Source organism: Diadema antillarum, unplaced genomic scaffold, assembly GCF_040938485.1.
Source record: "Diadema antillarum isolate AM-2024a unplaced genomic scaffold, OU_Dant_1.0 seq00000662_RagTag, whole genome shotgun sequence".
Lineage (NCBI taxonomy): Eukaryota > Metazoa > Echinodermata > Echinoidea > Diadematoida > Diadematidae > Diadema > Diadema antillarum.
The window spans coordinates 36,857-108,945 of NW_027271574.1; the positions used below are offsets into that span (position 1 = coordinate 36,857).

A 72,089-nucleotide genomic window follows, 5' to 3' on the forward strand; every position below is an offset into this window, starting at 1 on the left:
TTGTGCTTACACTAGATCGGTTCTTCTCGCCTTCTTGCTTAATTTTATCATTCAGTGAATTCCAATCCCCATTATTTCACTTTGAGAAGACAATATTTTATATACAGTGTCAAACTAAGATGATTTCTGCATATTATGTGGCCGCGATCAAGTCCTGTGATATCTCATAGGCCTAATAATCATAATGCCATATTAATACGATGGGCCCTTTTGTAAAGCAATAACTTTTAAGATGACCAGGGGAATAAATCTACTTTTTCAGACATGTTTTCGCAATTTGTAAAAATTTGACACATATAGAATTACGTCGTGTGGAGTTTACCATCACCATTCATCGATTCTTACCTACCACTATGATATACCAACTGTTGTCAGTGATTTTGTAGTGATCAGTATAGGTTTTGCTTCAACTAAAATTTCGCGAACAGTCATCTTGCATACATTGTCATTTCATAGAAACAAATAAACAAACGAGATACACTCACGGAAATATTACCTTCAAAGAGTTGCTTAAGCCACTGCTGGGCAGTTATTTTTGCTGCATTAACTACTGGTGTATTCCAAACTTTTGTCTCAGGAGAGAAAAGTCACAGTAAATGTCATCATTCTTCCTTATACCTGTGTCGTTCTCTCATCCTCCTTCATCTGCAATCATTATGATCTAAAGATAATTCCGGTACCTTCAGAAACACGACTGTGCCAGACTCTCCTTTTACACCATGCATCACATATCAACCAAGCAACAAACCCGGTTCTTACATCAGAGCACGTCTTCTTAAAATCAAGTGTGTCAACACCGTGCTGCTTTTAACCCAATACCACGGGAAACGATGCAATAACGCCCACAAGAGACGGGGAAGTGTAGGAATAAAAGCACTGATAGACATAGACATTGACTTAATTTCGTTTGAAAAGGCTCCATATCCGTTTCCGTCACTCTTCCCGGGAGCAGCGACAGCATCGACATGCAGTGCACACAGAAACCCAGAAAGGAACACAAGTCGTGTTTACTTAGAAGCAGCTGGATGGACAGCATCAGGTATCAAAATGTGAAAAGATCAGGATTATTTGCTCGTTGGATGGTACTACATTATCTTGCACCAGCAACTGATCAAAATTGCACATCACAGAACGAGAGAATTGCTTTCATAATTATGTCCATTTTTTCATGGAACGCGGGCTGGTGTTCTGGTGTCATAGAGTATTGTTAACTCCTCGACTTTAGATTGTATTTCTGACAGTAATTTTCGCCTGTTAATCTAAAGACCGAGTTCTGGTGATTCTCATCATCAGTATGTGAGAAAGGCTTTTGTCAAATGATCAAACTTTTAGTGGATGTCTTAACACACCGAATCTAGTAAGTAAACACTTGTAAAAAGACGGTTCCTGTTGGCAATACACTCACTAAAGCACAGACTGTGAAAACGAGGAAGGATAAATAAGATTTTTGAAAGTGAACTATAAAAGAGTCTATATGACTGCAAAACTTGGTGAAGTCATGATGCACTTCCACTTAAAATGTCAGCTCTCAAGAGAACTCTATAGCAACGCAGAGAAATCAAGAACAAGTATTGTGTTTTTGTCACTTTTATGCTTCTGTATAAAAATATCATAACATGTTATAATTTACACACACCGGTGTCAAATTCTCCTTGGAATTATGAAGTGATAGCAAAAAGTAAAAGAATAATCATATCAACCCAAGAAACTCGGTTTGCAAATCATTCATTATCTAATATAAAGGGAAAATTTAAGCATGCAGTATTGAGATCTTTTAGTCAAAAAACATGACTATTGTGATGATGATGTACGCGTTTGCTAGTCCAGCCTATCTGATCGATTCATTCTACATGACTGTCATTTTTGCTATTTATCAAAGAGTCGGCTTGAAACAACCCGTACCCGTAAATCTAACGCGCAATATTTGCACAAAACAAAATATAGTGAATTGTACTTATTCTTGCTGAATCCGATGGCATCACATGAATCTCCTTCTTCTTCTTCTTCTTCTACAGGTGTTTCTCCCTTGAATGCTGTGGAGACAAGGAGTTTTGACCATTCACCAAATTGAATGAGAAGAAAATCATGTCATGACATTATTGAACTTAAGTGATCTTTCCAGCTGCAGAATTTCCTAATCTCTCACAAAATATCTGCGAAGGCCAAATGAATAAAATGTCTACGTTTTCGCCGATTTGCAGAGTTGAAAAATGCTTTTAATCTCAAACAATGAATATAAGAGCGTTATTGGTATCATCAAGAACCTCTTATAGCATTAGCCAAACATTTCGTCCGAAAGTTGACACACGGCTGCTATTCTAGGTTTCAGTGTAAAAGCATGTCCTGAATCGTGGAGTTATACATAAAAACAATAATTGCGACACAAACGTTATACCTTTAACCTGTCACCATTCAGATGCGATATGTACAGAAAAATCGCTTGCTTATATCCTTTGGTTTCATATCTACCTCAGATTATTTTCATTGTTGAACTTTTATCGCCCGACAGCGCATAATTCTTTTACACTGACGAGACTTCCCGAAGTCGTCAGTAATAAAATTGTTATATCTCATCAAGTCACAGTGAGTATAGTGCCCTATGTATAGATTACAATATTTTAGCGTGCCGCATCAACTTCGAACTTGTGTTGTCAGCAAACATTGTACACTTTAATCAGTACATAATCTGCGGGATAGGTCGTGTCTATCTGTCTTCTGAATCGTCAGTATTTCTATGTGCTCCAGATTATCGTTTCGATCAAACTGTCGCTAGACTCCACACTGGAAATGAAAACTAAACATTATGGCACATGGAAATCGATTGTGCAAACCCGGTGAACGCGCCAGTATGGGCTATCAAGCGCTTCTCGACAAAATGCAGATGTTGTCTCATGTAAACAATACCAATCAAATTTTATCCCAAGTACGAGAGGATCCAAGACTAATGGGGTGTTATGGTAAAGACGGCTGTCATGGGCGGCTCCATCGTTTCTATGTCAAATACGCTTGATGAGAACAAACTTAGGAAGACAGCAATCATGCGTTTCTTTTGACTGGAAGTGCCACTATCTATATGTTTTTATGTATAATGGCTAAATAGTTACAGATTTTACTTTTTGATCATGATTAACCTTTAATGTGTGCTAAACATGCTCGCAGGACCTTTCGGGTGGATAATCTATTCTTATAGTCTCATAACATAAACAAAAGAAGAAACAAACACATCCTTTTAGATCATGCTGCTATCGATGATACTTTGGAATAATGTTTTACCTATACCCAAAAACATTCATGCCACTGCCAGTTGACGTTTCAACTTCTAACCTCAAGTATAACACCTTGATTTGGTTAGTATAGGGTCCCATAAAATATATCATGTACATAACATGGAAAAGATGTTCTTGGCAAGTACAAATTTGCCTTGGTTGATTCGTGTTCTAGAAGGGTTTGAAGTGAATTTAGCTTGGGTGAATCTTTGGCAACCTTGGGAATTTTTTTTTTCTCATTATTTTGTCCAGTTAGCATAATCGTGCAAATAGCATACTTTGTTCCACATAACACCTGAAAATATGGACAAATCGAATAGTAAAGGATTTTCTAAAACGAGGAATCAATTTGTGACATTACTTTTATATTTTTAGATAATGTGAGTGTCTTCAATTGCACAATCAGCATAATGGGTTAATTTGCATAATTTTATGTACAATAGTTCAGTAGATTCTTATTGCCTTACCCTTTGTATTACATGACCAAGAAAAGTTGCTAAGTAAAAGATTGTTTGTTTGTTTGTTGGTGTTGTTGGTGTTGTTGGTGTTGTTGCTGTTGTTTTGTGTTCTAGATGGGTATTGAACTAAATTAAGCTTGGTTGGCATCTTGGTAGCTTTGGGTAATTGTCTTTATCAGTTTAAGTAGCACATTTAGCTTATTAGCGTAAGGGTTATGTTAGATATTCCTGATTTCAATCCAGGAAGCCTAAAACACAGATAGTACGACTCTTCCAGGGTTTCCGTGACGAGGAATCTATTTTTAACACCAGTTTTCAAATGATGCAAGTGTCTTTATGTCATGATAAGCATAATTATGAGGAACTCCGAGTTACATAATTATTTATGACAGTCCAGTACAACTGTATATAGATGGTACCAGATACTATGTATAGGGCCTATATGACCTAGAAAAATGTTATATAGGCCTACAAGGTTTTTTGTTGGTACGTGTTTTAAATTGGTATTGGAATAGATTAAGCCTGGTCGCACCTTGGCAAACTATAGGGCAATCACTATTCTCCTATATTTAGCATATAAACCAGGCATTAGCATGGTATAATGCTAATGTTATATATAATTAGCTGATGCAGATTAAATGATATTTGAGGTATTTGCATCATTTGAAAGTGGAACTGGTGTAATAAATGGATTCCTCGCTATAGAAAACCCTTGAAAATTCATAATATCCGTGTGTTCAATCTTACCCATCCATGGATAAAAGTTGTTTCTGCATGGTACAAACTATATATGTGAGGTCCCGGCCTAAGACGTTTCTGAGACGTCGCGGCGATGTCTCCGCGGCTTTTGGGTACATCATTACTGATTGCCACCTTGTTTGGAAACGTCTCTGAAGTCGCCGTGGAGTCGCCTTCTATTGGTGAGAGCGCTTTTTTTTTTCTCGAAAATCGTTGCGAAGTATCCTGCAGTGGGGTATGCCCTTTAATTTCTCTCTTACTCTTTCCCATTATCTTCCAGTTTCGCTTTCCTATTCTTTTTCTTAGCATTACCTGCGAACGTGTCTATTATTATTAATATTTTTGTTTGGTAAAACACGATAGTTTATTAAAACTATTTATTCTTTTTGATTCTAATGAGGCCCCCAAAATTAAGCTTTGCTTTTTGGGGCCCTCCTGTTGTGGTAATTTGATTTCCTTTGTTCTTTCTCATGTGCAAAGTTATATCCATGATAAATGATAAAGAAAATTATATGTTTTATAAAGTGATTTGTATTTTGCAGAAACAAACGAACTGAAATTAATTTGCAATGCTGTACACAATATGCTATAATTACATGATTATGTTAATTAGGTTTATTAAAAGTACAGAGTTATAAGGGTGCCAAGGCGGCAACCAAGGTACGTATATATAATTCAATATAAAAAAAAAAAGAAAAAAAAAAACCTTGTATATACTTTAGCAACTTTTCCGTGCCTGGAAAAAAAAAGTTTTATATACCAGGTACGTATATACAGTGGAATGGCTCTACAGCAACTATTTAGGGACTATAAACTTCAATTAAAGTGAACATGCGTTTATTGTGACTGTGTATCTATGTTATTACAAAGTGCAATCTTCCTGCTCATGATGAATAAAGATTATCGCAAATATGGAAATATGAAGCCAACATACAAGGAGTTTTCAAAAACAGAGCATAAGGCCTACATGCCTATGCGAGGTACCGGTACGGTCATGTACAGCTGTAATTCGCTTGTCAGGTTTGCACTATTCATTATCTGGGAGAGGATTATCCAGCTGCGACAAACGTATTTCCATTGATGTAGTCACGCTTCAGCTACTTCTCCGCCCCCTTTGCACGACGTTTTCCGTCTGCTATGAATCTCACATGTAACTTCACTTTTTAGAGATAATTCTAATGTAGTATCACCATTTTTTTTTTCAGTTATATTCAGGCAAAGCTTAAAGCGTGACAGGAAATTATGGCACAAGCTTGTTTGGACACTGCACTCGGAATTGATTTAGGAACGACGTCAGTCAAAGTTTCGTTGGTAGATCTTCACTCGCGGAACCTCCTGTACGTGACTTCCCGAGCCACAGCCGCCCGAGTGGCCGGCGTGGAAGACCCACCAAAGGCCGATGAACAGGACGTGCGAAAGATCCTTGGCACTGTCGCCGCATGTCTCGTGAGTTTACAAGAACTCTGGATCGCCAACAACGTCTCTCATAAAATCCGTAGGATAGGAGTGACGGGACAAATGCATGGAGTTGTTTTGTGGAAGTCGGGGCTTAGAATAGATGATTTCCTTTCTCCATCTGACAGCGAAAGTGATAATGCTAGCGACCACGGCGGTGTTGGCGTCAGTCATCTTTTCACCTGGCAAGATGGTCGATGCTCCACCGAATTTCTCGCCAGTCTTCCTCCCCCGGATTCCCACCTCAAGCTGTCCACTGGCCACGGGTGTGCCACTTTATTTTGGCTGCAGAGGCATAGGCCAGAAGTCTTGCGAGAGTTTAACTGTGCAGGAACTGTCATGGATCTGTTTGTAACCCTTCTGTGTGACCTGAATTCTCCCGTCATGTCGGTCCAGAATGCAGCCAGCTGGGGCTATTTCAGCTGTACCAAAGGGTCTTGGAATACAGACATGTATGCAGAAAAGTTCCTTAAAACTCTAAACTGAATATGTATAAGTGCCCTCTCACCTGCATTCTTTATACTGATATGATGATAACCTACACAAATCCTAACATAAATAACTTAAATAATTCACTAGGTCACTACTTTAAAAAGGAGGAGAAAAATTACCATTGTCAATGCCCTTAAAACGTAAGCTCTTGTGATCATTTTGTTTCCATTTAATGGGTACAATATGAAGTGCAGGCAAACAAATCAATGTGGTAATTAGTTGTAATTGGGCCACCTACCATATCAGCTAATCCGGCTGGCAATGAGACAAGCCTACAATTACTGGAGCTGGTACAATGTCCTTAATTATTCTTTTCCATCATCCTATGAACTTGGATTACCCTGCAAAATTGGATGTATCTTGTATGTTTTGAAGTGCTGTGGAGTGTGTGAACTTATGTGACATGTACGGTAGCTGATTGTCACTCAAAGGGAAAAGATGTTTTGAAACTTTTACTGTTCCTTGCTTGTGAACTGTCATGCACACTTCTCTGTGGTACAACGGAATGAAATTGAGCACTCGAACCATAACCAGACTCCCAGACATATCAGAGAGAGTGCACGACATGTAAGCAGATTCTAATTTGTCTGTTGATAGTATCTGCTCTCTGTGCAGGAAAAACCAAACAATCCAAAATAGTTATAATTGTTATCTTGTGAAAGGAGAGGAAAATGATAGGGAAAAAAATTCAAAAGAATACTGTCTAGAAAAATACACCTCTGCCATGCATCTAAACTTGAAAACATTGAAATAGTTAAGCACCATTTTTTTTTTTTTTTTTTTAGAGGGGCGGATCCAGGAATTCCGTAAAGGGGAAGGGCCTTTACAAAATTAAAGGGGGGGGGGGGCAAACACCCCCATTTTTTCTTTATATTTCTTTCGTTTTAACAAAAAATAAAGAAGGGGCATGAGCCTGGTGCGCCCCCCCCCCCCCCCCCCCCCCCCCGATCGGCCACTGTTTTATCTCTCGAATGACTTCTTTTTCAGTGAAAACATAACAACGCTGGTCCCACTGTTGTATTTTCTGTCATTTTTTAAAATATATATATATATATAATTATATGTGACCGTGCACCTCAAAACGAACATAAAGTCGCACACACTGATTGTGCGTGAGGACTGAAAATAAGTGATATGGGTCAAGCTAGCCGAACTTGACTTTTTCATATTTTCTGAAAGAGCGGGTCTTCTTTTACATTATGCTAAAATTTGCTATCATAAAACGGGCAGGAAAGTGTGTTCTTTTAGTGCAGTTTATCACGAACATTTTTGGTAGAATAGTGTGATTAGGTGTGTCTTTAGAATCCCTTTTTCATTTCTGAAAAACCTTGTCCACACTCTTCACTTTCAACTCTAATAACTATTGAAAGGATAGTGCTACTGCTTTGAAAGTTGGCATTGATTATGGACAGAATGTGTTAATGAGGCATGCTTAATTTCAGTTTAATCTGATAATCCCTTCATTGTTGTTACTCTGGTGGTTTACTTCCTGGTTTTTCTCCCATTCATCGCACAGCCAGCACGGTTTGGTAAAGATTAAGCGCTTGAATAGACACTGTACTTCAGAGCCTCTTTTCTCAGTTCATACTTTTCCTGAGTTTGTGCTTTCTTTCCAATATTTAGATAGGTTAGGAGAGTCCATTTGATTTGAGTTATACATCATTTTAAAGCTTAAAGTCTGTTCTTCCAGAATATGGTCTTAACTAAAAATTCATGTCTAGCGATTTTTTGTTTGTTTTGAGGTGCAGGGTCACAATTATGTAAATGTGTCATATTTTTATCTTCAATTAGTCTAGCTGAAGCTGGATTTCCAACTCAACTCCTGCCAACTGTCAAGACTCCAGGGACTGTCGCAGGGAAGACCAAGGAGACAAAATGTTTTGGAGGCCTCCTACCGGAAGGGGTGGCTGTTGGAGTGGGTTTGGGGGACCTCCCATGTAACATGATACCCATCTTGGAATCTTCCGATTGTGGGGGTAGGAATCACTTATTTGCATCATTTGATAATGATGTAATTATATGTCTTGGATAAAATTCAAAGTGGCTGCAATTGTCATGGAGTATTTTCACTAGCATCATGCTTTTAAACCCACTGAAAAGACCATTTCCACTGCATTAGAGACTCTTGACCAAATACGGAAAGGTTTGGAATGGAACAATGGTTCAATTTCTTATGAGCTAGTTCATGAAACTCTTTCTTCCTGGTAAGTGATGGTGGGAGATTTGTTTGAGCGTGTGTATGTGTGTGTGTGTGTATTCTAATATCTATTAGACTAATAGATCCTCATTATTTTGGTCACGTAATTTTAGTGTATTAAACTTCTTACAAGGAAATGGTTCGTTTGATGGAATGTAAGTACGAAGCTGTAATCATTGATTATTTCACTTTTGTTTCCATAAGAGACATTTTGTGTGAATAAGAACTCTGGCCCTTGTCAGAATGTTGTAAGGTTCTCTGTATCACATCATTGCTTACAAAATATACATAAGAACAGTTGTGCACATTTCTTATCACCCCATCCAGCCCTCAGCATAAGCACCTCAGCACAAGTTGTCACGACCACTCCACCGAGCTTCACACCTCCACCGTCGGACCCCACATCTCCTGTGGAATACTTCCCCTACTTCGGTGGCACATACCTTGCAGTGGCTGCTGCCCTCACAGGTGGGAATGTGCTGGCGTGGTTGGTTGAGACCATACAGCGATGGCTTCAGAGCACCGGCCTTGGTGTCTCTGCACAGAAAGACAAACTCTTTGAACGACTGATTGAGCTTGGTTTGCAGTGCGGAGACACCTCTCTGGAGATCTCGCCGATCTTGGGCGGAGAGCGCCACCAGCCCGACCGTCGGGGAACGGCGGCGAACATCTGCTTCGACAATGTCTCGCTGGGGAGCGTGTTTAGGGCCACGTGCCGAGGAGTTGCACGGAACTTGAGCGAGATGGCTCCCCCGGATACGATAAGGGAAAAGGGAGTAGCGAGGATGGTTGGGTGTGGCAGCGCATTGCTGAGGAATCCGGTCCTGAAGGAGGAGGTGGAGGCAGCGTTTGAAGGCTTGTCTTTTGTCTACAGTGACAGAGGGGATGCCTCAATTGGGGCAGCTCTGGCTGAACTTGATTGACTTGTGGAGCTTGCCAAACTGAATGTCGTTAACTCCGTGTATGGTGTACTGAGTTGCCACCTTTCAGCCTTTCTATTTACTGTTTGCAATATGTATCTTCCAATGTTAGAGCTGAGACCACTGAAATAAATATAGTTTGTACAAGAATACAACATCAGCCCCTTTTCCCATTGAGCATTTTCCTCACAAATTTTTTGAAATCTGGATATTGAATATTGACAATAGGCCTATCATATGATTTCAAGTTAAAAAAAGAGAGAAAGAAGTGCAGAATTCACACAAAGTTCACTTTGAATTGTGAAGACAGTCTATGGACATATATTTTTGAAAAAAAACAATGCTCATCTTATACCTTTACATAAACTCACAAACACACATACAGATGTAAAATATATATTGTACCAAACATATATTCATATAAATTTTATGTTCTGTATGGAATGTAGGATGATCTAAACTTTTGTATTTTTTGAAGATATATATATACATTTTTTAGGTAATGGCATAAAATTTCATCATTGTCACATGTGGAAATGTGATTTCCAAAGATGATAGAGATGGGGGTTAGTTATTTCCCAAACAGGATGAGCTGTTTGCCCACCCCAACTCTTTGTATTCGGTACAGTCGAACAAATACGAAAAGTGGCAGCGGGGAGGAATTTCTTCTTTGTGGATTTCACATTCGACTTGCTGCTTCAAAAACACTTTCAGGCATTATACTCATTTGGCCACTCAATTGGACACCCAGAGAGGACATTGAAGCTTTGGGGGATAGTGAGAATACAGAGCAGCTGTGGACAAGTGGGGAGAGGTTTGCTGGATCAGCCAATGATCTGCCAGTCACTGTATGTTGCCTGTATCGCAACAGACCGATACACTGATTACTTCACTTATTTGCGTGTAGCGGATGACCAGCATACAGACCCAAACGCTAATGCCAAAATGTTTACATTTATATGTGATGGGGGAATTTTAGCGTAACAGTGAACTTAACCCGTTCCATACTGAATTCTGAAATCCCCATAGACTTAATACACAGACCACCAGGTTCCCGTACGGAACGGGTTAAATGGAAATGTGAGAGAGAGACATACTGATATCCCATACTCGCATCGTTTGTCCGATTCTTGAGTGTGCTGGCAAATTGTGTCCATGCAAATAGAATCTTTACACTGAAAGACTTGAAGCAAACTTGCTAAAAGCAAAGCTCTCACAGTACTGCTAATTTATAATTTTTTATGCCTCCGCCACGAAGTGGTGCCGGAGGCATTATGTTTTCGGGTTGTCCGTCCGTCCGTCCGTCCGTCCGTCCGTCCTTCCGTCCGTCCGTCCGTCCGTCTTTCCGTCCGTCCGTCCTTCCGTCCGTAATGAATTTTGTGGACAGCGTAACTAAAAAACCTTTTGAGGTATCCTAATGAAACTTGGCATGTATGTGTATTAGGGGGTGAAGTTGTGCCTATCAACTTTTGGGTGCACGTGCTCAAGGTCAAAGGTCAAAAGGTCAAGGTCAAATACGTAAAATTTCACTATTTCCACCATAACTATGCAATGCTTAAAGATATTTTCTTGAAACTTAGTGTATACATGTATTACCCAATTTAGATTCTCTGGTGAAAGTTCGGGGTCATGAGGTCAAAGGTCAAAGGTCAAAAGGTCAAGTAAAAATATTAAAACTTCACTTTTTTTCTCCGTATCTTGGAAATTGTTCAAGGTATCTTCATGGAACATAGTACTAGTATATATACATGTACTGACTGGCAGTGATTATCTAGAGAATTTAGGGTTCATGGGTCAAAGGTCAGGGGTCAAAGGTCAAGGGCAACACTTCGAAATTTTACTATTTCCCTCATATTTATGCAATGCCAGCAGGATTATTATTTTTTTTTACACTTGGTGTATGCATGTATAACCTAATAGAGATTCTCTGGAAACTGTCTTTTTTCTTCTTTTTTTTTTTTGTTTGCCTCAAAGGTCAAAAGGTCAAAGATCAAGGAAAAGTGCTGAACTAACTTTTTCCTCCATATCTCAGAAGTGGCTCAAGTTATCTTGAAACTTACTACATATTTATGCATGTTGTGCCTGACAGTGATTATCCTATGAATTTTAGGGTCAAAGGCCAGATGAAAATGGTAACAATGAACTTTTCAATACAGAAATTGCACTTTTTCTCCATACCTTGAAAATTACTCAATGCATTATAATCTTATGAATGGGTCAAAGTCAAGTTAAAGTCCTTAAATCCCCAAATACATGCTCTCCTATTCATCCAATTAAACCTACAAATGTAGGTCAAGGAAGGTGAATATTCAATATATTTGTGACAAACTTGTCATTTCAATATTTTGCCAATTTTGTGAAAATGTAATCACACATAGTCTACATGTACTATAGACCTATTAGGAGAATCATGCATTATGGCGGAGGCATACCAGTCGCCTTAGCGACATTTCTAGTTTTTTTTTATTGTTGAAAAATGTGCAGCAAATGCGTATTGTCGTTGCAGTAATGTTACATTTACGTGTGTATGATTAATGCATGTAATGGTGTTATCTTTGCTGTATGATATGATGTACATGTATACCCATGTATTAATGGTTCATGTAAAGTACAATACTTGTAATGTCTTCTAAACCTTGAAAAAAGATGTTTGCAAGACCTATTCCCCCTTAAGGGGCGTTTCCAACTTTGTTCAGATTTCAGTTTGGAGTTCAAACCCCTTTAAACTCACACTTGAGAAGTTCCAGCATGCAAATTGAAACACTGTTTGCATATCCAAAGTTCAAAGTTAGCCCTGGGCAAGTTTACTGTGATAATGGAATCTTGTGTTAAGGGACCAACATGTTATCCAGGACTTGATAAAGTGCGAAAAGTGAAAGTTCAAAATTGTCATTGTGCACGTGACCAATAATAGATACCCATTATATTGTCTTTATAGCACTGATCTTGGAATATAGAGACTTAGATATGGCTCTTTCGAAACAGACACACAAACACCAAAGATCTCAGTTTGACAAACACATAAATTTGATACGAAAAAAACATGTGTTTTTTCTTTTTACATTTTTATTTGAAAATCTGTTCACATCTAACAAACATACGTAAAGCCACCAACTTGCAGCACATGTCTCATCATTTGTACATTGTATCGTTTTCATGTTTTGTCTTCTTGTCCAACTTACAAAACAAAAAACTAAGACAATTCATACAACAAATGACTAATATAAGAGTGAAAAGCCAAATCTGTGCAGCACGTTTTTTTTTTTCTACATCCAATTTGAAGAAAATATTCAAAACATTTGAATGTAATATATTAGAACTTGAAGAAATGGCGAAAATTATGAAGTATTTCAACCTTTGGCAAAAATAATTGATAGTCTAACATACACAAGCAGAACTCAGTAATCCTGAACATCACCTAATACAAGTTCCATAAGAATAACAAGCTATATGGCAGGGATTGCTCGAGAATCTTTGAGAAATGCAAACTACACAGTACTAGGGTGAGAGCTCATGTATTTTTAATGTTTTTAATTACTTGAGGGTAGTGACTGTAGTCTTAGAATGAAGGGAAAATATTTGAACATTCCTTAATTAAAAGAGAATGCAACTCCAGCTCTGCATTCTCCTTTCTCACAAAGCAGGAGGAGATTTCATGCAGAGGATGTTGTTTCAGATATGAATGAGGGTTACATGCCCTCTGAACTTTGACAGCACTATAACCCCTTAGGGGAAAACACCCAAATATAAGTTGGCCGACAAGGTGATCGGCTGAGGGGGTAACACTAATTTGATGCAATATTGAAAGTCAACATTCATGTCTCTTATTTCGGAATAAGGTCATTGTGAAATACTGGTCAGGGTCAAGTCACCTTGGCCTGTGTGGAATCTCATGAGACGGGTTGCATGATTTAGCTCGGGAGACAGTCTCGACTGTTTTATCTTCGACTTCTGGAAGCTCTACTGTACATGTTGCGAATATGTGAAACAACTTGTCAGCAAGTTCTGAGAAGGCCTTTTTTGAAGGATTCTGAAGTCGGAATCTATGAATGTGATGTTTCCAGTTGTTGATCAGTACACTTGTACTATTCATTGTACTGCCTTGCATAGCCTGGTTACCATCAGTACTTGATCCAACTCTGTCTGTTAAAACTAGATACAAATAAAGTCAAATCTCTTAAAATGAATGAAATATAGATGTGTTGCTTTTTTTCTCCTCTTCAGTTGCCACTGCTCAATTTTTCAAATACATTGAAGCTGAAATAAAGATAGCGTAATGTCAAATGAATTTGTGCTTAAACTTTGCTACCTTAATGTCATTTTCCATGTAAATGTACAGATAACAATGTTGCAATGCAATTCATACAAGAGAGGGTCATATGATTAACAGCATCAACATGTGAATGCAATCACAGCCTAAGAACACTGCCGAAAAACTTAGCTGCAATGCATACGATACTTGTATCCAGGAAAACGTTCACCACCAAGAGCGAACTCATTTCGTCATGCTATTTGAGCAGATCTATTTGATTGAAAAGTAGTATTTCTTTGGTGTCCTCGTGTTTAAACTAATCAGGCACGTAGTGTTTCACTTCAGTGGTTCCATGGATAGAGGTCAGGAAGAAATTCTGTCTTTGTTCAGTTTAAGTGAAGCATGCTAAACTGCCATTCACTGACTATTCACAAAAGAAAGAAAAAAAAATCGAATTTCTGCAGATAAAAATTGGCATCATTGTCAACTGCATATAGAATTAAAAAAAAACCAACAACATTTCGTGCAATGTCAAGAAATATGAAAAAAAAAAAATTGTCTTCTCCAAGGCATCTTTTTGGTCATTTTGAGGTTAAAATTTCTCTAGTAATTATTACAAATTACTCGACTTGTTGAATCACATCACAATTAGTACATTTTCTTTTCTAAGACTTCATGCAATCATCTACTTTGAGCCTACATTTTGTCCTCACAGGATGGGGTGATACATGTAAACTCAATCAAGGTGAAACGATAAGAGAGGAGCATCCTAAAAAGCCAAAGAAATGGATCATATATTTGATGGGAAATTATCCAAGTGTATTGGGCAACTATGTACAATTTAAGAACTACACAAAAGAAGGAAGTACATCTACCATTTTAGGAAAAGTGCAATAAAAGTGGTACTAACTCTAGGCAGGGTTTCACCATTTCATCACACAAACACCTGAACAACATCTCAGGTATATGCCATCATTTACATTTGATTTTGGAAGACATGCTAAACATATTTCTAACAATGTGCATTTTGAAGTTCCTACGACATCAACCAACAGAGCGATTCTTTTAGAACTGAGGTCACCTTGAATTTGGAAGGGTGATGCATGGTTGTGCCTAACAACAAGTTTTTTTATCGTTTGTTTGTTTGTTGTTGTTTTTTTTTTCCTTTCCAGCAAACGAGATTTACAAACTTGGTCCTGGATTTGAACCGACTCACACTTCACTTGGCACTCAAGGTACCAAGTTTAATGTCACTACATGAGGGACCATCAAAGAAATACGGCTGCACACAAACACACATACAAAGCACAATTTCCTATCTCCTTTCTGACAAAATGAGCTCTAATTGTTGTTGCACAAAACTGTATTGATGCTCAAGCTTTGGTAGTTTTCTTTTTTTTTTTTCCTGCTTCGTCAAGAAATGTAACATACAGAAGAAAATGTTTGACATGCTCCCACATGTCCCACATAGATACAAAGCCATAACAACACTTGCGCTCTCTTCCACAACAAACAGTGTGTCAAATGATGTGTTACTCATCTAGTTTGCCCCTAAAAGGTTCTTGCTTTTATGTCAGATATTTGGTTGTGTTCATGAAGCTATTTTTGGAACAAGCCTGAAGTGGGAGTCTTCTTTCTGTCCATGCTGAGCATGTTTCTGACAAAGAGTACCTCTGATGCTGTGTTAACATACCAACAACAACCTTAGATTGAATCACTGTATGGTCCTTTTTATACCGAGGGAAACTTTTTCTCCATACGGCATGGAAGGTCCTGTCCCATCAGGACAGCAACTCATGTTACAATATACATTCTCTCTTTACACTCTCGTCCGCAGAAACACAAAACAAAAACAAAGAGCAAAATTACAACAAAACTAAACCAAAGACAACTAACGAATGAGAACATTAACATGAACTTGATATCTGGTTCATAGGTAGAACTGCTGCAGGACGGGAACTGAGAAATGTCACAAAAGTATGTTACACTCACAAGAACATCCTCCGACTGTGGCATCAGCCTATTTCTCTCATGCATACATTAAGTCTTTTGCGACCACAAACACCCTGTTCATACACATTGTAAATGGCATACAGAGATGTCTGTCCACAGGGGGTAAAGATTTGACAAGCTTATCATGAGCTTGAAAAAACAGACAGACTGAAAACACTGCATTGTGACATGCTGGTGAATTATTTCGCATTCATGCAACTTGTCACAGAAATGCTCAAATGCAGATTGGTTCAGCGAAACCAGATGAATATAGATCTAGCCATAGCGCTGCACTGTGCACATTTAAACTGTTCGGCTAAGTGTGTTGATATCACACTCCAATAAAACTATCTTAAAGTTGGTGTGCCACTAGTATGACTTTGCATCTCTCTTATGTGCTCCCAAATGCTCTCTCTCACTCTCAGATGCAATTTTCTTGAGTCCGTCGTGAGTGATACTGACAAACACATAATGAGCAAACATGCAGATAATACGCGGACATGCTTCAGTACCCCTGATTCATTTTGCTACTGGCAATTTTGGCGTCTACTGGCCAACATAAAGCCTATTACTTTGTCTGGCACCTAGAAATCTTTGAAGGAAAGTGACATTGAGGCAACTCACTAGACTATTTCACTTAAGTGGTGCAGCATGAAATAGTACAAGCCCCTTGGATTTCGTGAAAAATGGAGCGAAACTAGCATTTATTGACTCCATTTCAAACTTTTGAAGGAAACAAAGAAGGTTTTTTCAAAAAAGATCCAGAACAAAAACATACAAAACCTGCGAAATTCACACTGACTTCATGTCCATGAGATTATGAAAGGGACTTCATGACAGAAAAGAATTTTATTTATTTTTTTTTCTGAGGTATTCATGTATATTACTGAAAACACTCCGTTGCGACAGTGTATGATACCTGATGCACGCAGCAATACGTGCCCTGAGAAAACAGTGCATATGACAAGTTGGGAGTCACACAACATCTTGTCTGTGGGTGATATGTGAGCTTTTGCATGTGTAGTGAAACACTTCAATACTTTTTGTCTTTGTCCAGTGGATAAGTCAATAATCTACCCTCTAACAGATTCGTTCCACATACTGACAGCCATAGGACCAATATCTAGTGTGAAACAAGGCCATTACATTCTTCTGCCATGCCAAGCCACTGCCTCAGTGTTTAAGGATTCTGCGCTTGACAGTCAACGGCCAACTTCGGACCTCCTGTTATACACCATTTACAAGTCTGAGACTTTCGGCAGTGCAGCCTTCTGTGCCCTTTGCCTGCTGACCTGGGGCACACATGCTAGTATCGATCAGCCTGGCAAGAGACTAAAACGGATGACGCCTGCAGATTACCAATGTCGGCAAATCTGCGGCGACAGTGCGCCACCGGCTGAAGTCTACTCTGTGTGTGAAGTGAGTGAAGAGCGTCAAGGCAGACAGCTGAATTTCTGTCTAATCATCCTCACCACTGCTCCCCTTAAGAGCTGGGGCAATGAGGACTTCTTAAAAAGCAAGAAAAATCGGTCGGAACTAGGGCATCCCCCCGTTCTTCCCCCTCATCAGACCTTGGCCCACTTGGCGAAGACCCCGATGTCCCTGACCGGCACATTCTGCTGGATGGCCTTCACCCTCAGGTTGCGGTCATTGGTCAGTAACACCACCTCACGCTGGATGCGGATTGGGGAATCTGAGATCACAGGAGAGAGTGAACAGTGGCATTAATCACTTCTGTTAAAAGATGGGCCATCCCTTTTGCATTCCTTCCCAAATAGCACAAAACATGTTATATTCCACCGGAATGACAAGACTATTTGTAAAGCTATAACATTTCTGTGATATTTGAAGGTTACTACATAAGTGTATCACACAGGTCTGTAAAACTAGACTAGTAGTTTAGATTTGTAATTTTTCCGTTGTACAAAATAATCATTCGAATCTTATCGGTCCATTTAAATAAAAAAATGAAGACCCTCTTGAGTTCAAAATTTACAGGAGGTTTCCAAATAGTGTTTTCTTCAATACCTAAGTGTTCTCACCAAATTTTCAAAAATTTGCATGCAAAAGGGATGACCTATATTAAAGTTTTAATCTTTGGTTGAGTTGTGCATTGAAGAATCTTATTGCAAACACATGCTTTAAATATAAGCAAATAACACATTCTACCAACAATGACAGTAACATGTCAACAGCATTCTGACATGAAGGAAATCTTATAATATGTTACACAATATTAGTCAAAAATGACATTTGCTGAATGAACTAAAACCTGCCGGAAGTCTACTCCCAAGATACTGCTTGATGAGTTCCTTTCACCAGGTGATATTATGTGATTGGCTGAATGTCCTGTCACCTATCTAATGTCCATCTAATGAATAAACCCGGCATGTCACAATGTTGTCACAACAAGTATCACCCCCACATCTTCAGAAATAGTTCAGAGGTATGAATATTCCATTGAAATGTCTACTTTGAATTACACACGGCACCTTACAGTTGGTCAAATAAAAAATTAGAGTTAATTTTGTGAAGTAACTCTGGCAAAGGACGACAAGCGTCTGCAGAAGTGCAGATCAAATTTACTGACCTTGATCAGTCGGCATGTAGTCCCTTGCATTATCGATGCAGTAATGCAAACAACACTGGAGTATGTGGTCATCATTGCTGCCCTGTGTTTGAGAGAGATTAGTATATCATGTAGATGGTATAGGAATGGTAACAGTAATAATAATCTGCATTTATTTGCTGCATAATAAATCTAGAAGATTCTCTACAGGTATGTGTTATAAATAACATAATACATCAGAAAAAAAGAATCAGGATACTGCCTCATTTTGACACAAGGACCCAGAATGCCCTTATAGAAAAATCACGCACAAGAATGTTCATGCAAACTCGACATTGAAAAATTTTTGGACCTAGAGACTGCACTGCCATTCAGTACCCTTGTTGACCACCTTACAGACAAAATCATACAAGTAACACGAATGTATAGAGGTGATGAGTTTTTCCTTTCCTAAACGACACTTAACCCTAATCAGGCTGGGGGGGGGGGGGGGGGGGGGGGCGGAATCCGCCCCCCCTTGACGTTTCGCGCAATATCTTCGCAGTGCGATAAGCTCCTGCCGCGATGTTTCATGACTTTTTTCATTCAAGTATCACGCAACTTTTGAGACCAAAATTGTTGCGCCCGCGCGTACCGTTTTGACACGACGCCCGTTTGAAAAATATTTGTCAACCCCAAAATTGCTCCAAAACGTGATTTTGTGTACAAATCCAATGCAAATTGTGTTTTTTCAATTAATTCACATAAAAATTCATATCTTGACTTAGAATGGACAAAATTAATTTATTTTAGCATAATAAAGCTTCTAAAAATGTCTGTGACAAATTTTGGCCAAAAAACACACAAAAACAAAAGGTCGAAAAACAAGGAAATACATAAGAAATTCAAAAAACAATCAAATACATAAGAAATTGATTTCGATACAGATTTTTTTTTATCCTATGTCTCAGGAGAATGATACAAGAAACATTTTATAAAGAAATTACCTTAATTAGAGCTTTAATAAGTGATTTAGAGCCCAAAACTGATTTTATGCATAAATTACAATAATTAATTAATATAAAATATAAGAAAAATTTTTCGGAGAAAGCAACCATACATTTTGATAGTATATGCCGCAGGCGTCGCGTGTGCCGATTTTCGGCGCGATCACGCGTTCCATAGGCGAGATCTGAAGGGGGGGCGGCATCCCCCCCCCCCCCCCCAGATATAGCATAGCCAAAAAAGCCCAGCCTGATTAGGGTTAAACTAACAAATATTGGAGTCTACAAGACATTCATAATGTACTGTCAATAATTTCCCCCCAATTTCCTACACTATGCATCTACAACATTGTGGATGTAACGTATCATCCCTGTGGCATGTGCCCACGGGAGTACGAAAACAAAACTGTGAAGGACTACATTTGTACTAATCATAGTGTAAGGGGGAAAAAGGTACCAGACCAAAAGCCTGACTGTTAAATTCAGTAGTACAAATCCCTGGGATTGTACTCTCACTGTCTCAAAATTAGCAAGCCTTCTCACCCTCATGTCTGCCTCCTCGCTGCGGAAGCGGATGGTTTCCATGATGGAGCCCTTGGAGGTGAGCGCCTTCAACCAGCGATTCCTGGCTGCAAACTCGTCCTCCAGGTACTCCACTGCACACTGAGCCTCCTGTTGCACCCTGGCCGCATGACTAGGGTCACTGAACTGACCCTCGCGGCCACCCAGGGCCAGCCCGTCTAGTTCGTTGATGACTGTTTGGGAGAGGAATGCAGAACGTACTTTGTTGGTGCAGCGCCAACAAGTCTTCATATAGCACAGTCAATATCGCCAAGAATTTTTTATTACTGCAACTTCACTCATAACCGCTCCGAGATTAAAAATACGTTCAGAAAATTATTTTTTGATTTGTTAACTTTGCGTAATCTGAGAAAGATTTCTTGGACATATTGCCTCATTCATTCTCATCTAATGTCATTCCTTTTATTTCACATTACCCTCTTGGCTAAATCTTTCCTGTTCTTTTCATGAATATACTGTCTCACAATTGTACATCGCAGTGACCGTTTCTCATCTGGCTCTGAAAATATGCTACAGTGAGGAATGCTTATAATATGTAAGTCCAACGTCCTTTACAACAGGATATGTGGCATGAAGAGCTGTGCTGACATACCAACAAGAGGGACGACAACCAAGTAGGTGCGGCACGAGATCAAAGCCTGGATGATGGGGAGGTGGTCGATGAAGCAGTTGGTGTCTGGGACCAGGTAGTAGGGCTTGATGAGCACCTCCAGGACCCTCTGGGAACGGTGATTTTCCACAATGGCCTGGAGAACATGGGGACACATACACATGCACACAAAGAACGCATTATTACATGAGGCTGCCCTTCCTAGACATGGTGTAATGAAACTATAGGATAAACATTTCACATCAGTGCGACAGTAACGTCATGTCATGTGAAGTTGTATCACTTGCGTACAAATAATATTGCATTTGATGACTTCTTACTGGTCTTATCTTTTATTTGTATATCACTTTTACTTATGTAGACATCACATCCTGTTGTTTCTACATGTTCATTTACTTTCTCTTTTGTTGCTGTTGCATAATGTGATTTTTATTTATAACAGGGCACATTTCAAAAGCAGGTGCTTGGGCTCTGAACGTGACTACCCTGTTCACTTTTTAAATAAAACTGAATAAATATATAAATAAATAATATCTTCACACAGACATCAATTGACACAGTATTTGTATATTCTAAGCAAGATAATGCTCAAGTAACTCTAACAGCACATAGGACAAAATCCACACAAGGATGATGAAATGTCATATATTTACTCTTTATTACACTATATTCTCAGTCTTTTTTTTCTTTTTATATAAAAGAATAAATGTGATCCGCTACAACAAAAAGGTCCTAAAGTCGCGCACGGTTGAAGCCGTGAAAATCGAGTTTGAAGTCAGAGCATTAAAATTGGTCAAAACTTACGATTTTCTGATTTTGATATATTACTGGAGTCTAACATGTCTTCTATCATCTGTCGAAATTTTGAACCAAAATGATCAAAGGAAAGATTAAAAAATAGCGTTTTTCTGAGCCATGTTTTTTGGCATTTCAACGAAGCAGAAACTGGTTCGAAAATTTGGATTGAGCGCCACAGATAGGCTCCGCCCCTAACAACAACCAGAGTGATCTCATTGGTCAGTTTGCTGCTTGCTGCTAACCGAAGCGTGAAGCTCGCACACTGCCCAGTCGACTGGTGCGTGCGGGCGGGGTGCACTATGCTCAGCCGCTTCTCACATCCTGGTCACTGATTGGTTAGTGAGGAGACCGCCGACACTGATGTGCTTGAATGAACTCTTCGGGGGTTGCTAGGGCTTACCTTCTATTGTCCAGAGGCGAAAACTGACTTGCGTGTCCCTTGATCGCGATTGCGTCGAAAGGAAGACTTTTAGGGCGCTTTTCTCGAAACAGTGATTTTCCAGACGTCTCGACATGCTCTCTTTTAAACATCGATATCTCCGCAGCCGATTATTTTTATAATATGTGTTATATATCAATTTAAAGCAGAAATATTAGGGGATTTTATCATGCAATTTTCAAATAATCGACATCGCCCGACTTCAGGATCATTTTGTTGTAGCGGGTCACAAATGCTGGGATGGTGAAATGCCAATTATCTCCTCTTACTACCTTGGTATTTTCAGCTGTCATGCTTTTCACATTGAAATTGCATTAATAACACGGATAACAATACCAGCACACCAAAACAACAAACATTAAAAAGACTACAATTAAGACATTTGCTTGGTGAGGCACCATTGCTAAGCTACACTTTACCAGACACAGTCCCTTGCATAACCAAACCCTGTCCCTAGCCAGACATCACCCTGCCCCATGCATGACCATGCCCTCCCCAAGCATGACTGCATCCTGTATCTAGCATAGCCTTCTCCTGTCCCATGCCAGGCCACTCCCAAACTTTGCAGCATGACCACACCCCGTCTCTTGCCTGACCACACCCCGTCTCTTGCCTGACCACACCCCATCTCTTGCATGACCACACCCCGTCTCCTGCATGACCACTCCCCGTCTCTTGCATGACCACACCCCGTCTCCTGCATGACCACACCCTGTCTCTTGCACGACCACGCCCCGTCTCTTGCATGACCACACCCCGTCTCTCGCATGACCACATCCCATCTCTTGCATGACCACACCCCATCTCTTTCACGACCACATCCCGTCTCTTGCATGACCACACTATTTCCCACCTGGATGGTGGCGTCCCGTCTCTCCCGGTCCCTCAGCTGCCGCTCCAGACTGTCTCTCCTCTCCCTCAGTCTACTGATGGTGCTATCTCCCAGAGTGAAGTCTTCCTCCCTGTAGGGGTCCCCTCCCATCACATCATCACCGTCGTCCTGAGATACACAAACACATCATAGAGGGGCACACACCGGAAGGTTACAGATTGCATTGCTTGCATTTGTAAGCATGGGAATATAATTGATACTTGCCCGTAGGTAGGCCACAAATGCTAATTTGTGGAAAGTGCATGTCCTGCTATGTACTATTCTGTCCCTGTCAAATATTTTGGATAGCAAACTATTAATCACTGTAACTGACCTGGCAAAATATGAGAACAGCACACACACACACACACACACACACACACACACACACACAAGAGCACATCTTAAAATCATCTAGAACAGTGTAAGTTGCTAAGCTCATTGAATATTAGTAAAGACCTTTGCACAATTCAATCTACTATCTCTAGATAAACTGATGAACAAGGACCAAAACACTCAAATCAAAATGAAACAGTAAGTCCCTCTGGCTTTTACCTCATAGACATCCTCCCTGTGCTTCTCCTGATCCTGCCTGGGCTGGGCTGGCTCTGCGGCCACTGAGAGGTAGGAGTTGGTCTTGACTCTGAAGACAATCAGCGGTGTCTCTGCCCCGCTCAGGTACTCCCCGAACATGGTTAGGGAATCCAATCTTACTCGGTCACTGGCAAGGATCTGGGATGTAGAACAGAAAAGTCCATACGACCCCTTTATTGACATCCACTTTCAATTTCTAACCCACTCACCAAGTTACTCAAAAGTCAAACAATTTTATTGAGATACTACTCATAAGCTCTGCAGGCCAGACATCACATTAAAAGCATTATTTTGTAGCCCAACACTGACAATTGATCGTGCAGCTTGGCACCACATGGAAAGATTGCAATGTTGGTCATTGCCTAATTTTTGCCCAACCAGGTCTCACCGAAACGAAACGGTATCTGTGGATATGAAGGGATACATTTGAGCTACCAATACATTGTGTGTTTTCTTCTCTTACACAGCTGTTTTGGGTGTTGATAATGAGAGACAAATTTCAGCTACTTCCTATTCCAATACGTCATGTTGTGAAGCATTAATACTTGAAGTCAATGAACATGCATCGTAAATATAACCCAGAGGCATGGGTATTGGGTGGAGTTGATGAATAGAGCTTTCCTCAGTCTTCAGTCCTGGCAAGTGAGGTAGAGAATAAACCCTGATGGCTTACCTTGGACGTGTCAGCCTGAATGAAAACTGGCTGGAGAGGGAGGGACATAAGGGGTACAAAGCCGGACAGGGTCAGGTCCTCAGCTAGCAGCACCTTCTGGCTGTCTGTAGGACATTAAACACAGAGGACAAAGGGCATATTTATCACTAGAAGTAGTACACCATCCTAAACTGAAATGTCCTGTGTTCGAGTTGACACGAATACATTTAAGGGAGAGGCATTTTAGGCACAAAATCTAATAGAGTACTGTCAGTAGGAGGTAGGACTTTTGGGCTATCTATGACATACCACATAAAAGGAGTAATTGAAGGAAACATTCTCCAAAAGTGAACTCACAACTTCGTAAGCCTGAAGATTTCATGTTCTTGTTACCATAGACCCCTTTTTGTATATGAATGGGGCAATGGTCGGAGAGAGGGGCACGTCAGGGGAGCCATGCCTGCACTAATCTGGCTTGTGCCCCTTGGGTGGTTGAAAAGTCAGTATCAAAATGAATTGGGCCACTTCTCGTCTAGTCTGAGAAGAAGTGCCCTACACTGTGGGCTCACTAAAGAAAGGGAATACACATACAATGTTGAGAGCTGAGTCAATGCATAACTTGTATAAACTTACATTAAATCATGTACATCATTTATGCTATTAAAAACAAGGGGGAAAAGGCATCACTAACATGACATGCACACGAATATAGCATTATAGCTTTGATTTTTTGGCAGGACAAATTTAGGTCTATACCTTGTATATAACTTGAGTGAAGTGTTTAATTACAGTCAAACCCGTCTACAGCGGTTACCCAAAGGAGACAAAAAAGGTGAACGTTGTAGACAGTGGTTGCTATAGACAGGGTTGTTAACATGACTTTTCTCCTTGGGGGGAATTGTGTTTAGTGGTCGCATACAGCAGGTGGCCACTACAGACAGGTTTGACTGTCTATTGCGTTTGATATCCTATGGGGGAAATTCTACATCATCGACAGAATATTTGCACAGAAATCCAGGGCTGGGGTTTCAGGCAGGATTGCCCTCTAGCTTCCTGCTTACCTTCTTCATTGTTCAGAGCAAACTGTACATCTGGAACTTTGACCCTTCGCACAAGGTTGAGGAACTCTGCCAGCGTTGGCCACACATTAACGGCAGCACTGTGAATGACAGACATTTATTGGATGATTCATTGTGCCTCTTTTCTTCCACTAAGTTTCCAATGTCGTTGATTTTAATTATTTACGGATCAAACTTCTTCATCTCGTACTTGCGATTTCTTCAAGCAGCAAAATCTACTTGCTTCTCTCAATCTCCCTATGGCTAGTATGTTGCATTAAGTCTTTTTATTTTATTTTTGGTTTCATTCTTTCATTCCAACAAAGGATCAATGGTTACCAAGAAATATACAATCAAAATAAAATCAATCTCATAAATCAAGCAAACAGAATTAGAGTTTACAAACTTTACATATTACATAGCACATGGTAATTAAGAAGAGAACTAGAGAAAAAGCCTTGGGCCTTGTATGAAATATGTTCCCTCAAGTATAGCAGCATAACGAATATCATACAATTTCAAACATACACACACTAAAAAAAAAACAACAACAACAACAGAAAAACATGAGAATTGATATATAGCATACAGACTAAAACTGATTACTTTAAATTATAATGTTTATCAAGATCAACTGAGACCTGTGGATGACCACAAAAGGGAGCACCCCTCATTGGCTACACAGGGTGTTTCTTGTACGTATACACCAACAGCAACATGACACAGGTCTTCAGTCATGGACAATGACAAGCTACTTGCCTGTATGTGGTACTGCTGCAGCATGGGGGAGGATTCCACAAGTTGGAATGGCACATCATCCAGTCCGCATAGACTTTCACACCAGGCAGTAACTCGTGGAGGTCCTGGGATAGCATTTTCTGATGGGAGTCTGCCCCTTCTAGGTGACCTGGAAGAAGATCAAAAGCATCAAATTTGTAATAGTAATGAGATGCCAAAACATAGATGATAGAATGATGATAAGACAAAGTAACAAAAGTCCACTGTAACATGCATTGTCTGCTGTACACCTACTTCCCGCCATAAATGGATGCCTCATTAATACATTGCATATGCAACTGTTCATGTATGTACTCATGTTTCAGATAACAGGCCATTAAACAATGAATCATGAAGCACAACAAAGAGAACACTGTCAAACACGTAATAGTCAAGTATGTAGGTAACATGTCTAATTTCCCTCTAAAACAATGTTCGGTCCAACAGTAAATTAAATTTCTTTATGTGAATTATATCTAAAAGCACTCAGAATAAAGTTGGTACATGTCCTTTTTGGAAGAGAGAGGCACTCAAATGCTGCTTGGGTCCAATGGCAGCAAGAAATCAGTCATAAGCTTATGCCAGTCATTCAGAGTAGAGTGTAAGTGCTAATCATTGTTAACACTTTCTGTGCTTTGAGTACTGATTGACACAGAGAACTCCATAGCATTGTACACACTGCACACAGTCCCTGGTAGAGAAAGGATTAATCTCCACAAATTGCAATTGACTGCCATAAGTTTCACATTAGAGATCTTGAGATCCATAAATGACCCTCCCTGACAGGAAAATGTCTGGTACCAGATCAGGCACACCAGTATCTGACCTTGAAGTAGAAGACAGCATCTCCTGACCAGAATGGCAAACATGTCCAAGCCAAGTTGTACTGCTTGCTCCTGGATGAGGGGGCGTGTCTCACTCGGGTCACTCTCACCTGGTGATATCAACACAGAGGGCAATTAGTGGTCACAATAGACATTCACAGTCATACCCGACTTGTAGTGGTTCACTGCTCCTTCGGAAATGTACGACTTGTTAGCTATTATCATAGTTTTACCTGTATGTATTTTGAGCTTAAAATGTAATGACTTCAAAAACTTCAAACTTCAAAGACAACAATGAAAACACAAACAAAACCTACTCCACAAAGACCAACTATCAACTTTCAGAAGGTATTTAGAGATGTTCTGACATACATTCTACTATCCTCCCCCCTCAAAAAAAAGAAAGAAAAGGAAACAACAAAATGAAACAGTAATCTTTAACATTGTTGCTAATTCAAAAGTTCCTTTCATTTAACATTTAATGATCATCTCTTGGAGACACATGCCATCAATGGGGTACAGTCTCACAATTCTTTAAAAATGTTTTAATTTAGGGTATTGTTTCACTCTCTGAGTGCCCCGTTCACACGCCCAAGTCAGTTGAAGGCTTGCCAACTTCGTATATTTTGCTCAAACCCACAGCTGCGCACAAACTTACAGATAAATCGCAATGTCACAGTATACTGAAAGTGTCTCATCTGAAGCACTGTCATAAAATTTACATCACAGCAATTTACATCTCTACAAATTTGCAGTACTGCATTCCTAGCATACATGTACCTATAAAAGTTACACAGCTCTGAAAAACAGAATGTTTTCCTAAAGGGCTCGTGCATTTCAGTCTCAGAATAATGTGGCACACAGCAGGTTCATACCCTGGCACACATTGAGTCGAATGGGGAGCAACGAGGTTAGATTTGTCCTGTTAAACTTGCCTTGAGGGGCAGCATTAGCTGCACCAAACATGTTGATGGCCATGAGCTGTACTAGTCTGGTGCTGAGGATGACCGGGGGCGAGTGGTCAAGCAGTGCCCGGAACTCTCGTAGCAGCTGCTCAACAGCATGCTCAAAGGCCTCCATTCTGTGGACATACAAAGAGGTGGCATGGTCTAGTGGTTTGTAGGATGTACTTAGAATAGGAAGGGTCAAAGTTCAAGTCCTGCTGCTACTTGTGTCCTTGAGCAAGACAATTTAATCCATGATGTTCCCTCCATTCAGGTGTGCAGATGAATACCAGGTAGGAAGCTTCTAAGAACTTTTGAACTTTTCATTGTAAGTGAACAGAATCTTCCAGGTTGCCTAGGTTCCGACAGGCATATGGTAAAGAGTTTCATATGGCCATCTCTTGACTATAACATATGACTCTGCTTTAGTAGTCCAAATCCTACAATTGCAAACAATTATGCTTCCTAGTACACATGTGATTTGGAAGCTGTAAACGTCAGAAAAATAATTACTTTAAAATCATTGCACTTCAACTAAAAGACTGGACACTAATGTCTGCATCTAGCTTCACTAAGACACTGGTTACACTCCTCTCCCCAATTCACAAAAGCGGTACAAATTTAAACCATGGGTTACGCAAATTTCTTCTGCGTAAATACAACTGACAGATTGCGTACGCCAACAAATGTCTAGTAACAAACGCGCATTGATAAGCACATGTCAATGGTATGCCCATTTTACACTTATTTTAGACCACGGTCTAAATTTGTACCCATGATCTACTTCATGAATTCGGGCCCTTGAGTCTCCTACTTTGTGTGTAGTTCCTGTATGACGATGGTTGCATCAAAATACTCTGGTTGCACTACTCCACCATGACTTTGCTTGTTCTTCATCATCGCAAGGTAAATAGTGTACACTGGTTTCTGGGCACTTACCCTGTCTTTGTGAACAGCTTGCCATGGACATTCAGGAAGCTGAGGACAAACTTCTTGTTGAGCTGTGATAGCAAGAACAAAGTAAATGAGTGGATTGAAAGAACTGACGGAAAATTATTTTTTTATGGATTCTTTATTGTGTTTACTGATCTATCTCTTTGGGTACTGCTTCAAAGGGATGGTACAGTATTGGTGGAGATGAGAATTGGGCTTTTAACTTTTTGCGAGATATCAAGAAAACACTTATGATATAGTACAGAGCATACCATTTTAAGAGGAATTCAAAGTTCATTTGATGAAAATCAGGTTTGGAATGACTGAAACATCCAAATACAAAGTAAAACAAAGCGATCGTAATAAAGTGTGGGTCCCACACTTTATTAGAATCGCCCTTTTTTGATATCTCAGCCATTTCAAAACCAATTTTCATCAAATAAACATTGAATTCCTCATAGAACTACATGCTCTTTCATATTTCAGAAGAGGTTTCTCATTATTTCACCAAAATATGTTAGAAACCTGAAATTAGGTCTCAACCAAAACTGTACGATCCCTTTAAGTTGCCAAAAATGGCATAACGCCTACATAAAATTTATCCCTTCTGCTCTTCAGTGCAAGAAAAGAAAAACAAACTTAAGCTAAACATACCGCAGACATGAAAACACGCACAAATGTTTACGAGTATGAACCTATATAAATTCACAGATAAAGCTAGTCATTATCATTATTATGTAAATTCACAGATAAAGCTAGTCATTATCATTATTATTAAAGACATTCAATCAAAAATGTCTGACTGATGTGCATTATCTGTGAATGCCAGTATACCTCTGTTAGTTTGTTCATTTTCCATCTGAGAAGATGGCTGGATAGCCCATATTCAGCTACATCAAGCTGGTCTTCCATGAGTTCCAGTTGGATGTGAGGTGGGACCACTTCACCGGGATAACACCCTGCTCTTTGCGATGAATGAATGAAGTGGGATCTTTTACGTGCATGAGTTGATACTCTCTCATACACGGGACCTCCATTTTATGTCCTATCCGAGGGACAGAGTGTTTTGCCTTTTGCTAGAGTGGGGACAGTATGATTACACACAACATTGCTCAGTCCAGACTCGGGTTCGAACCCGGGCCCTAAGGATTGTGAGGCAGACGCGCTACCGACTGAGCCAACTCACCTCTGCTGGTGACAGCTTGGAGAGATCCTCTCCCATCTCCATCTCCTTCTCTTCCTCCTCCTCCAGCCTCTCCCCGCCCATCCTCTGGCCGTCCGGCGAGATCCAAACCTCCATCCGGCCCCGGTTCTCATCCTGCCATGGCTTCCTCTTCCTCCTCCTCCGCTGCTCCCTCCTCTCCTCCGCCTCCCGCTTGGCTGCCATCTCTTCGCTCTCCTTGTGTGCCACCTGTTTGGGAGGGAAGGTAGGGTGAGAAGGTGGCAACCTCTGCCCAGTACTGTAAGTTCATATTACCCTATGACATTAGCTAGCCGATTCCCCGTAATTTCCCTGCCAATAATCTTCATCGCTTTCATAACAATGCATACAAATCGGAACAGAAAGCTTACTACACAGATGTGATTTCAAAATTTTTATTTTTCTATGCACACAGCACAGATATGGATGAATAACATGGCAAGGAAATTTGCATAGACTGCTCTGCACTAGGGCCTCTCAAATCTTATGTATCTACAATAAAACATTACTGAATCTGTCATGTAGGATCCCTTCAGGAAAACAGATAATGAGATTTTACAGCAAGAAATTCCCCTAAGCAAGCAAAAATGTGGTTATGTTGCTTTTTGGTCTCTGACCAGATCCATGAGAAAATGCTCCACTCTTTTTCATCAGTACAGCTATCTTGTAATGGCAGCTGACCTGTACTTGTCTCAACACATGAACATGACCAAAAAAAAAAAGAAAAGAAAATGCACCTCTGCAATAAAGACCTCACCCTATTCAAACATACACAAAAATAAAAATAAAAAAGGTTGGAAAGAAAGTCAAGTCTGTTCCACAGCCCACATACCTTTCTTCTGACCTCCTCAAATAGGGTCATCAAACTCTCCCTGGCTGTGATGAAAGGGTTGGTGGCCGCTAGACTCCTCACATAGAAGTACACCGCATCTAGTTTTCTTCTCTGTGAGAAATGAGGAAGGAAAAACAATGGATGGCACGCTACAACCATGTCTTTCTTGATGATGAATGGACACAAATCCTGGAAGAGTCCTTGAATGTTTCTACTATCCTTCACCTGCGATTAACAATCTCAGCCAATAATGGGATTAAAAGTGTTGTGAGCCTGGGAAGGCTTTTTAAAGTTTTGATTGTCTTTGTTGTTTCCATCACCCATTATCAGATGATGAAAACCCCATGAAGATCCTATGAAGACTCAAATTGCAAGCAGTTCCTTTTATTACCCCAATTAACACTCCAAAGATTAACCTTCCTAACAAACTTTTAAACTCTCGCTGACTTGTCTGACAATCACACTTCTCCCATCTTATGCAACTCTCATGATCAAATTATCCACTAAGACTTGACTCAAGACTGGTCCAGAAACATTTCTCTATTTCCTTACATAACATAACAGTTTTGTCATTGACAAAGAGGAACAAAAAACCTTGGGAAAGGCCACTGACCGGGATGTTTAATTATCATTTATGAAGCATGATTTGCCTGTTTAATGCCACCGGACACATTTATATGCCTCTCTGTATGCCATGGTCATGGTACCTCTTGCCTACTTGCCCTAACACTGTATTACTTTTACTTGACAAAGTCATTTAGACCATGGCCTACCCTTTTGAGGAAAGATTGTAACAGTGTATGTGCATGGGTTGTGTGTCACAGGATTTGCCACAGACATCTATAACAGTAGTTTGTCTCACCAAACACGACAGTCACCAACCAACGTACAAGGACAGATTATTGACAATCATAGCCTCCACTTTAACTATTCTTCAACAAAAATTAGCCAGGGATCCTCAATAGTCCAACACAGACACTTGTCACAGGACTATCTCATTTCCCAGTTTCTTTGAAGTTGTCTCTGTGTTATAAGAAATAAAACAACCCACCAACAAATGAAAAGCAACAACACAAACTGTTTGAAACTTTGACTTACTGTGTAGAGGGCAAGGATAGCCAGCTGGTTGTAAGGTCTGCCATTCCTGGGAGCAAGATGCTGAGCTTTCATGTACCAGCTGCACGGATAGAGAAGACGAGTAGTGAGGACTGGAATCAAATCTTACTTGAAAGCTCTAAAGAGTATTCAACATCTGCCGTTGACAATGCATCCAATGGTATCACGCACAGAAGGAATGAGTCATTATGACATGAGCAATGATCAAGCAGGCTCACTCGTTCTCACATCCTCTTGCTGGGCAACTGATCAAGAAAAACACTGGGTACAGGCTAAATGGGTTAAAGATAACTGCGTGCACACTTCAAGTGATGTTGCTAACTTACAACAGCTAATCTCACTTTCTTTCTTGTCACTCTGTTGAATAACAAACCTCCCTGTTTCAATAAGAAATCAACAGAAAGCATCACTGACACAAATACACATTTTCCAATACAAACTGTTAAAAAATTAATATGTCCACAGATCTTTGTTTGTTGTTTTTTGTTTTCCCTCAAGCTATCCCGAGACAACCATCCACAATAACACTTGGCTCTCACCTTCTGGCCTTGCCATAGTTACTGGTCTCGTTAGTTTGTTCCTTGTACCTGGCAATATCTCCCAGTGCTATCATACATCTCTGCGCACTCAGCAGAGCAAGCTTGATCTACAAGAAGGAGAGAACAGACAAACGAGTGCTACAAAAATACTTACACACAACGGACTATAAGCACCAGACATTATGCCTACCGGTATGGATGATGCCAAGGGCATAGGCAGGGCTTGACATTAGCAGTGCCCAATAGCCCATGGCCACTAAGAATTGATGTTGGGCCAGTAAATTTCCAAAGGTTGTATCTGTTGGTGGCCAGATCGGACAGCTCAGATTCAAAATGAATTTTTACATTTACATCTCTTTCTGGCCACTACATTAATTTTTTCTGGCCACCAAAATTTTAGATTCAGAGATTTTAGTGGTCTGAATGGGTCAAGAGAGAAAGAAGTTTGTGTCGAATTCTAGTACAGGCAAGGGCCTCATGTTTCATAAGACAGCTTTATATATCTGACACCTACTGGTCAATTATCATTCTTACATAATGAATAAAAGAACTATACAGCATTAAATTTGCATGGACATTACAACATGTCAATGAATTACTGGCAAATGGATATCACATACATATACAATTTTTCTTTCTATGGGGTTCCTACTGATACAATCTCACTAAAAATTATTCAAGAGTACATGGAAGAAACACCATTAAGTATCATCAGATTACCACCATATTTTCAATAAGAACATGAAAGGAAAGAAGAAAGAGCACAAGACATGACAAAAGAAAAAACAACATGCGATTTTTAAGCAGTCAAGAAAGATGAAATAAAGGAATCTTTCAAACTCTAAAATTTTTCAGCAGTTTTTGTTTTGTTTTGATTTGTTTGTTTATTTGTTTGTATGGTGGTTTTTTTTTTTTTTTTTTGGGGGGGGGGGGTGGTGGGGTTTATCATTATTTCATAGTCCACATAAATCTTTACACAACTCACAGATCTCCTGGGCTCTTCGTGCAGTGGATCCAGTCCTGTTCGGTTCTCCAGCTGAAAGCCATAGGTCGACTGAAGCTTGTTTAGGAGCCCCTCATAGAATGTATTACCCTGTGTGGCAAACGGATACACACAATCAGGAGATGTATAGACAAAAGCTGTGTCCTCCAGACATGCGTATTCAAACTTTTAAACAAAAAACATGAAAGCAACTTACGCTCATGTGCTGACTGAAATGAAAACATGCGCAGCTTCACATGACTGATTTTGTTTGTTTCTTTTTTTTCCGCTGATTTCACATGCCACTGGATTCAAAATATCAAATACGTATTACACGGCTTATAACATTTACCATACGAAGTTGAGAATTAACTTACATGCATCACCCTAAATTTGTAACGATGCAGGCTTCCACATTCAGGTCTGAATACATTTCCATTCCTATTATTGAATCAATCCAATAGTTAATTAATTTCACTCAATTCATTCATATACCATTTAGTTGCTAAGTCATTCATTTATTAACCTGTTGAGGACGAGTCCCGAGTTTAGTATACTCGGGCAAGTGTATACGGGAAATGTGTGTTGTAGCAAATTCAGTCCGTCCTCAACTGGTTAAATCTATTCATCTATGCATTTCACTGATCAGACCCACATGCTGCATGAACTCCAAGAGATCCTCCTTCAGATTCTCCCCCTGGGCCTCCGCAGCTGGTATAGCTTTCCTCAGGCCCTCGATGACTTGATAATAGCTGTTCTTCCACAGCGCCTGCTCCACGTTGTACTGGTTGCACAGGTCTAGGTCAAGGAGGATGATACCTTCGTACAGCTGCTCAAGCTCTTGCCTGGTTTAACAGAAATTTTTACATTAATTAGTGGAAACTACTGCTCTGCATGATGGTGTGAGGAATTCACCCTTTACTTTAGTCATTTTCAAGTGTATTTTAAGCTCCTTGGCTTGGTCAACTTTTTCACGTAAAGATATTCAAATTTATTACAGTGATATTTCCACAATTTGGACAAAGTATACAGGGTATAGAGGACTCATATTATAAAGAAGTCCTCTGGACCATCAGTTTTCTTTTGTCATATTGAAATTTTGCTATAGCCGAACAATAAAGTATAAAAAGACAGATAGACAATAATTTTGCGACCTGAATTTTTACTTCGTTGTAACAAGTTTCATTACAATCATTTTTGTTACAATGAGAGGGCACTGTACTGCCAGATAAAAGCACTGCATTTGTACATGAAATGACCTCACTTTCATGGTGCAATACAAAGTTATACAGGTGTGTGATATCCTCAGCTTTTTTAAAATCAATTAATTTTGGAGCATTAACTGAATGAGAAGTAAAGCTAGCTACTTTCCTCAGAAAGCAAAAGCCTACAGCCACAAAAAAAAGTCAAAATGACTATAATGGATGTTTTGCTATCTTTTTATACAAGATGTTTACAATGGCATCTAATAATTGAAAAAAAAATGAAGTTATTTTATGACTGAAGATAACTCTGAAATACCAATACAACTTATGACTAGTCCTGAAGGAGGCAAGGTTTCCATGAAATCATTTGCTATACTCACTGTTTGGCTAGCAATTGCTGAAGAGAATCTTTCGTGACGATACTCATACCCAGGACATTGCCAAGATCCATTTCACACTTGGCAGCATCTTTGAGCAGCTTCTGGGCTGACTGACGATTCAGGGACTGGTGGCCTTGCATCATGGCAGCATGAGGATGATTCATGAAGCCTGGTGGTGGGCTGACACCGGGAGGCAGTGGGTAGGCAGGGCCTCCGTAAGGCTGTTGGTACTGCATCATATGGGGGTGTGGGTGGGATGCTGGGTGGCCAGACTGGTACATGTGAGCAGCTTCCGCTTGTTCAGCCCAAGAGGGAGGAGAGGGCGACCCATAGCGGTAAGGGGGACCAGGAGGAAAGGGGTATTGATGCTGCATGCCGGGAGGAGGGGGAGGCTGATTCTGAGGAATGAAGTTACCGTATCCAGGAGGGTAGTACGGATAGTACGTATTCCAGGTCTCTGGCTGCACAGCTGGTGAGGGTGTGCCCCTGTCTGAGTTGGCTCTCTCAACTTCTGGGTCGTGGAAGTGCAGTTCCTCATGCTTCACATGGTGATGCTGAAGAGCTGGTTTCTGGTCAGGTTTGCTGGGATCCCACAAGAGGCTCTTATCCCCTGCCCGACCTTTGGCTTTTGTCTTGGGTTCTTCTTGCGCTGGTATTGGCTTTGGGACAGGTTCCTTCTGGGTTGGGGGTGGTTGGTAGTATTGGTCATAAACAGGAACATAGTTGTGGTGCTGCTGCTTTTTGTCTGGTTCAGTCTTTCCAGGCAACCGAAGTATACCTCCGCCATGCTTGGCACCCGAGTCGTCTCCTTCACTACTGCCTCTCCTCCTGCTATATCGTTCGGAGCTGTCATCGCTTGAAACTGACACCCTCTCGCGGTCACGCCTCCTTGGTGCCTCCCTGCGACTCCCTGAGTCACTTCGGCTGCTGTCTCTATCCCTCCATGCTCCATCAGACTTTCCTGGACGTTGTTGCCTTGGCTCATTGACATCTCTCACCCTCTCATCTGGCATGGCCGACTTGCTGTCATAAGTTTCTCTCTCATGTCTGTCCACATCCCTTCGGTCACTGCCACGCCTCTCATTTCTCCATTCCCTGCGGTCATGAGATTGGTTTGATAGATGAGATGGCTTTGAATCATCTGCCCTTGGAGGCTGCCTCCTGTCCTCATGGGTTCTTTCCTCTTTGGGACTGATTCTCCTTCTCTCCTCTGAGTACCCAGGCTTTGCTTTGCTCTCATGAAACTCTCTGGGCTTGAATCTTTGATTGGTAATGACCATGGATTCCAAGTGGTAGTTGACATCATCCATGCTGGGATCCCAGTCTTCAGACTTGATTGCTATCTTTTCAAGCGTATTATTGTCACTTCCAGTCGAACCTTCACTGTTCATCCTCTGCCTTGACCGACCGACAGAGTACCTCTTACTGGTCTTTTCTTGCACAAGTCTGCTGCTGCTGCAGTCAGCTTCAGCCCCAACTTTGACAGTGATCTTCAGGTCTTTCTTAACATCTGCTTTCCCATCTGGCTGTTTATCATCCCCAGGGGCACCCTCCATTTCAACCCTCTCTTTCTTGGCCCGCAGTTTCTGCATCTCTGAGGCATAGTTCTGCCTTGATGATTTCACAAGATCCTTCTTCTTGGTTGACCCTGACAATTCGTTTCCCGACTTTGAGGCACCTTGCTTCAATCTGGATGATTCCTCCTCATCATGTCTTGGCTTTTCCTTGCCACCATGATGATCATGGGCTTTTGTTGGACTTCGCCTCTGGATATGCTGTTCATATTCATGATCCCAGTCTTCTCCCATCAAGCTTTCTAACTTTGTGGGTGAGTTGACCACATTTTTCGCACCCTCCTTGGGTGTGGGTGAGTTGACCACATTTTTCACACCTTTGCTGGGTTTTGACCTGTGGTCTCTATCCCTCTCATGAGTCTTCTTTCCAGTACTACTTTGTGGTGATTTTGTGTCTCCTTTACCCTGACTCCTCGTTTCCCGTGTTGGAGGTATGACTTCTGCCTCCCAGTCTTCTGGCCTTATTTCCCATGACTCCTCCAGTCCTTCCTCATTGGTGCTGTCCTTTCTCTCCACTTGGGACTTAGTCTGTGATGTCCTTCCTCTGCTTGGTCTCTCTCTTTGCTCCCGCTGATGTGCTGACCCGTGCCTCTCATTCCCTTTTGGTGCCGGTTTCCCCTGCTTGTTTGCAGCACTATCTCTTCTATCTGCTCTGTCTCGCCTACTCCCTCCACTGATATTTTGTCGCCTCGATTTATCTTCTTGATTGCTGCCATGACGTACTTCTGCCTTGTTCTCTCTGTCTGACAATTCTTTGGTGGGGCTGTCACTCTGATCTCCAGTAGATCCTACATCTGCAGGCAATCTCCTCCCTGCAGGTTTTGTTGGAGATTCCTCTCTGCTTGTATTAAGGTCACTTCCAGCCGAGGATGAATTCCTCGAGAGCCGTGATTGGCCAGGCCGGTACAAGACTTGATCTGGTTTTCTTTGTTCTCTCTCCCGTTTCCCTTTAGAGGGCATTTTACCTCGTTTGTCCTTCTCTGTTTCCATATTTGCTGGAACATCATCTCCTAAGAATTTGAAATGGAGAATTAAGAAAATAAAGAAGTAATGATGATGATGAACAGCATTCTTAGAGCGCCATTTGTCTGTAAGGGACATTCAAAGGCATCCAATTCCCACAATATGTCACATATTAACCACAAAGTTGCTGGAAAAGATAGGTCTGTAGTTCAGATTTGAAGGCATCAGGGTTGTTACAATTTCAATGTTGGATTGGTAGAGAGTTCAACAGATGTGAAGCTCTTGCAGAGAAAGCTCTATCCCCATACGCTATATTTTAGGCGAGTATTGGGCACTTAAAGTGGGCATACATAAAGTAATGCAACTTGGGAAACTATTCCCACTGTTTCAAGTACAAGCCTACCTATAAAGAAATCAAGACACAATCTCTTGTACATGTGAGGTTAAAGCCAATCATAACTCAAGTACCAAGTTTTTCACGAAGCAATGTTCTTATGCAAACACTGTGATATCACAAGCAAATCCACTGGGGATTTTCAGACTCTGTGGAAACATAACAGGATGGTCTACTGTACATGTAAATGGCAATAAAATTTGCCTTTATGCATGCACTCTAAATCATTACTCACGAACGGTCTGTCTGGCGGCTGTTTTGCTATTGGAGGGTCGTGGTGGTAATTTGTTCACAGGTTTCATGTACTGGTGGGTGTAATTACCACCATGACCTGCCAAGAGCAAAACAGCTGCCACTGTCTTGTATTGTCTTGTGGTTCTTGGCCTTTTAAAGCCACCATACCCTGGCTATGCAATGGCGGTGGCTCGCTAACTTCAGCAGGGAGTGCACGTATACGTAAATACCAGGTGAATTAATGTATGCATGGTGCTGATGCCAAGTGACTGATGAGCGAATCTCAGTAATACAGTATTTTCAAGTGCATCCAGCAATATCTATGGCAGTAAATTCACTTTCGACTGCTCAAATTGAACTGTTGTTACAGCACTGAGAAGCTGAAACATGTAAGAATATCGTTGTATCACTCGAATGATCAAAGAGTATCCTTTTTGGGTCATAACTGCCTTCTGCCCCTAAACTCCAGGATTGCCCCTTTTTTGAAGGCTAGTGTAGTCTACATTGCACTGGTGTCTTCTGACAGCTTCAGAGTCGAGACTAATAGGCATCTGTGACTGTGGAGACTTTTAAATTAGCCACAAAAAAAAAAAATCTCTTTTTTCGCAAAACATCAGATTAGAAGCAACCGCAATTCACTTTATAACTGTTCAACTGCTATGCGGAATAAACTCTGCAGTAAGTCTAGATCAAAATTAAATTAGAATTTACGGAAGACTTTGACAGACTTAACGTCTAAGACACATTACACAATGCTCTTCTTACGAACTCATCTACATGCAGCCAGCACTAGTGCAGTTTTGCACCAGGTGCCTGAATTCCAGTTTTATGGCACAAAATTCAATCTTCAACTCAAAGCAAAATAACAAATGCCTTTTCTTGCCTCTCTCTGAATCCTCAAAATTATGAATTTTCACATCAAAATCAACGTCCGGAAAGGTATAAAATCTACAGCAGCAAGTTTGTCTATGGTAATCTTAAAAAGATAATTTTGTTTCCGCTTTCCGTTGGCTTGTACCTTGCGGACGCCTGTACTAAGTCTTGTTTTATAGTGCCAGTAGTGTTGTATAATCAGCTTGATTATAGGCCTCCAGACTCAGAGCATTTTGTGCCTTGAGGTTTGCTGTTAATATAGTGATGTTTGTGTGTGTGTGTATATATGTGTGTGTTTGTGTACATTGTGCATGTGCTGACACAAATAAAATTCAAATAAAGAACATCATTAAAAAATGTGTGTGTGTGTGTGTGTGTGTGTGTGCATTCTCATGAAAATATCTTTCTTTCTATCTTTATTTGGCTTCTTTCATTTTTCAAAAAAAGAATGTGATTTTACATCGATCTTAGAAAAGAGTGAATTGCGGAATTTGGCACAGCTGTAGATCAGAAATTAAAGAGAAAGAGAGGGGGAGTGAATAGAGACAAAGACTCAAGAACAAACAGGGGAATCGGATAAAGGGAAAAGATGGGGAAAAGCAGAAAAAGAAAATACATTAATACAAAGATAAGCACCCAAATTACAAAATAGAAAAAAAAGGATAGAAATAGCCTTGAAATAAAAAGGAAGAAAGAAGACAGATACACTAGGTTCAACAAGAAAGGAAAAGAATAAATAAAGGCACACTGAAAAAGAAAGAAAGAGAGGAAAAAGATACACTGAAAACTAATGAAATGACAGAAAAAGATGTATAGATAAGGAAAAAATTGTAAAAAAATAGATAGAAAAAAGAAACTTTCTACAAAGACTTGATAAAAATATCAATATACAGTTTACAATGGAGAGGAAAGAAACTAAATGTAGATAAAGGGATGGATAGAAGCAAGGAAATGGAACACTAATAAGAAGAAGATAACACTGAAAAGGAAATAAAGAAATGTTGGGAAGAAAGAGAAATATACATGTAACTACATCTATTTGAAAAAATGAAAGAAGGAAAGATAGACAGAAAGGTACAAGAATGCACACACACACACACACACACACACACACACACACACACACACACATATATACACACCTTTTTAGAATGTTCTTTAGTTCCATTTGATTTTCATCAGCATACACATACACTTGCACATAAACATCACATTAAACAACAAGGCTCAAGGCACAAGTGCTCTGGCAGGAGGCCTATAATCATGCTGATATCAATATACAACCACTACACAGCAAGACCCGAGCAAGATTTGGTACAGGCAAGGTACATGTACAAGCTGATGGAAAAAGGAAACAAAGTTATAATATATCTTCTTAAGGATAGCATAGCATAGAAAAACTGGCTGTGATTGTTTTGAGATTGCTCCATACAGTCAGATCCAACTATTGATTGTATTGCATGGAACACTAACGTGGTGTACCTTTGTTAGTGTTGATTATGACGCAAAAATTCATCATTTTAAAAATTTAAGGATTTAAAGAGAAAACAAGCCCAGACACAGACGGGAAGAGGTGTTAACATACGATTACTGCTTTGAGTTGTTAATGTAGAAGACTGAATTTTATGCCATAAAACTGGATTTTAGCCAGACATCCGGTGCGAAACTGCACTAGCGCCCAGGCCCAAGAAGGCCAAGTAGCCTCTGCTATGACCCTATGGAACGTCGATTACCATTAAGTCGCCAGACATTCACATCACATGTAATGCGCGCCGAGATTGAGATCAGCTGGGGCGACGGATTTTCATCGCTCTCAAAAGACATTCTTAATTCACCCTTTTCCTCCATAAAAACACAAATACGATGTAATTGTAACCCAAATGTATTCAACCATGCACATTTTGTTGTATGTTACAGGTCATAAAACCATTTTTAATGCGAGAATGTTTTTGATTTCGAATGGATTTCAGGTGGCAGATTAACAAAGTTTTTCAAACGCGATGATGCACAATGCATCCTACATTGAAGTGTGTGTAGAACACAAAAGACATTCCTAATTCACCTTTTTCCTCCATAAAAACACAAATAATTGTAACCCAAATGTATTCAACCAAAAATATTTTGTTGTATGTTACAGGTCACAAAACCATTTTTAATGCGAGAATGTTCTTGATTTCGAATGGATTTCAGGTGGCAGATTAACAAAGTTTTTCTAACGCGATGATGCACAATGCATCCTACACTGAAGTGTGTGTAGAATACACGTGCTAATAATATGTGGCGCGCTATGGGCGGCCAACTAATTCATTGCCTATCGTTAGTTTGCCAACTCAGGAGTGCATAGGAAATACACGCAAGTGGCTACCATACAGTAATTGACGTTACAGTTGTATGCAAAAAAAAAAGTAGACCACTCTTGGCGACGCAACTCCAGTTAAAACTCCAAAAGTCGGAAGTACTTTGGAGGGGAAGCCACCAAGTACAGTTAAAAAATGGGTGACTTCATCCTGCAGTTTGAAGTTGTTGTTACCAGCTAGGTATGTACAGGAATGATATTACCAGACAGCATGGTATTAAATTCCGGATGCACACATTTTAGCATTTTCAGTACGTACGGGACTTCATAGACTAGCCTCACTCAGAGCGTTGCAGGGACCGAAATTGCAAAAAAAGCGACACAAAAATGTACAAACACTAAGAAATTCACATTTTACCTCAGATTCAGAAGAAGCTGCCGATTTAGCACAAGATTTTATTGCGTGAACTGTTAAAATTTTTCATGTTAGACATTTTACTGTAAAATACGAAATTTGAGCCTCCTTTGCCGATTTTTTCTTTGCCGTCTGCTCGGTAAGAATGTGTATGGTAGATTGTGGGTATAAATTGTGATTCTGGTGCAAGGACAAGATACGAAAGACTTTGATTATTCTATTACGAAAATCGCGTCCGAAATTTTATAATGCGATTTTTCACTCCGCTAAAAAAAAGACAACTTTTGGAGAGGGGTACCACTCTTCAGCTAGATCTAGAGTAAAACCCCCATTTTTCGGACACTTTTTTTAGCTTTTTTGCAATATTTCTTCAACTCAAATAATACCGGTACTCTACAAAATTATAATAATGTATGTTAAATATATCAACCTACTGTTTCCAAATATTGATTTTGTTACATACATCACAAAATTTCACAGAATCCCCAAATATTATCACCTTGTTAATTCACAAAATTCGGACAGCCTCTCAAAAATTCGGACACTCACGCAATGTCAATACGCATACAACTTTGCAAGGCCGCTGAAAAATGAGCGTGCGCCATACCTTGTTGGCGCAAGGTTGCATCGGGATGTTGCGGCACCCGTTTGTGTCGGAATTTTGGTGACTCTGCACTTGCATTCAGCCCCTCTGTACATTCATTCACTGCATCGGCACGAACGGAGATTTTGTTTTTCTTTTGTGTTTTTGAGGATACCATCACACTCTGAGCTTGCGATAAGCAAAAAAATCTTGCAACAGAACAGGGTAATTTTTCAATTTCTAGCGCTTTTTCAGCAACCCCAATTCTTTACTCGGGACCTAGACTCTAATTCGCGCACGCTTTGGAAAAGTTGCAACGATTCTGCATTTTTGACGGCAGAATTTGGGATTTTAGATGGATTTTTGGAGGTGACTCAGGCACTTTCCTGTGGTGAACGAGTGTGTCAGTATGTGAAACGATGTTATATGCGCATATGCCCGTGTTGTGACAGTAGAATTTGCTGGCTTGTGATGAGTGATAAGTGTCCGGATTTTGGCGGCCGGCTGAAAATTGGGGGTTTTACTCTACAGCTAGTCTACAGATCTACTCGATGTTTATTTTCCAAAAATCGGAGTGAATAATTTTTGTAATTTTTGCTGAATTTGTAATTATCGGGACTTTGTGAATAACTGGTTAGAAAGTTTGGGCCAAAATTTCATCTTCTGAGTACGGATTTCAGAACCGAAAAAAAAAACCCACCAAAAAACAACAAAACAAGACAAAACAAAACAAAACAAAACTTGAATAGCACTCTGAGAGCACAGACCTCTGCCCAGCAACTACTTTCCACCAATGATCTTGCTCTGGAAAAGTTTTGTCAACCAATTATACCTGATATTTTAAAATTGGTTATAAAACATCGTAAAGGATGGTCACACATTTATGCTGTTTTGTTAAAGAATAGAAATTATGTATATCAATGTAAAGGATTTTTAAAATGGCGACAACTGATACAACTTGAAGAAAAGAAATGGCAATCTTTTTCGTTGGCCCCGTTTAAGAGCACGGAAGATGTTAATTTACGATGGTTTCAGTTATGTAAATATAGTTTAAGGGAATTGATGATAAAGAGAAATTTATTACAAGAAATAATCATAAGTTGCAAATGTTTCAGAAAAAAAATGGTGTCTCTTTAGACACCTTTTTTCTTGATGTATAGAAGGTATATTGACATATTGTATTGAATTCGAAAAAAGTATGTTATTTGAAATATGATGTAATACGTGTAACGTTACAGATGAAAGAGAATAATAAATATCCCAGTGAGAGGAAAAAAAAAAAATCTTGCTCTTCCATAGCAGAGATCAGTGATTTCCACCCACTGAAAAATCGCCCGATTTCCCAATAAATATAGAACCCTTTGACATTTTGTTATGTCATAAACACTCAGATGCGCAGCGCGCCTTGCCCCAGGTTTCCAGCAGAAACTAGCAGTTAGACTAACGTAGAGCACACACTTTAGTGAGCACATGAAAACCTCCAAAATGTGTAGCTTGAACTTCCAATCCAAGTTCGTTGACCCTACCTGGCATCAAAAATCCTTCCTTTTGTCATTCTTAACCATTTCTGCAAGTTTCATCCAAATCCGTGCAAAACTTTTTGAGTTATTTTGCACACGGACAAACAAACAAACAAACAAACAAGCAAACAAATAAACGGTAACAAAAACGTAACTTCCTCCCTCGGCGGAGGTAAAAAGCGTCCGGTGTCACGAATACGATCCACTCTCCTAAAGTCCTATGGCAACCCTTTTTGTAGTTTCGGAAGCAACATCCGCATCCGTGTGATCATGCACGTCCGACACTGAGGTCTGAGCTGTGTCTTCTGACTGGACTGGATGTTCCGCCTGCAAGTTCAAAACTTTCGGACCATATTCATCTTGAAATGCGCAATTGTATTAACAGAAGCATAATAGCTTATATACCTTAGCTAAGATTAATGCTTTTACTCACCATCCCCGGTAGTATTTTTCGACTTTTGTTTTAGAATTTCCGCCCTTTTCTTTAGCTGAGCGTGAGTAACACGGACAACATCAACATTAGTCGCCATTTTCACATTTCGCGGTGCATTTCACCAAAAGAGGGCGGTCGAAGTTTGAGGAATAGTCGTTTCAACTCAGGCAATTTTTGTATGTAGGCTCTGTTGTTGTTTTTCAATTTACTAATCACCTGTAAGGCTGTGATACATCTGCATTATTTCAATGCATAACATTGTATCTGTATTTTTTCATTACATTCAGTGGATTGGCATGTGTTTCGAATGTCATATTAAACAAAGAGAATCCATTCATTGCTGTCATGACAGACTGCTGTCAAAGAAAGACTAGCTATCACGACTATTCTCTCGTCCGGATCCTTGTGCGTAGCCAGACTGCAGCAAGCAAGGAAGCTTCTTTGTGTTTAATTTTGCTGAACATACGGTTAAAATGGATGTTGTTCCTACTGGAATGCGAGGGTTGAGAGCTTGTTTATTATGCTCACTTATAAAGGTATTTATTCTATGTTGATTATCGCTTGAAGTGAATAATTACCGATACGAGTCTTTCATGCATGTAAATTGATACAAGTTGCTTTGCAAGTGTATTGTCCCACGCATTTGTTTTCATGTATTCGTCGGATGCCTAGAACCTGAGCTGAGTCTGAAGTGATAAATCATGATCACGAATCACTGCACTCGTCGACACGTATAACTATTATTAATGTTAAGGGTTTCATAGAAGGGGAATAGGCTACATAGGGTAATCCTGGATTTTGCTCTTTGTTTGACCGTGTATGTTGCATTGGAAATCAGATTCAGAGTAATTTAACAGATCCAGATCCAGATATCAGATCCAGACCCGGCCCTGTATAAAATAAGGCTGCCATAAAATAAACTTACTAACTGTTAAATAGTGCACAATTGCCTAAAATTTACTAGACATGACATAGACTCAGAGTAAATTACTAAGTAAAACCCCCAATTTTCGGCCGGCCACCAAAATCCGGACACTTATCGTTTATCCCAAGCCAGCAAATTCTACTGTCACAACACGGATTACACATGCTTATCACATCATTTCACATACTACTGGCACACTCGTTCACCACAGGAAAGTGCCGGAGTCACCTCCAAAAATCCATCTAAAATCCCAAAATTTTTGCCGTCAAAAACTCAGAATCGCCGCAACTTTTCCAAAGTGTGCACAAATTAGGTTCCCGTGTAAAGAATCGGGGTCGCCGAAAAAGCGCTAAAAATTGAAAAATTGTGCTGTTCTGTTGCGAGATTTTTCGCTTATAGCAAGGTCAGAGTGTGATGGTATCCTCAAAAACACAAAAGAAAAACAAAATCTCTGTGCAGTGAATAAATGTTCAGGGGCTGGATCCAGGATGCGAGTGCAGAGTCCCCAAATTTGGACACTAACGGGTGCCGCAACGTCCCTGATGCATCCTTGCGCCAACAAGGTATAGCGTGCTCATTTTTCAGCGGCCTTGTATGCATATTGACATTGCGCGCGTGACCGAATTTTGGAGAGGCTGTCCGAATTTCGGGGAATTGACAAGGTGATAATATTTGGGGATTCTGTGAAATTTTATGATGTATTTGACAAAATCATTATTGGGAAAAAGTAAGTTGATATATTTAACATACATTATTATCTAGATATAATTTTGTAGAGTATTATTTGAGTTGAACAAATATTGCAAAAAAGCTTAAGTGTCCAAAAATTGGGGGTTTTACTCTGTGCTGTTAGATCTACTGTAACTGGCAATAGACTTCTAGTAAATTTACTAGCCCCAGACTGGCATGGCCAGAACTCATTCGATCTAATGTATTAGTTTCTTCTCAAAATAATTTTATATCGGCACCCTCACACGCACCAAGCCCAATCCAAGGGACAAAGTTCGACTCTGTGCAAAAGCATATAGCAGGCAGTCACATTTTGTACGGTGCGATGTTTTGGTCGAATCGTGGGTGGCTTGCATATGATGTTTGGGCCTTATCACTGCACCAGTCCCCTTGATGCTTCTATTCATAAATGGATCCTGTTTTTTAGTAGGTCCCTACCAGCATAAAGTCGAAGAAGTAACACAATCATGTCATTGAAACAGGAAAAGGACCTTGTAATATTGAATGTTGTAATACATGTATGAATGATTTCGAGTAGCTTAAATTTGAAGACTTTAATCAATTTCTGAATATGTTAGTAACTCATTCCTTGTGCAGGCACTCAGTCTTTATGACAAATAGGTTCACTGAATAAACAAGGTAGGTTGTCAGATCGTGCTTTACTGTACCCTTGGATGTTTTACGCTGCATTTATTTGCAGTAGGTCCCATTGAAAACAATGGAGACACATGATGCGTTGTGATGACATCACAGTTTTCATATCATCTTTTATTAATTTATCCCACTCAAAGTCGTGAATGAATCTTAACAATTTTGGAATCATATAAAAAGAGAAGTTTGTTTCCATATCTTAACATTAAAATGCTGGTACATGACTATGACAATGAATTGATGTTAACATTGATAGAATCATGTTTATCCAAAGAACTCATATCTGTTTAATTCAGTGATCCAACAGGGAGCATGCAAGTACATTTTAATAGTTTGGAATGTGCAGAATCCGATGGTGTGATTTGTGTGGCTGCATATGCAAGGTCCAAGAGACCATGGTAACAATAACATCTGCACATACTTGTTAGGGCTCATGCATTTATACAATTGTATGCATAAATTATGTGTACACATTTCAAGAAGAAATCCACCCCAGAAATTTTATCGATATCACCAGAAAGAGAAACAAAATTCCCAGCAGAACAGTGCAAAAAATTATCAAAATGGGATAGGAAATAAAGAAGTTTTGACATTCTAAAGTTTCAAAATTTTTCAGAAAACACTTCTTTACCGGTCATTATGAATATTCAAATCGGCAAATAAATGATGTCTTGCTCTCTCAATTTCTTATATATTGCATGTAAAGAAATAAACAAATGCCTCATATTTTAGCTGTTTAAATAAAAAAAAATTAAAAAAGACTTGCTTTAAAACCACCCAAGAATTGAAAGGAACAAATCAATGTTAAATCTGATCTAGTTTGTTATGCTTTAACCTGTGTCAGCTAAATATAACAACTATTCAGAATTGCATATCATGTAAAAAGTATAGCATGCATAAAAAAATTGTGAGGGCATAACATCATCTCACTGGTGAATTTTCTGTAGAGAATTTTTCCCTCTTTTTTATTTTAGAGCATATTTATTTTTCAAGTGGATTTCCTCTTTAACTTGCATTACCTGCACACAGTATTTACAGCACGAAGCTGGGTCATGTGTGCATACTTTGTGTCTACACCGTACTACATCCATTGTATTTGTACATGTACTGCAGGGAGCTGCCGTATTGCCTATTGCAGTGCCATTCAGCACAGTCAAGAACAATTACAAACTTTCTGGTTATATTTAGGCAAATGATATTATCTACATGTACCTGTGGGTGGCCCATAAGAATTTGGTGTGTGGCCTCTTTACAAACATTAGCCATACAATACGAAACAATTACAGTATAGTGTGAATACACTATTGTATGAAGTAGACTGCATCCCATGAAACCTTGATAGGAAACACATCTTGAGTATGCCATTTTTCCTGAAAAGAATGAAATGCTGTTAATGCAGTACTATGTATTTCCACTTTTCTAAATTTCCCTACAAGAATACATCCTCTATCAACTCTAATGGATTGCAATACATGTACATGTACAAACTGTAATTCAAAGTAGTCAGGCGATAGGCTTGTTACAGGCTTGTATCTTTGATTATTTCCTCATAAATATTGTCTCCATCAGACTGCTGACCAGTTTGAGCTGGATGGCTGTGACAACTGTGCAGAGTTTCTACCAATGAAAGGAAACAGAGATATGGTTTACGACTGCACAAGTCCATCTTTTGATGGGTAGGTACTACATTTTGCATGGAAATGTGTGTTTGTGTTTGTGGTCAGTGCATAAGTTTTAAACTCTGAGCTTAGCATAGTCTGGAGAAATTCTCAAGGGGGAAAAAAGACAAAGATTAAGAAAAACTGATCTTAAACCTTTGCACATTGCTGATTAAAGGAGACATCGACTTCCGGGTAGTCAACTGGGTACATGTAAGTATGTAGAATAAAATAAGCAGGAAATGTTCACACTGGGGGTACATGTACCTTCAGACCAAAACTTTGATCTTGAAACTTAACAAACACACAGGTATTTTTCATAGTATCACCTCATACTGTAGGTATATGAATGATTCTTTTTCTCTTTTTTTTTGGTACATCTTAGTGTGTGAAAAAAAAAATTGCTTCCTTCCTTGTTTGTTTATTTGGGTTTTTTGTTTTGTTTTTTAAGCTGGTCCATGCAATCCATAATGCTAGATGATTTCTAATTGGTTGTAATACTACTTTAACTTACATTGCTCAGTAAGTACTTGGAACCAAACTTTACCATTTTGTCTGAAGAAAGAGCTTACCCAAATGAAAAAAAAAAATGGCTTAAAATATAAGTTTGCAACTGTAACTCTATTTCCAACCAAACCTGGGTCACTTATCTGCCATAGTTATCCACATGAAATTTCCCCAAACTCCCCCAACTATCATTTATTGTTGTAGAGGCTATAGCTTTGATACAATTGAAAATAGGCAGATGGGTTTCTTGTCTTCAAGTCTTTATTAAATTTACTACTAATGATTTTCAAACTTCATCATGCATACATATCATTTTTATATTGTGTTCCATGGAATTCATTTTATATGAAAATGTGTGCTGTAGATTGTCTCAAGTTTGCAAGACACAATGTCAGAGTGTCATGTTATGGTTTGTCTATGAAGCTGTTTACAAGCCGTAGATTTCTTCATGGTGTGAAATATCAATTAATTTCTGATGATTAAATCAATATGTGTAAATTTTTGTTTGAACATAATGTACTCAATTTTCTTGTTCTCATGATTCTGTAGTTATTATTATCCTATGACCTTTTCTAAATTTTGCAAACATGATATACTTAGTGACCTCTTTGCTCAAAATGCATTATCATTATGTTTTTGAGATTTTACAATCTCATTTAGAAGTCTCTTTATGAATCTTAGTGTGATTTGTCAGGAACAACTCAATCCATTAAATTGACATTTGATATTGTTTCAGCATCTGAAGATGACATTTGGTTTATAGGAGCCACCTGAAATGAAAGTCTTTAACCTGTAATGCTTGTGTCTTCCACTTCCATATTCACATCTTTACCTGATGCTAAAATAGACTGTATGAATCAAAGACTAACATAATGAGGAGTGATCAGTATATGCCAGTTCTTGTAAAAAGAAAAAAATGAAATAAAAAAAAGAAGTTAAGTAAAATCATTAGACTCTTTTACTTGTGTTCAGGCATTGAATTTGGCATTTCTTGTTTCCACAGTTTAATATCATTGATGAGTCCAGAAGACAGCTGGGTAGCAAAATGGCAAAGAACAAGTAAGTGCTTGTGGAAATTTGCTTTTCCTGTTTCTTTGTTTATCTCTTGTGCAAAATTTTTTTTATAGAAAATTTTGAGGAAATGTATTCCTTGCCCAACTGCTGCAAATATGATTGTCTTTTCTCTTTTGGAAGTCTGGTACCAATTTGTTGAAATTTGACAAAATATGTATTGATTACGTAACAGTTACTGGTCTTCAAACATCCAAATATTTTGTGAGCTGGGTCTGCTGACCATTCTAATGGAAGTACAGAATACATTGGAAAAAATGAAAACGAAACCAAATAGTCCAAACTATGCTGTGATACAGGGTGTACCTGTCTATGCCATATACACGTACTTCACGAGTATAATATTTTATTAATTGGGACCTATAGGGCAATTTTTTGAATGATTGAATTCATTATCAAGGAGCACATTTTAAAAAAGTCAATGTCTTTTCAAGAGAAATGTTTGCCAATTCCCACCTAGGAGATGATACTAAACTTTAGTATGTACAACACTTTGTGTCATGGAAGGCAATATTTTCACGATTTGTTAATTTTGTGTACAGTAATTTGTCAACTTGGGAAATTTGCAAAAATAAAAGCACTGAGAAATATACTGTGTATACAGCATCCATCTCAGATATTAGAAATGGGTGAGACTTTTTTTTTCCATCTGATGTTTCAGAATGAGAAATATCATCTTGTTCCAGCCGATATATAATTGAACAAGTTGGTTTAAACATACAACATACAAACTTTAAAAGAAATATGTGACTTCATGTATTATCACTGCTGTCAGTTGGGCCTACTACACCGTCAGAGATCTACATTCATCTTTTTGTGATGTATTGAAGTGAAATTCTTTAGCTTCCAGTTGTGCTGATATTGCAGTCTGTTGGTCAATATTCAAGTCAATGATGCACTTGAGAAAATTGGGCACCTTTTCCCTATGTGTTCATGTAGAGTATACAATTTCTAAAATGTCAGATTGTTTTATTCATAAACTATTTCATTCATAGAACAATCGATGCTGTGGTGTGTCATTCCTTCATAATGCCGTGTTCCTACACTGTATTCATAATTGAAAAGAAAGTGAAATCTTACTGTTTTTAATCCGTATGTAGATCGCTATGTAAAAGGATGCTATGCTGTATCAGTGACTGGTGAACTCCCTAAAGGAATGAGGCAAGACCTGAAGAGTAGAGGAGTCATTTACAAGTCAAGAGACACAAGCGTGAAGTCATAGCACTTGCTGCCCAATGGGAAAAATCGCCTTTGTAAATATGTGTAAAGCTGAATGTCTAGATGGAAGTATTTGTAAACAAAAGGTGATCATGCAATATTTGTCACTACAAGAAACCAGGACAAAGAAGAAGACAAATATTGAAGATGGTTTGACAAACTAACCCATTTATGATGAAGAATGCCAGATGATGATGTTATTTCAAACATGGGAGTTTCTGTTGGATTATTTAATATTGTGTGCATGTTCACGTAAAGGAAAGCACAATTCGCAGGAGTTTTGGCAGTTTGTGGTGAAAACCTTTACATTATTTCAGCTCCACTACACTGAATACTGAATGATGTAGATGCTATGCTTCTAACAGTGGATGTTTTTATTTATTTATTTATTTATTTTTATTTTATTTTTTATTTTTTGGTGGTTCTTCCCTACATGTACTTCATATACAAAATGTAGGCAAGCAGAGCAGGATCATGAAAGCCACACTGCACGAAATGAGTGGAATGCAATCATCTTTGATTACAATATAACTGTTTTGCTTTGACATACTTTGATGTGTATCTTTTTGTCCTTCAGTCAACATTATATTGAATCCAAGACAAATACTGCACTAAAGCATGCATATAGAGTACATGTATATATGTACAGTGCACTCCCATTATCACAAAAATGGTTTTAACAAAATTCTAGTTACAACGAAATCAAAATTCAGGTCCCCAAATTTTATACATGTACAATGTATTGTTTGGTTAAAATAATGAAATTTCAATACATGTATTGTAATGAAGGAAAAGTGCCGGTCCCGAGGATTTTGTTATAATGGGGGTACATTTTATCAGCAACTGTTTGTTAAATCCTCCTAGAATATGACTCGGTTGATCAAAAGGGTGATTTTTCCAGTTGACTTAAGATAGCATGTACAGTATAAATTTTTTGAAGGACATTTACCAGTTGCGGTACAGATGGAGGACCTTGCATTTCACTATTGTGAAAGCGAGATTTCTGATGACTACGAATAATCATTCTTGACATTATTGTGTTGTTTGGTCAAACAGTGTATTTTTGCTTATGAATTTACTATGTCAAAACCAAGAAACATGTACGGTATGTAGTTTGTGATGTGGCTACACTTGCAACATACAGTTACATCAGTTGCCTATATTGGAAATACAGCAGGCCTGCAACATTGTACCTGTAATGTTGAGTGTAGCCTTTAGTGCCTGTTGGGAAGGATAGGACAAGATTTTCTTTCCAAAGTCAGTCATTTTCTGTCAGGTTAAGCAACATATAGTAAAGAGGTAGCTGTAATACATGTACAAGAAATAAATTGTCTTGATAGATTGATATGTACAACTGGTTCAGATGCAAAACATACCGGTACACTTTATGTGACCATTCTGTCTCTTGTATAAAGAGTTTTTGAGCATCTTATGCTAGTTTATTCCCCCACACACATTTAAAAAACAAAATTCGTATTTTTGTGTTTATGTGATCCACGTATGATGCATCTTAACAAATCTACATTCAAATCTTGTACAAATTCACATTACGGCCTTATACTGTATGAACAATGTTAATGTTAAAAGTCATAGGTATTCAAAGATTACAGCTGTATCTTGGTGCAGTGATATCCTAGAGTTGTTCTGTAACATATATTATGTACATGTAATGCAATGGTCAGATAGATTGGTCCACTGCAAGGAATCCACATGGGTACAGTAAATTTTGTTTGATGACCCTCATCTGGATTTACTGCATATGTAAACACTTGATTGAAATATGTGCTATCTCCTCATTTCCAGGTTAATAAAATGTATGAATAATCAAACAGGCTGTGCACTTTTGTCATTTGTCTTATTGCCAGTACTTTGCAAGAGTGTATGCCAGGCAAGGTTTCTAGTTGGATAACTGGCCAAATGTTTACACACTTATTTCTGGGTTTAAATACCTGTCAATATCATCTCTGGAACACCTGTAATTTCAACATTGTACATGTACAGTTGACTCCTGTTATAACAAAGTCTGCGGGACTGGCAGTTTTCTTTCGTTGTATTGAAATTTCGCTATAACCGATGAAATAAACAATAAAAAACATATATACGTCATATATACGTCAACTCCACTGGCTGCCAATCAAAGCAAGAATATCCTTCAAGCTTCTCCTGCTGGTCTACAAAGTAGTCAACAAAAGAGCTCCAGAGTACATTGAGGAGTGTCTGGTACGACACTCTCACTCTAGGCGCATTCGTCCTTCATCATCCGTTATCTTTACACAACCACACACGAAAAAACTATCCGGAGATGCAGCTTTCTCTTCTTGTGCTCCTACTAGGCTGTGGAATAAGCTCCCTCCTCTTCTCAAATCTTCACCCACACTCGATCATTTCAAACAAAACTTGAAGACTTATTTATTTTGATGTCCCTCTATGTGCACTGGACTTATACTGTCACTGCCTGGTATTTTGTATATATTTTATCTCCTATGGCGACCAGGGATGACATGTCATAGCGCTTTGCATCCAGTGGAAAAGGCGCTCTATAAATGTCTACTATTATTATTATTATTATTAAAGAGCGGATAATATTGCACCCTGAATTTTTATTTCGTTATAACCAGAATTTCGTTATAACTGTGTTCGTTGTAAGTGCACTGTAGTTTGATTTGGTAACCAAAGCTGGGGCCAAAAATGGGGCTATATACATATACCGGTACCGAGTATTTCATACACGTTTGTATATATATGTTTATAGCTCAGGACCAGCAGTTTTCTTTCGTTATATCGAAATTTCTTTATAACGGAACAAATAAACAATAAAGAGCATAGACCTGACAATGTTAGAGCCTAAATTCCTACTTTGTTGTAACCTTAATTTCGTTATAACCGTGTTCATTACAATGGGAGTGCCCTCTGTGTGTGTGTGTGTGTGTGTACATATATATATATATATATATATATATATATATATATATATATGTGTATATATATATATATATATATATATATATTCATCTTTTGATAGTGGAGGTGAACTTGATGCCTAGGGAATGTTATCTACACTAATCAGAACACTAAAGTTAGGGCGTTTCTGTAACATTCTAGAGTATTTGCCAATTGGGCAAAGGTTCAATGTGATCTTATCAATGAGTTCAAAGGCAATTACTATAAACACACTGCAGTCACAGGATCTCATTTACAATAGGGCAAACAATTTTATTGATTGTAATATTTTTTTACACATTTGTTACAACAGCCCATGTACACATGCACAGACTTACACTAAATTGTGGTGTAGTGCCATTTTTGGGAAGCTGGAAAGTAGGTCAATAACTTTAATCCCTCAGGTAGTTACACTCTGAAATATTGCAGTCCCTTCATTGCCATTCATTGTCAATGTAGCACTTTATGCTCTTGCTTATCACAGTTTTGTTTCTGAAAACTGTCCTGTGGGCATACACCAGATTCATTATAGAACTGCATTCTGATATATGGTATTCTTTCCATTGCTGTGGAATTTCAACATACACACAAGACATCAAGTTCTTTACCCTCAATAGTTTTTTATTTTGTTTTGTTTTGTGTAAACAACCCATCTACATGTACTTATAATGTACACTACATTAATTTGCTCTTTGAATCTTCTTTGAATAGATCTGGATAGTTACAGTATACACATAATTAGAGATATTTGTTGTTTGTTTTTTAACATCAAGGGATAAGATATTCATTGAGTTCAATTTTACAATGGCATTCAATACAGTCAGTGACATAAGAATTGGGTAAAGCTAACTTATTCAAACAGTTTTAGTACAAAGCAGAACTTTGCCAGGCAAGTTTCATGGCGAAGAATTACATTCGACCGAGCCTTCTCTATAACAGACACTTCAGGCCATGTTTTCTGTAGATGGACCGTGTCATATGAAATAAGGAGTAACTTTGATATAAAATATAGTATGTAATATTATTACATCTCTACTGCACATCACTAAATAAGTATATTCCTCTATCAAAAATATAATACATCATGTGATATCTTGACATCAACAACACCTATAATCTATTCAACATTCTAAAACCTGAATAGTCGCAACTATTGATTACAAAGAAAATGGCCGGAACCTTTATGTTATCTGCCTTGCACACGCAGGGAATTCTGCTTTTATACTAGGTTCATGAAGAAGATTTTCAGTTTTCGATTAGTCCAATTACATCATTTAAGAAGGGCTGAATTACATAGGGTTGACAGTATATTTTAACTGAATTAAAAAAAAAAAACCAAAAAACATCCGACTGCCCTCGGTAACTGACTTTGACCAACTGATGTAAAAGAAAACATTCTCGGGTAAAAACTGTTTACTCCTTGGTGAAATGGAAACTGCGAAGGACAAAAGTTCACGACGACATTCACACTAGGTATAGATCTAAGTATTGAGGTACAAAGACGATCCTTCCATATGATCTTGAGACAAGTATGATGAAGGGTGACCTTGTGGACCATTCTTTGATAAAATTATATGAAATATTTTATATTCACTCAAAAGATGGTATGTACAACAAATCAAAATAGAAGAATGATTTCAATCATTTCAGGCTAAATGGAAAGGCTGGGTCAAATATGATCGTCACATTCTTGGATTACTCTTTGAGATAAGAGGAGAAATGCTTCACAACATGCAGTAAATCTTTGTGATGGTATCAGAGTATTACATTAATCACTAGTGCCAAAACTTGGAGATCTATCTGCCTCAGAGGTTAAGGGTCAGAAGTTAAGGCGAAGGACGTGACAGCTTGTGTAATCATTAGCTGTTTGCTGACGTACAAGAAATTAAATGCTCTGAAAGACATGCATGGCACGCTAAAATGGTTGTTTGAAGTAAAATTGGATAGGCAGAGTTATACTTATTGATGTGGTACATGTATCAACATTTTGCAATTCCTATTCTAAGTATACAGATTTTGGGGCTATCAGCAGAAGCCTCTTGCCAAGAAGCGATAAGTGAAAAATGCAAGTACATGTTTTGAATAAACCATTACAAGCAAGACATTGCAATGACCATGTTATTGACTTCAAAATAAACAAAGAATACAAACATAGGCCCTATGCAATACAATTTTTTTATAAGAATACAGCAGAGAGTACCATCGTTAAACTGCAGGAATGGGTCCAGGCATTCTCTAGGGCTCAATGTTTGTGACCTGAAGTCTGTGTCGGGCCGCCTTGTCACAAGCTGCAACCAGGCTTCTCATCACTCTCTGTTCCACGGCTGATGCCGGGCGGACAGATACACAGCGGAAGAGTCCCTCCTGGGGTGGGATGTTGCCCATGCAACGCAGGCACTGGCCTCTTGTCAAGTGACCCAGGGGGCGGTCCTGCAATGCAAATGCAACATTGCACATTTCATGGTCAACGTGGGTATTAGAATGAAAAAAGACACAGTGAAATTATATCATTAAAATACCTTTCATTACAGTGGTCCATCACAAATCATCAAAACTTGTAGAGCGCATGGTTATGCCATAAACATGAAAATAAATGAAACAACACAAAAAAATGCTGTAGTCTTTTATCATATCTGCATGTAAATGTAAAAAAAAAATCTGAAGTCACAGCTGGAACAATTTACTTGTTCACAGTGATTTTATTTTTCAATAATTCTATTACAATTTCATATCAAGAGAGATCATTTAAACACAAGCAAACTTGTACAATAAATACAAATGTGGACATAAATCACGCAGCACACAAGTGTCATCATGATACCTTGATATACATTAGCTACCTTTTTTGCATATCTTGGCAACATTTCATCTCATAGATAAAGAATACTAGTACATGTAAGTAAAATCAATTTAGGAGTGCAGAATGCAGAATGTAAGATTATAGTACAAAGCGATACAAAAACCTGTCTATGCAAATGTGATCTTCAGGAGTACAATTGTATTACAAATGGAATTGTCCAATGTGTATTTACCGTCTCATAAAAGATGCACTGCAGTGTATGGTGACCATCTTTGATGGTGAATTTCTTTGCTATCCCTCTTCCATCTGCACACACAGCTGAATTTAGAATGCCTGATGGAGTTTGAGGCAAAAGTACGAGTCCAATATTTTAATGAGGAAAGAAGACACATTAGACATCCTAAAGAGAAAGCTGCTTTATGATTGCACTCTGTGGTCATTCCACATTCTAATTACAAACAATACTGTCTTCACTCTCCACCTCAAATCAAACATACATCAATACACAATTGATTAAAAGATTACTGTCTTCACTCTCTATCTCAAATCCATCAATACACAATTTATAAAAAATACACAATTGATAAAAAGAATAAAGTTTAATGACTTTAATTGTGAATAGCACAACCTATTTAGTACTGATTATGTTCTCCTATGCCAAGAGAATTCAAGCTGGTTACCAAGCACAAAATGTAACCGACTGTCTCCATCCACTTGCTATCATCTCGTCAATGTCTAGTGGAGTGGGAGTAATTCCATCTTAATGTACAGTCAAGGTACGTAGACAAGTTTTGTTAGTTTGTCAGAGTCAGGAATGTGGTCTATGCAATACCAAATAGCTCAAAGAACACGAGTCCTCGAGAGTCCTTGGACGATGTCCAGTGCCGGAGTTCCTCAATGCCCACAGTTAGAATCTTCATGGACGTGTCTGCCTTGTGCTCGTCAGCATGGGGACCCTTTATTTCCCAAGAGGTAGGAGGAGCCTGTACAAAGTTGGAAAGGGTGGTCATGCTGACAGCAATACATTTTTGTTCTTGTTTTAATAGCAGCTTTTCACGACATTGCAAAAGTGCTGTATTATGTATGACAGTGCTTTGTATCTGTTTGTCATTTTTGCATAAATGTTTGCACTTGTAGTACGGGTATTACTGTTGGCATGGCCAGGTAATTCTTCCTCAAAGAGGGTTATCACTCAAGAAGTTATGACACTTATAGATTAAAGTAACATTTTTTAACTTGGACCAGTAGGAAAATACAAATTAAACATGTATGAAAATGAAATACAAAAACATCTCTCTGATCACAGATCATTGACTATACTTTTATTCGAAAGTGAATGAATACATTCGCTGTCACAAATTTACAAATTATAGAGGGAAAAAACAACATTTCGCTACATTCTGAAATGGCTAAACTTACATTTACTCTGCTTAGGGGCGAGGGTGGCATTCTGAATGGAGGTGGAGCACCACTGCTTGTCTTAATTGCAGTGTTGACATGTGAACCGGTGGCTGTGTGGGGGACTGTTCTGCTTTGAAGGACACCTTGGGGTAGAGTTCTGGGTGGTTGGTGCAGACCAAGCTTGGACCCAGGCAATGGTGGCTGCATGGAGCTGGTCATAGCAGACAATTGAAAACGAACTACACATGACATCTTTACACCAAGAGCTGGGAAAGTGTTATGTCACTTGCAGTTGTTAATTCAATTAGGAGTAGAATCAATCAAACAGTACAGATCTACTCTGTACAAAAGCAGACATTCCCAAGCAAATTGTGGCATACAGGGAGTTACTCTCAGAATTATATTTTATGGTAATTTTTGTCTGTACAAATAGGAGTAAGAATGACAAAGGTTCTTATGAATGAAGGATTCTTCTTGTTTTTACATATGCCTTTCTTTTAATACATGATCGGAAAATCAGCTACTGTTCAGACTGATTGGTGAAGATGGACCCTAATCTACAGCAGTCACACTTTGACAGTTACTTTAAGGTTTTCTCTTATGCAAATGTTCAAGGGAAATTTCACATCACCAATGCATGCCTTACGTGTCTACTATAATAAGCATCTTCTCATCTTTTCTCAATCACATCACTGACTGGCTTTATGAAACTTACAGAGAATGCAATCAATTATTTCAAACTTTATTACCTCACAGGATACTGGGGGCTCATTTGCATTTGATCATGCTGTACAGGTGTATACTGTCTGGCAATTTTGTTAGGAGGTGGATGCGAGTCTGCCTGCATGTGCTGCCTTTTGTCTGGTTGATGGCTGCCACCTCCACTGGGCCAGTAGTTTCTACCGTCTTGTTTCATGGCTGGTTGCCGCTGAGACACTTTCATCATGCCTGCATAAACCCATGAATACAAACTTCTGTTTCTTCTCTGCCATTAAATGTTCATGTTTCCCATCGAGAGTTTACCGATAGCATTTATAGACAGACTTTGAAGCATTCAGGTCAACAACAAAATGCAAATAAATGCCTGATAACTTTCTAATAAAGAGAAGAAAATTGTTTTACTTACATTACAAAGAATGCAAGTGTTTTGATATCAGTGCATGAGGAATTTCCTTTGGTACAGCCCCCAAAACAACAGGAAACAATGGTTAGGGTTAGGGTTATGGCTTCTCATCTGCAGCAGAAGTTGTCACAGGAACAAGTCTTGAATAAATTGTTGAGACATTAATGCTCTCCTATGAGAATGTGGTTGGTTATTTCTGTTTCAATCAAATTAATCAATATCTCCCATCACTTCTAGTGACATTATCTACAGAAATATCATCATCAACATCATCAACAATATTTTTCCTATTCAATACACTGAGCAGTTCAACCACTTGATGAAACAAAAATAACAATTAAGGTAATATTTACAGCAGCTAAACCAAACAAACCATATCATTGCACCTATTGCACAGAATTTAAGACCAATTTTCGTTATTTCCTTATGGCAGTGTTCTCTTACTGTGCTTACTGTGTACAAGTTTGATTTGATTTGTCACACTAGCATGAAAAAGTCAAGCTGTTTATGAAAAACAAAATATAATGTACGTGACCTTGTAGAATTAACACCAGAGTGGTCTTTACCCATAACAGAAAGTGTGTGTCATCTCTTGCACACTGGCTTGTGAGCTAGAAACAGATTCTAAAAAATTGCCATCAAACACTTAGGAAATCCAAAGTGATTCTACTTTCACATCTAATCAAGACAGCAGCATCAACTTCAGCTGTCAGTATGCAGTGTGAACCCATCTCCATCTGAAGGTTCTCTACACAGTACCCAAGATCTTAAATCACCACCTAACCTGGAGCATTTGGTTTATTTTCTGAGCCTCGAGGTTGGGATTGACGTTGCCACTGCTCATTTGTATGGCTGGTATTTGCTGTGGTCGGCGCGAGTGGTGGTCTCACGTGTTGTTGGGATGAACTCTGACCTCCTAGCCAATTACCATGTTGGGGTGCTCTTGAGACATCTCCGTGAGATTTGGATGGTGTAACAGCTTCCCCTGGAGGTAAAACAAAAGAGTTGACATCATTAACTTTATGAACGCTCACATATACATTGAAATGATGGTCCTTTACGAGGTCAATTCAATCATCAATCCTGGAATAGCAGTCTGAACTCCATACCACCAGCAAATTTTATATGATTTCCAAAAAGTTTTTTTGATTCTCTTGTACTTGTAAATATCTGAGTGTGAAAACGGAGAACAGTATCAGGCCAAGAGTCATGAACTTAGTGGTTGTTTCTCTTTGAAATGTGATGGTATTCTCTATACCAGCAATGCAATGAGTTTGTTTGAGACATTGTCGCAGCATTCCAATTCATTTCCATTAAAAATAGTATGAATACATTTAATACAAAGTGTGCATTTGTCAATTCATTAGAAAAAAAAAACCCAAATCATGGTATATTATAGTACAAAATTGTACAAATAGGTTCTAGAATTTAGCACATTTGACCAGATTACCAACATATCTAAATTGTAATTACTGTGCATGTCTTTGTGATAGGTAATGTTCCTGATAACCAGAAAGCTCCTTTGAGACTTGCCTGACATGGCAAGAATTTATAGTAACACATGCAAACTGCATTACCCCCCCCCCCCCGGGGGGGGGGGGGGGCTGAAATCAGTTCAGTATTAAAAAAGAATATCAACTGAAAAGCTTCACTCATGCTAGGTCTTGGCTAACTATACACAGCCCAGTCGCTGTACGTAGGTACGTACAGCGTACTTACAGCGTCTGGTCGGGCTAGGTCTTGGCCAACATATCCATATGGTTCTATATAATTCACATAGGCCTAAGGGTCTAAAACTTAAAAGTAACTGGTGATCTGGATGACTTTATTTACAGGATGTGACCTTATGATTATGAGCACATACCTTGCACTTGGTTGCTGGCATTTTGTGATGCAGGAAGAGCATAAAGAGCTTGACGAGGTCGCTTCCGTTTGCTGAAGATAGGTATAACATTCTTCCCTGATGGGGTTTGCATGATTTTCCTTGACCTTCTAAGCCTTGAGAAATGACAATAATCATGAGCAAATAACATAAGTTATTAATACACATTTCCAATATAACAAAATCATGGTTGGCTTATAAATAATTAAAAAATAGGAGAGACACCTAGTTGTCATTTAATACTTAACTCCTTGTTGGAGTGTCAGTGTTAACTGTTAGCTAGGACACTAGAAAGGTGCCAAAAATGTTAGGTTTAAAATGTAGTGTAACGTTAGCTAGACGGAGATAATAGTTAGTAGATTCTACTCTTTTTAGTCTTATTAGATTCTACATTAGTCTCACTTTGAAGGTTACAGCCGAACTATGAATAGAAACAGGGTACAAACGAAAATAGTATTACTAGACCTAAATGTTAGACTCTATATTGGGATGTATCATCTGTGTTAATAGGCCTAACTGGCGTTAACACTGTAACACAAAACAATAACAAACACTTCATTAACCTCAATCAGGCATTATCAGCATCTTAACCAGTTGTTTAGTCAGAAGGGTTAGACTGCGACCAGCTCGCATTCGGGAATACCCCCTGTGTGTAATAAAGGAGCGCTCCCGGGTTAAAGAGCTATCAACATCGACAGCCAGCGACTGCTGGAACAAAAAGAGCGTATCCGGGCAATTACCCCCCGGCTAAATACTACTAGTTAGTGGTAAGGTTAGAGTAAAGATTAGGGTTAGGGTTAGGAGTTTGGGTTAGGGTTAAGATTAGGTTCAGGATTAGGATTAGGATTACGGGTCCGGGGTGATTTGCCCAGAGGGTAATTGCCCTAACGCTAGACCCCAAAAAGAGCTATCCCACTAAGTTTGATCAAAGTGGTTTCAGGATTCCTTCTAACGTTACCTGTTTACGAACCATAGAGATGGTATCTACCTCTTATGTAATACGAACGCATCTTCAGCTGAACAGAATTTTTTGCCAATTCCGTGACGCCACACCGTATTATACGTTATTACACAGCGCTCAGCCACGGTCACACTCACACTCAGGATAAAGTTCAGCAGTTGAATGCACCAATTATGTAGTTTCTTGAACATCAACGCCAACAACGGCAGGAATTCTACTGTTGATTCCGTACCAAGACAATGTGATTAGATCTACTGACACTAAGATTAAGAAGTTACTCTCAGTCAGCTGCTACCTACAAATTACGGCTTAGAAAACAGCTTTCACGTCCCTTCTCGAGCTCCCGACCCCGGCCGGATGTTGCGACGATCTACGATCCGACGATCACGACACTACTACCGGAGAATGCACCGTGCACTACTACGCTGCATTGCAGGAGATCGATACCAGGCAGATCGATATGGTCGCGATACTTCGATGATTGATCGATGAACAAACGAGGATACTGAATGCCGAATTATCAATATAAATTTAATACGAAGCTGGCCATCCACGCACCATATAATAGTAAACCCCCTCCCACTTGAACATTACATAATCCTCCTGCCTCCCTTCTCACTTATTCAGTATCTGTTTCAGTTGATTCGAAGTAGAGGGTCCTAGAGAAAGGCTTTCCCCATGGTAAACAGCATGATTTGAGCGCAAATTTTCACACTATAAGATCAAGCTGACTTTGAAAAACAATATAGCGAACATGCAGAATGATAGAAGTTTCATGTTAAAATCCGACATTTAAATTGAACTTTACTGTTATGATATATCAAAGTTCCCTGTGCTTTCACCGGGTAATGAAGTCATGATGTCAGCACCTCACAGCTCTCCCATTTGTTTGTACACGAATGGAATCAAAATCATGTTTTTTTTTTTTTTTCTATAGGCAATGACTACAAGATGAAGATATAATGCAACTTAAAGCCCAAACAAAGTTCTGGTACGCCTGCAAAAGTTGTCAAATTTCGCTCCCAAATGTGAACGTATGCTTAGGAAATGGGCAGGATAACGATGTTATTACAAGATATTCGATGGGTAACGACGAAAATGCGAAATATTAAGCAAAAAGGTTCAGTCTCAGAACTTACCCGAACGGGGTCAGGCTAAACTCGGACTCGGGGATAACTCGGCTTCGCTTTGACGGCGGGATGATGGTTGTAATGGTTGTCCCTCTGATTGTACAGTGTTGTCCTATGGGAGCGGCCTGTATAAACTAGCGCTTCATGTTCTGGCTACTCGCAGTAATGGTCCGAGTTGTTACAACGCGCGTATCAAAAACCTCTTTTGCGCGCATGCAAAATTAGTGTGCGCCTATCAAGCTTGATAAACAACAACAAAAACTCCAAAGACCGCGCGTCTCAGCAACTGAGGACCGCGCGCTGTCATTTTTGTTTTGTTTTGTACCGGATTACGTTAGCACGCACTTTCCTGTCCATTCAGTTAGGCCTCATTTGGTATTATGCAGTGGCCAGTAGAATGTGGCGATCACTTACTGTGTGTGAGTTGTCTGAAGTAGGGTCGAATTTTTCCCGAGACCGAGTTAGCCTGCAGCCTTCTGGAATAAAAGTCGGTTTTCCTACTATTATTATTTTTCTCAAAATACTCCTAACCGACTCATCATTCCGGCAAACCGCGTCAGCCAGGTAAGTTTCTTAGTGGACTCTTTCGATATATTGCAAGCAAAAATGAAATGGTGCTAGACGGGTTCTCGAGCACTTACCGAAACTTAGTTTTCACTTTAATTCTCCCCCGCCCAAAAAGTCACTTTTATTGTGTTACAAAGCCATTTAGGTCTATACTTATCTTGATGAGGAAGATGTTAACAACGAAAAAGAAATGAATCTAACCAAGATTTGAGGATCTTTATCGCAAAACAAGCTAACTCTCTCCGCTCTCTCTCTTTTTTTTTTTGGGGGGGGGGGGGGCGTGTGAGCTACAAGCTTGCGCCATGTTTCGCGCGCATCCACCTGCCACTCATAGGCTAGTCCAGATACTGGACGATTTTAATCGTCCGCATTCCCCACACTATACACACGCATACACATGCATGCACCCACACAATGCGCCCAACCGCTGACTGCGACACTCCACCAATTGGTACTCCCAGGAGGGGTGATCTTGTGTACTACAGTGTACATACAGACACAACGTACATCCGTACGTACGCGGGTACACTGCATACGAATACAGTCCAGGAAGTGGACTACTAGGCCTATAATAGGCCTACGGTCACTCAGAGCTACCAAGTCTCACGCATTGTGAGGAGACTCAAGCATTTAGGTTCTGTCTCACGATCTCACGCATGGCACCCATTTTTCTCACGTATGGCGGGAGCAAGATTAAAGTGAGAGTTGCGATTGAAGGCATATTTCCCTTTTGTCTTTGAAAATAAGTAAAAAATAGTCACTTAAGTATGCACCAGCTTGCATGCACCATTAAGAGCTAAAAATTGAAAAAGCTCCCTATACCGTGTCATGGGAGAGCTGACACGCCCCCCTCCCACACCTTCCCCTCTCTCAGAGTTGCTTCGCACCCTCTCTCACGCACATGCGCGTGCGCTGAGATGCTGTGTCATGAAAATCTCACTCACAAAAATCTTTTGAACTTACATGGCATCTATGGTCACTGAACAATATTTCTCAGCAGAGAAAATTTAACATGTAAAGACTATTTTCATAACGGCCAGTTTTACCGCCAGTTCGTCTCCCCTGTGTGAGTGGCCGCTATAAACAAGGTAACTATATATTTGCGAATAAAGTTGGTAAAAAAAAAACCTACCGTATTAAAGAAAGGATAAGAAAATAGGCCTTCCCGATTTTTTACCCGATCAAGTTCAAGAATATAGGCCCTATTCCTTGTTTTGTTACCACTGGAAATGTTTTATTTTTCTTCAGATCTGTTGATAATGACTTACTTTGAAATGGTTTACAAATGACGTTTTATATATAGTTGTTGCTCACTAGTTTGCGAAGAAACTGGTATGGCACTGCTAATTAGCAGTTCACTGACTATCAGAGATAATTTTTTGAGCCTTGGACAGTCAACTCTGCCAATTCGTGTATGGCATGTGGTTAGCTACTGCCATTTATGACCGCTTCGTGAAAACAGTACCAGTGATTTTCAAATTCTAATGCTCATTTATAGGGCCTATATACTCGCTAATTTCTTTTGAATTGAGATGAAGGACCAATCTATAGAAAATAAGATTGAAAACCTCAACCTAGTAGATTGTAGAAGTCAGTCTCTTTCTCAATCTAATTGGATTGGTCCCTCACCACGATCTTATTGATTTCCAGTCCGCAGGAGGTATAGGGCCGCCGTGACTCGGAGGATTCAAATTTGACTCGGATGAATCTTTTGACGAACTTATGAATGGTCACGGATTCATGGCGGATGGCCTGGATCTCCCGGTCTGAAATAAACTTACCGGGTAATCATTTCATTCTTGACCCTGTAAGGTTGTTCAAGTTCCGACAAAATATACTGCAATTTCATTATTCTGCTCTATACACTTGTTATGAACCACGCACTATACGTTTATTAAACACATGGCCGGCGGAACACGCGTGGGGCCGGGGGGGGGGGGGGGGTGGCTCGGGCCCCCACACTTTTTGTGCACCATACAAGTTAACAAAAAAATACATGGTGTCAACACTTTGGGCCCTCCACTTTTTTTTTTACCTGGAAGAGACCTTTAATGTGAGGGCGGTATCTCTCTAAAAAAAGAAGAGTGAAAATATTCACTCTTGAAGGAGTGAATAACAGAAAAGGGTGAGTTTCGAGTGAAATTGGAGTGAATTTCGAGTGAAAATGTTCATTTTCACTCATTCTGGAGTGACCTCAGGGATCACTCCAAAATCTTCGAGTGATCCCCGAGGTCACTCCATAATTAGTGAAAATGAACATTTTCACTCAAAATTCACTCCAATTTCACTCGAAACTCACCCTTTTCTGTTATTCACTCCTTCAAGAGTGAACATTTTCACTATTCTTTTTTTTAGAGAGAAGTTTATGTTTTTTCTGCTGAAAACCTTTTTTTTTTTTTTTTTTGCTTGTCAGCTAAAGAAACCCGGAAATGGAAACGAAGAGTTGAGCTGAGGACCTTTTTTTGTGTTTGTTTGTTTGTTTGTTTGTTTGTTTGTTTTTTTGCTTGTTAGCTCATGAAACCCGGAAGTGCCCCCCCCCCCCCCCTGAAAACGCTCCGCCGGCCCTGCATAAAAGGTCTCCAAAGCAAGTCGAAGGGTGAATCTGTTCTTGCTTTGCATCATCACATAGGTCCACTTCATAATCCTTTAGGGAATTTTGCGGCCAGCCATCACAGAATTGTGACGGTACAATAGCCTCAGACAACATTCCCTCACAGACGCGACACACAGAGTATAATGCGTAAAAAATGTATATCTATGAACAGACAGACGGGATAATACCTTAAAAAAATTGTGGTGCCCAATCAACCTCCCATTTTTTGGTACAATTTGTGGTGCCCGATAAGCAGACAAACACAAAAAAGGTCCTCAAATTCTATGCTCCCAACAAAACTGTGGCCAAGCGTGCAGGAATACTTTGGGTGGTTTTTTTTCTTTGTTGTTGTTTTCTTTTTTTTTTGGGGGGGGGCAAAATCTCGATGGGGGCACATTATGTGACGGTGTGAAATCCTCAGCGGGGGAGCGAAGCGACCGAGCGGTGGTACCACGGTATAATAGGGACTTTGTGTTAAAACAGAGTACAAAAGTCGCGTTTATAGCCGTGCATGCCATGCATTTAAAAGCAAATTTCTAGGAAATTAAACAGTGAAAAAAAATTAGTGCGAAGGACTATGATTATAACATACGGGGGTACATGAGAGAAGATCATTTCAGCAAAATTAGCCGTCTGTATGAGAGATCGAAGAATGTCGGGAGAAATTATACATTATTCATTATTTCATATGACGGTGTGGTTATGAGATCCTCGTCGAGGGAGGGGAGCGACCGAGCGGGGGGGGGGGGGGGGGGTGGGAGGGGGTATTACGGTAGGGACTTTTTGTAAAAACAGAGTATAAAAGTCGCGTTTACAGAACATCTTAATTCAAATTTCTAGGGAATTGAACGTAGTAAAAAAAAAAATCACTGCGAAGGACCATGATCATAACTTATGAAAACTGTTCATTTTACTATAGTACGGGGAGAGCGAGAGAGCCACTTTCACTGTGCCATTCGTCTGAAATGTATTCATTAGTAGCTTAAAAGTGATCGCATTGTTCGAGCAATAAAAATTATTCTTATATTGCTAAAAAGAAGAAGAAAGGAAAAATGTAAGGTTTACTAAAGGTATGTTTCAGGGGGCACACTCGAGGACGCGAGGCTACCATCTATACAATAAATTTACTCATAAGTAAATATTTAGATATTATAATGTATATCAATAATGTATCATGATTTTCACCTCTTTAGGGACAAAAATTTCGCATTTTCAGTTAAGAAATTGACAACTTTTAAACAAGAACAGTGCTTTATATGTTCATTTTGGTCTTTAAATAATTGATTAATTATTTGTTGCAGGGGGCACTCCCAAAAATTTTATGGGGGGGGGGGGGGCAAGTGCCCCCCGCTTCCGGCACCCTTGACTGTGGCGCTCAATCGCCAAAACAAAACAAAAAACGCGACTTATTATTGTCAATTTTGTCGAAATCCGACCATCGAGCGTGTCTACTTAAAGGACAAGTTCACCTTCATAAACATAAGGATTGAGAGAATGTAGCAATATTAGTAGAACACATCATTGAAAGTTTGAGGAAAATTGGACAATCCGTTCAAAAGTTATGAATTTTTGAAGTTTTTGTGCAGTAACCGCTGGATGAGAAGACTACGGCAGTGTGTGAATAACTTAGATGTCACATGCGTACAACAATATAAGGAAAATATAAAGAGAATTTCACAAAATTCATCTTTTGAAAAAAGTACACATTCCCCCTACTCGTTACCGACAAATGTTATGGGTAATATTATTCCCCCTGCCTTTAGAAAGAGGCAAGTCAAGTGCTCTTTTATTATGCGAAAAAAGTGAAAATATGTTGAATTTTCTTTACATTTTCTTTATACTCTTGTACGCATATGACTCACAAGCTGTAGTAGTCTCCTCATCCAGCGGTTCCAACACAAAAATTTTAAAAATTCATAACTATTGCATCGATTGTCCAATTTTCCTCAAACTTTCACTGATGTGTTCTACTAATATTGTTGCATTCTCTCAATCCTTATGTTTATGAAGGTGAACTTGTCCTTTAACTGTGCAGAACGGGATTGAGTACTGTAGTCAAAAGAGGGCGGTGACAAAAATCTCAATGATCGCCGCAACGGCGCGCGCCCACTGACGTACACCCACAGAGAGCTATGATGATGTGCGTACACCTACCTCACCTCACTGTGTTTGACTGCATGCAAATTCATGCAGTTCGCGATAGGTGTAGTTGTGGTTATGGTGGTACAGGTGCACCGGTGATGTTGATGCGATGAGGAGTTGAGATACATCAGTTGACGTTGCACCACGTACATACATCCATTGGTGGTTTCTGGTAGAGCGCAGCCGAGCGAAAACCTACCGGCTTTCTTCATCTTATACTGTGGGTAACCAGCCGAATAATACAAGTAGCTAGCCTGTGTCTTGCGTCTACCATCGTCGCTGGTGAGCAGATTTCTGCTGAAGGTCATCATAATTGGAGAAGGTGATTTTAATTTGACCTTGCCATTTAGCGTGAGTAGGTGTGAAGGCGAGTTTGCACTGCTGTTTCGCATATTTTGACCATTCATTCTCTTCACTTGTTCAGCATGTTCAGACATTATCGCCACGACCCATGTCATTGATCTAATCACTGGCTGGGTTTAATGTATGTAAGCGACATCAGATCATCACGGGTGACTGACTTCACTTGTCCCTAATTTTGTTCTCGAGCTCGAGTAAGTTTGTCGGCCAAGTTTGTCTAGAAGTTGAACCCACGCATATCACAGGCATATCATAGACATCTATATTAAATAGAATAATAACTACTCTTCTCACTTCTACTAGACACTTCTAAATAAACTCGCTTGAGCGTGACTGCCCAGACAAACAAGGTACATGTAGGCCTATCATGCGCCTACTTACTGTGGAATTGGAGGAATGTCAATTGTTGAATGTTAGTAATAGTACAGTAGGTGATACTATCTAACGTTAGATCTAGGCATTTGTTCCCAATCAGTGCGGTAGTTCTACGCCATAGACGTCAATCTATGTTTTTGCTGGCGTTTGGTTTGTTCGTCTGTTTCAGTGTTTGTTTGTCTAACGTTATCTGTTTGCAAAATAACTCAAATTCAAAAAGTTGCAAACGGATTTGGATGAAATTTGCAGGAACAGTTGAGTTGAAAATGGTACAAAGGAACAAATGACTGAATTTTGGTAGAGCCGGGTCTGGTAACGTTATTGTGATTCGGATCACTGTCTGGATCCATGAAGTTTGTTTTTTATTTTTTTTAAAGGATTCTTGAATTATCATTATTAATGACATTAGCAGATAGAATGTACCGATACTGTATGCATGTGTATGTGCATGGGATTTCGTGTTGGGATGCAATGTGTGTGTGTGTGTGTACACATGTATACATCCATATGGAAAGCACTTTTGGTATGCTGTGCTGTTGGCTGTAAAATGCCCTTCAATTCCCTGCATAAAGAGGGACAGGGTGCTGTGGTGTGAGTGGCACTCGGTGCAACTCAACAATGGTAAACCTATGGTCGTCACAATGATTTAGAATGATGCGACATTGTATGGCAATAAATCATATAGTGTGAGGTGGGCTTAAATTAAATCACACAAATATGCAAATACTACTAGAGAATCATGCAATGGAGAGCAATGGCAAACGATATTGCTCAGTGTTCGATGTTTCATTGAAACGCATCGCAAGCTATTGATAGTCAAAATCGCAGTGAGGTGGGCTTCAGTGACCTGACTTGTCAAAGGGCATTCGATACAACCAGAGAAGCTTGCCAGCTGCTCAGTGCGTGGTGGTTCATGGGATATCACCTTGGCATACCGGGAGCGAGGTACCAATCAAATATAAATAGGGCCCTAAAGTGCATGATCGCCGCCTTGTACCACATAATTATTGGAGTTTTACTTTTAGATACAGTGTACCTCCAGTTTCTTGAACTCATTTTAATACAGCTGACTGATGTCCCATCTAGTCACTCAAGGCCTGCCAGATGTAAACTTTGACACCATTACTGCATATGCTGTTATTTTCACGTACAGATATTTTCGCGAATGAGGAGGTCATAGACATTTTTATGAGATGTTGTTTTTGGGAATTGACACAGAGGCCTTCATAAGCGCACTATTACCTTAGCGCATGGTGACATTTTTGCGTGTTGTTAAATTCGCTGTCCAACTGTCATTTGCGAAATTCATGAAAATTAAACCCTGGCGAAGATAATAGCTTATACAGTATAACTACCTGTATGTGGCCATAGTCATACAGTGATATGAAAAGAAGTTGGCATCGGCATCACTGTAAAACAAGGAAAGTTCGCGTGCATTTTAATTTCGCGAATTTCGCGAGCGCTAAGATTCACCAAATTAAAATGCACGCAAAAGTTCTTGTCTACACTATATGCATTGAATGCCAGTGGCAGTTCTCAAAAATTTCATGCTGCAAAAAGGCTGTCGGCTCCAATTCGAGAAAAATTCATTGCCGCAAATATATCATGTTTTACAGTAGTATTAGATATTGCCACATTTGATTTTCTCTCCCTGACATTTAATCTAGGATATTGATAAAAGAATGTGTAGGCTTGGAAAAAAAGACAGAAAGAAGTGAAGTATCAAGAAAGAATTACCTCTGAATTCTAAGTAATGGTAGTTTACTGTATTTACATTTTGGGCCATAATTAGTCAGTGGTTGTGGCACAATGCACCCTACTAGTATGCAGTAGGCCTACATTTCTTGAAATTATTGATATTGAATTGAACACATCAGGCTGCTCAAAGTGTTACATGCAGAGTTCTCCTTTTTAAAGTTTATCACTTGCTATTATGAAAATAACATTTCTACTTGGTGTCTCTCCCTATATAGTTTCATATTCAGTGGCCATAAAGTATTCCCCCAGCATTGCATATCTTTTTATTGTTTATTGGTTTTTTTTAGATGTACATGTGTGTTTTTTCCGGGCAGAGAATCATTTACAACTTGCATAACAACTGGGGGTAGCATTTCTAAGACAAAAATCAATTGCAGAATATAGTATACACGTACACTTTGTATTTTGATCCAAATGAAATGCATTCATGTTTACATACAGACAGTGAGATTTGTGTAAACTGACAATCTGCTGGTACTCTTGACTTTGGCTTGTGAGCATGATGAATTGTCCCCAGATATTTCTGTGTCCTCTGTGACTGCGTACAGTATATTACTGAGTCTAATTTTTCGCAAATCGGGAAACCCGACGATTTCACGACTGGCTAAATTCGCGATAATGGATTACAGTAATCTATGCAGCAATGTACATATATATATGCACATTGCATTCGTATTGTGTTCAGAGTTAACCCGTTCTGTACCGGAACTTGGTGGCATGTGTATTAAGTTAATGGGCATTTCAGAATTCAGTATGGAATGAGTGTTGGCGTTTTCAACTGTTGTTGAATTTGCGAATAGAACCTGACTTGCGAAAGTCATGAAAATAGGCACCATGAAATATGGTGTACATATAATATTGCTTGGAATTCTATGATTACTCAGGAGAGCTTGAATACATTTCTTTGTTCTTGAAAGAGTCAATGACATACAGCGTCCATTGTAATATGTACCTTCAGTACAGCATTCACTTTTCCTTTGTATGAATGTCATAGAAATCATGTACTTTTAGATGAAAGCTATTTTGACTCCAGATTTTAAAGTCTTCACTGAAAGTATCCACACTGACATTCATTGTATTATGCACATCCTCTGTGTTTTTATGATCCTGCAATTTGGAAGTGATTGGTGATTTCTGAAGCTAGAGTTAAAACATGTATACTTTTTTGTGTGTGTAATATAGGCCTCCCTGCACTTTTATAATCTACTTACATGTAGTCTTGTCATTATAGTTTTTTATCATTCTACTTTTGTGTAAAAACTGACTGCATAAAGTACTAGCCTTTTCGAGTACTGTAGCATGCTGTACATAAAGTAGCTCTATTTTGAGCGTGCATACAACTGTACATCATTCC

The 72,089-nt window shown here is 39.3% G+C and overlaps 3 protein-coding genes across 3 annotated transcripts; 2 read left to right on the forward strand and 1 right to left on the reverse strand.

Annotated features, from left to right (window-relative positions):
- The first annotated feature begins 5,704 nt into the window (after positions 1–5,704).
- LOC139736679 (sedoheptulokinase-like) lies at positions 5,705–9,529 on the forward strand. The gene is made up of 3 exons (XM_071647426.1): positions 5,705–6,369; positions 8,201–8,385; positions 8,934–9,529. Exons 1-3 carry the CDS (start codon positions 5,705–5,707, stop codon positions 9,527–9,529), a joined length of 1,446 nt encoding a protein of 481 aa, XP_071503527.1.
- A 7,806-nt stretch (positions 9,530–17,335) lies between these two features.
- On the reverse strand, positions 17,336–44,043 carry LOC139736697 (telomerase-binding protein EST1A-like). Its single transcript, XM_071647445.1, has 20 exons — positions 43,945–44,043; positions 34,660–37,243; positions 33,730–33,919; positions 33,078–33,185; positions 32,093–32,199; positions 31,536–31,614; positions 30,438–30,548; positions 29,591–29,815; positions 28,411–28,472; positions 27,463–27,608; positions 26,530–26,637; positions 25,686–25,833; positions 24,930–25,027; positions 23,890–23,993; positions 23,187–23,354; positions 22,605–22,751; positions 20,497–20,650; positions 19,866–20,077; positions 18,361–18,442; positions 17,336–17,463 (listed from the first exon to the last, which is right to left on the reverse strand). The coding sequence occupies exons 1-20, from the start codon at positions 44,039–44,041 to the stop codon at positions 17,336–17,338; spliced, it is 5,058 nt and encodes a 1,685-aa protein (XP_071503546.1). The 5' UTR covers positions 44,042–44,043.
- A 328-nt stretch (positions 44,044–44,371) lies between these two features.
- On the forward strand, positions 44,372–50,769 carry LOC139736698 (transcription elongation factor SPT4-A-like). The gene is made up of 4 exons (XM_071647446.1): positions 44,372–44,480; positions 47,819–47,925; positions 49,418–49,473; positions 50,586–50,769. Exons 1-4 carry the CDS (start codon positions 44,418–44,420, stop codon positions 50,705–50,707), a joined length of 348 nt encoding a protein of 115 aa, XP_071503547.1. The 5' UTR covers positions 44,372–44,417; the 3' UTR covers positions 50,708–50,769.
- Positions 50,770–72,089: the final 21,320 nt, after the last annotated feature.

What these genes read in the sequence shown, in the direction of transcription:
- LOC139736679 (XM_071647426.1), top strand. Translation starts at nt 5,705, where the DNA reads ATGGCACAAGCTTGTTTGGACACTGCACTCGGAATTGATTTAGGAACG. An exon ending in GGGTCTTGGAATACAGACAT is followed by an intron (nt 6,370 to 8,200) that starts GTATGCAGAAAA and finishes ATCTTCAATTAG; the next exon opens with TCTAGCTGAAGCTGGATTTC. An exon ending in GGAATCTTCCGATTGTGGGG is followed by an intron (nt 8,386 to 8,933) that starts GTAGGAATCACT and finishes CACCCCATCCAG; the next exon opens with CCCTCAGCATAAGCACCTCA.
- LOC139736697 (XM_071647445.1), bottom strand. Translation starts at nt 44,041, where the DNA reads ATGGCGACTAATGTTGATGTTGTCCGTGTTACTCACGCTCAGCTAAAG. An exon ending in CTATCCTTGCCCTCTACACA is followed by an intron (nt 30,549 to 31,535) that starts GTAAGTCAAAGT and finishes CATTTCTCACAG; the next exon opens with AGAAGAAAACTAGATGCGGT. An exon ending in TGCAGCAGTACCACATACAG is followed by an intron (nt 25,028 to 25,685) that starts GCAAGTAGCTTG and finishes TGTCATTCACAG; the next exon opens with TGCTGCCGTTAATGTGTGGC.
- LOC139736698 (XM_071647446.1), top strand. Translation starts at nt 44,418, where the DNA reads ATGGATGTTGTTCCTACTGGAATGCGAGGGTTGAGAGCTTGTTTATTA. An exon ending in ACAAGTCCATCTTTTGATGG is followed by an intron (nt 47,926 to 49,417) that starts GTAGGTACTACA and finishes TTGTTTCCACAG; the next exon opens with TTTAATATCATTGATGAGTC. An exon ending in AGCAAAATGGCAAAGAACAA is followed by an intron (nt 49,474 to 50,585) that starts GTAAGTGCTTGT and finishes ATCCGTATGTAG; the next exon opens with ATCGCTATGTAAAAGGATGC.